Source organism: Pezoporus wallicus, unplaced genomic scaffold (genome assembly GCF_028554395.1).
Source record: "Pezoporus wallicus isolate ANWC-B61680 ecotype Strahan unplaced genomic scaffold, APGP_CSIRO_Pwel_v1 contig_6484, whole genome shotgun sequence".
NCBI lineage: Eukaryota > Metazoa > Chordata > Aves > Psittaciformes > Psittacidae > Pezoporus > Pezoporus wallicus.
The window spans coordinates 1,195,960-1,249,691 of NW_026638903.1; the positions used below are offsets into that span (position 1 = coordinate 1,195,960).

Below are 53,732 nucleotides of genomic sequence, written 5' to 3' on the forward strand. Positions count from 1 at the left end.
AGCATTCATACCACTTCATCACCTGCTCCAAACACAGTTCTTTGACCATGCCCCTGCCCCATATATATTTATGACAACATACGCACTACTAAACACTTTAAAGCAATCCTCCTTCCCTATCTTGCTCTCATAAAAATATCTCTCTATAGCAGGTTTTTCTCTCACAGGCTCCTCTCTCTGGGGACAGGATGAAAGAAGAAAGAAGTGTCAGATGCTAGCTCTTTTGGTTACTGCACTATTAGAAAGCACTCAGGCACTATGGTGACGAGGGCATTATAAAAGTCTTCTGTGGAAGAGAATAGAAAAGGCTCATCATGTAAAACCAGAAACACAATCAGTGTAACAACTGCATACAGCTTGTTTGCTGCACCTTGATCAAGCTTCTTGTCCTCTGGCCAAGTCACACCATTTGTCCTGGCCCACTGTTGACAATGGGATGGAGAAACATGCCGGGTGAGCACTCTGTCAGAGAATGTATACTCCGTCTTCCATGTCCGAAAGCACTCAAGGGATTAAACAATAGGAATCACAGGCAGAATTAGCATTTTAATGGGGAACAATGAGTTTGAAAATTCACATAATTTGGCCTTTGGGCACCATCTGAAAAAACTGCAGGCACAGGGGGACGGAGACAGAGAGACGGAGAATGTGCTCTGACCAGACTTATGAGAAATTCAGCCTGTATTTTAATGAGGGATGGGCTAACGTAAGTCAATGCAGCTGACCTTGCTGGAGACACATTTTCCTCAGCCAAATCCTGACATTTCAGACCTGCTTTCACATGTTCCATGAATAGATGTCATTACTCATGATCACATTTATCATTACAAGTCTAAAACAGTGAGCTATCAACGAGGGGAAGGCTTAAAATAGGTTTTAAAACTTTTCCCCTCATCTCCCCAGAAAGTACCTGGCATAGGTTATTATGTGGCAATGTGTTCTAAGAGGGGAAAAAGAAGCCAAGCTTCTGACACTGAAAAGTGTTTCTCAGTGATGTTATCCTATGGAGACCAAAATTTTCTATTATCCCATTCCCTTCCAGACTAACATAGGACATTGAGCTGAGCTTGAAGAGATAATAGCCGGGTTTTCCCTGTACTGGGGATTTTATTCTCCACTGCAGGTAGCATCAAGCACACAGGGCAGATCTTTCCTCCTGTTTTGGAGGAAAGTCAATGCAGTTTTCATGTATGGCAATAAATTACATTACAAAGAATAGCTTGACAGTCAGTTTCTGGATCTATTTGTAGCGAACTGTCATGGGGATAGCTAGGGTGAATGGAAAATGACACAGTTACTGAGGTGTGGAGAAGGGTGAATACCTGGCATGCAAAACTAGAGAGGCTGAAATTATCTCCTTACAGATGTCACTCACCAAACCTAAAGAGAGCCCAGCCACCCTGTTTCCAGGTGGAGGTGGTGCTTGGAGCAGCTCACAGGAGTCCTGCCCACCCTGTGCTACACAGTGCCTAACCCTGCTGTGGCAGAATGGCTTCATTCATTGCCCCCACCAGCAACCAGATCCTGGAAAATGAGTTTTGAAAAGAACTCTCCTTCTTTTGTAGGGTTTGGGCTTTTTGGGGTTTTTTAGTTCTCAGGCTGCTTCACAACATGGCCAGATGCGTGGTGGTGCCAGCACACAGGGAGGAAACAGAATACCATGGCACAAGGCAGAAATGAGCAGGAGCTATGAGAAAAAAAAGCGGTTAAGAAAATACAGGGAGGTATTGCTGTCATGTTGTTTCTGTGGTGACTCCTAAATCTGGTGATAAATGCTGTGTTCTGGGAATACGAATCAGACTTTTAGAACTGCTTTAAATATTTTTTTTTAATAGAAAGGAAACGGGAATTTCACAAATACTAAATCCAGCTATTTGAAAATTAACTTTTTAAAAAACCTGCATCTGTTAATAGAATTCTCTGTCATTTAGCCAAATGCAAACTCAGGTGAATAAGATTGCCAGTTATCAGTATAATTTTGAAAGAAAGGTATTCAGAATTAATTGCATGCTTTACTTGGGGAACCAGTCCCTATCACTTTGTGTTTGCAGTGCCATCTTATATCCAACTGACAGCATTATGGCCTTTTTATGGAGTTTTCTTATCTGAAAAAAATAAAGCCTTAGTAAAAAAAAAAGTCTAGCCCCCCCCAAATTAAGTCTGTCATTTACTTTTTGATGCCACTCCACCATGGCCAGCAGAACAGTCAGGAGGACTGGAAAACTTAACAGAACGTTGTTGAGGATGGCTAGAGAATTGCTAGTTCTGAGCACGTGTCATGAACACATGTAGTCCTGGTGGGAAAATTGATTATCATTTATTTTGGAGATGCAAAGATCCTGATCATGCTTACATAAGAGTGAGTGCTGTGTGTGAGCTGAACTACCTTCTCATTATTTATGTACTACTCAAGTGCAAGCATAGAATCCAAAGAGCACTGATGGATCTATTTTGCTTTCTCTAGCGCTTGCATTACCCAGGTGATAAAGTGCACTATGCCCTCCTGACAGTGGAAAGGTATCTAAAATGGTTTATGTGATGCAGCCTGTGATGTAGAAAGCTTTCTGTAGGAACGGATAATGCCCACACGTGTGCAGAATTTCATATTAACCTGTCTATATTTTACAGAATAAATTGTCAAATGCAGATGCCACTATGTAGACCAAATGAAAAGAGACATTGCCTGATTTTGCAGACAATTTGACTTCCATTTACTGATCACAGATTCATAGATTTAAAAGGCCAGAGGGACCATCATGGTTGTTCTGTCTGACCTCTTGTATCACACAGGCCAGAAAACCTCACTCATTAATTTCTTCTCCAAGACCATAACTCCTGCTTGTGTAAACACAATTCTTTCAGACGCAGATATTTTTCAGTGCCCAGTCCCATGACTGCAGGTAACAAGAACTGGGCAATTTTGTGCAAAGTCTGTAATTGTCTGGGGGGGGGGGGGGGGGGGGGGGATGGTTTTGTTTTTTTTTTCTGGGCTTTCTTAAAACTTCTGGAAGGTTTTGCCATCGCCTCTGACAAATTAAGTCCTGCACTTAGACTGTCAGCAGTTAAAATAGCACAGCAATGCTTGTTTCTTCAACACCCACCTAACCCTTGGCCTTTGCCAATGAACGTGCCAGGTTTGGTGGCAGTTTCTGTAATATGGAGAGTTCTCAGCTCCAAACTGGACAGACAGTTAATTCCCTTCACATGGTCCACTGAACAGCCATCAGGTGGTGATAAATTTCAAGCTGCTGCTCACCTGCACTGGGTTCACTTTCGTAATTGTAACTGAGATATTGTAGTGTTCTACACTGAGCTTTATTATTGATATTTCATAACAATTCATTTTCCCCTTTTAAACTGTAAGTATCATTTACATGCTATATGTTTGTTAAAACAGAATAAAGATGTAATTTAGCATGTGACGTTGTATAACTATATTGTTTCACAGAATCATCAAGAATCGTTAGCCCTTGTCTTTAGAAGTTTAAAATCTAAACTGTGTAGTATATGCCATGGTGAAGACCTTGTGGTATATTATCTGAAATAACACTTAAGATTACTCCTGTCACTATGCTTGATACCTTCTTTGCGTTTCCTGTAAATTAATCTTTAGTTTCCAACTGTTAATCTATGGAACTGCAATGTACAATATAAATGGGGCCTTTTAAAAATAGCACAGTAATGTAATGAATTAAAATCACAGTAAAGAAAAAAAAGTCTTACCATTGTGCCAGAAATCAGTTCAATATGCTGGCTTAGTCTTTTTTAAATGAAATTGAATTGATGAAGTTAAATGCAGTTCTTGTGCAGAAAAAATGTGTATGATAAATATTTATGTGGTCAGCACTTTAGAAGTAACATATATTCACCATATATATCCATGTGATCCAAATTTGGTATATGATCTTCGTTATTTTTATGCACAATTCAAACAAGCATAAGATTGTAGTGAATGAAAAGTAGAAAAAATTGTCCCATATAAAGCTGCATTTATTAGAAGGTAACAGTATGCTGTTACCTCTTTTGTCTGAAAGTTTAGGTAATTTTCAGTGTCTTTGTTTAGCTAGAACTGGAAATGAACAGTAGAGTTGTTATCTTTGCTGATTATTTGTGTATTTTACACAAAGAATGCACCAAATCCATGCATTTGCACACAGGAAGATTCAAACAGGTGACATTTCTTCATGGTCTCAGCCCTCTGCTACTTAGCTCACAGCCCAGAAATCTCTCTGAAGACTTTTCCCACAGCCATGTTCCCAAGGCTTTAAGCTGTCTCTGTATTTTCTGCTGCTTCTTTTTCAGTTTCTCTTCCTCCCTTCACTAAAATGCTACTCTTCCTGACCATTGCTCCTTTTACTTTGTAGAGTGATAGACCATAGTATTTTGCTTAACTATATTCTTATACTTGATCATTTTATTTCCATGCTGGAAAGGAAAGATTATTTTTTTTTTCTGCTTAAACTGCTGTAAACAACTGCCCTCACAAATCCTAATGACTTCTTGCACAACAAAAAGGCCGTCAGGTGGAGACTTTGGCTATGGGTGCTGTTTATATGCCTTGCTGGATTTATTTACAACTGGGATCCTCCAAGGCATTTTGTTTCATTCATGTCACAGCTCTCCAGCACAGATGCAGGTGTTGCATTTGGGCTCTGATGCTGCAGTGAGTTCAAGTCCTCCAGCTTTGGCAAAATCAGGGAACAGTTCCCAGCAGAAAATAAAGGAGGACACTTCTTTTGCTCCCATGAATGGGTTCAGGATCTATCTGCCTGTGGTGGGCAGGGGAGACTGGTTTGTAGGAATTAGGAAAATAAGGTAAATTACAGTCCAAAGATGGTGTTAATTACCTTAACTAAAACAAGAGTCTGCCATCTTCCGTACTTACAAAGGTCTTGTATTGGTTACATAGTAGTAGCTAAATGCTTCTCCTGAAAGTCAATGTTGGAGGGAATAAATCTAAATTTAACTGCCTACAAATCAACTGTCTGTTCTATGCCTGGACTTAACAGAAAGATAAGTTTCTCAGCAATGATACATCTTATTGACATAGTGCCTGTAACACCCCCTTATAGCCTTATATATACTTATAGGCCTTACATATACTTATAAGCTAGATGCTTACCTTTAAGAAGATAAGGTGAATTGTATCCCAGCATTGGTGTATATTTAAATGGCAGTCACAAAAGCAAGCTTGCTTGGGTACCACGAGGAGTACCAGTATGTATGTGTGATACACATTTCTGATGTTCTGAATTTGAACATTTAGAGGTGTAAAATTTTGCTCACCTTGGATTGAGACATTGCAAAGGGGTATGGTGGCTTAAGCCACTACTATTTCTTGCAATGTCAGGGCATGATTCTGCAATCTGTATTGATTTGAAAACACTGCTTTCAGTTTGGGTTACTACCTGCTACATCTGAGGTAACAACTGGGTTAGGAATAACAGGCAACTGTAGGCAAAAATTAGATTAATACTTTATGGTAAAATATCCCTTACTTGATTCTTTGCATTCTATTTCATGTGACTGTAATTTTGCCAATCTTTCAGGGTTATCACCTATTAAAATGCTTCATCTACCACAAGGCTTTTCTCCATGTTCTTAGAACAGCTCTGGTTATTTGTCTGTAATCAGAAGAACTGGTAAAAGGAGAAGGGCAGCAGGCGTCAGAGCTGATACGTGAAGTGTCAGTCAGCTTCTGGATCATCATTTGCTATGACAGCATTGGGAATGAAGAAGAATGGCAGTCACAAATTTATTTTAATGTGTCCTGCAACCTTGTGATTGATGACAGGAAAACCAGATTGTTTCATCCTTTTTCCACAATTGTTTTTTCTTAAATTAAATCCAGAATTGCCCTGGGTCGGAGCAATTCCAGGCACAGCTACAGGTTGGGCGGAGAAGAGATTCAGAGCAGCCCTGCGGAGAAGGACTTCGGGGTGTTGGTCAACAAGAAACTGAACATGAGCTGGCTTCAGTGTTTGCTCACAGCCCAGAAAGCTGTATACCAGACTGCACCAAAAGGAGCGTGACCAGCAGGTTGAAGGAGGTGATCCTGCCCCTCTATTCTGCTCTCTTGAGACCCCACTTGAAGTACTGTGTACAGTCCTGGTATTCCTAACATAAGGACATGGAGCAAGTCCAGAGGAGGGCCATGAGGATGATCAGGGGACTGGAGCACCTCCCGTATGAAGACAGGCTGAGGAAGCTGGGGCTGTTCAGCCTGGAGAAGAGAAGACTGCGTGAAGACCTCATAGCAACCTTCCAGTATGTGAAGGGAGACTACAAGGGTGCTGAAGAGGGACTCTTCATTAAGGACTATAGCAATAGGACAAGGGGCAATGGTTTTAAACTTCAACAGGGAAAGTTCAGGTTAGATATAAGGAAGAAATTCTTTACCGTGAAGGTGGTGAGGCACTGGAACAAGCTGCCCAAAGAAGTGGCAAATCCCTGGCATTGTTTAAGGCCAGGCTGGACAGAGCCTTGGGTGACATGGTCTAGTGTGAGGCATCCCTGCCCATAGCAGGGGGGTTGAAACTAGATGGTCTTAAGGTCCTTTCTAACCCAAACCATTCTATGATTCTATGCTTCTATGATTCTATAACTGCAGAAGTGCAATAAAATACTCTCATGAAAGTAGTAATGTCCATAAATCTTCACATTCCCCCCACCCCTAGCCACCTCATTTTATACACAAACATGGAACAAAATGATGCATAAAAGCAGCAAAACTGATTACCATCAGCAGAGTTTCCCTTTTAATGTATTAGGCCTTTAATCTTTTCTTAAATGTTGGCCATTAAAATTATTAAACTACTTACCTTCCGCCTGCCAATGTATATTTTTTGAATGAACTGACTAAGGTTTTTTAAAAACGTTACTGCACCATTTCCATAGCCTTCCTGGTGTGTTTTTTAGTGTAAATTTTGCATTGTTTAATGAAGTCATCTCATGACTTTCTGCAAAGCCAGTGGCTGCTGTATACTGCAGGAACTGCTTCTCCCCTCATTTGTTACTGGGAGCCTGGGGGTTCAGAAAGGTCTGTGGGCCATGATAAGCAGGCAGAGATACCTCTCACTCTGAAGTCATCTACTGGGAATGGATATGCAGGATTTCCAGAGCTACCTTTTAATTCTTTTTCAGGCTCATGAATTGAGTCTTAATAATGTCCACAACCAGTAGGTTAACTACCAGTTAAATAAACATTATGACAGCTAATAGTATAATTATTTACATACTTCTGAAGGGACTACAGCACTCCATAGGGGCAGCAGCAAACAGCAGCAGGTTTGACAGGTCCTTTTCTTTGCAGGACAAGTGAAATGACTGGCAGAGATTTTCCAAAGTGCTGTGGGGTCTTAGGCAACCCTTCTGAGGGGTCTCGAGGAGGCACTGGCTTTTCAAAATGCCAGAACATCAGCTGTTTGAATATCACACTGCCTGAAGGAATCTCTATGATGGAGCTATCCCAGATCACTTGTAATGTTTGAAAACACTGATTATTAACAAACTTAACGCTGTTGATCCCAAATTAAGTGTTACCCTGTGAGTCAGTGAGGTCAGGGTTCTCACACTAGACTTAAGAACAAGTGACAAGCCTTTCTTTAGCTTTTCATTTAGTATAAGTCTAGTGCCTATGACTGTCAGAAATTAATGATGCAGTCTTGAAATATGAACCATGGAAAATGAGTAAGATTAATTCTTTTACTGAATATGCCACATGCTGACCACAGTGACTTTTGCTCTCTGCTGTCTGCTCTCCTTGGAGAGCAGTGACTAAGTACTGGGTGCTGTGGGAAAAATGTTTGGGTGTAGCAGCTGAGTTTCTGGATGCTCTGTGCTGATCTTGTGAACACTCAAGCAAATGAGTAACTTCTCACATTTGAGCAGTCCCACTGAACAGAAGTCACTTCTTCCTTCTATGTTTGCAAACTCAGGTCATGTAAGTACTCAGCTTTCTCTAGCAACAAAATTTAGTCATTTACTTTTCATTTGTAACAGTCAGTTTAAATTTCACTCAAAACAACCAACTGAGAGTGTGCCACCTCAGTAATTGACAATTAGCCAACCCACCCAAGATAGTGTATGAGTTACAGTAAGCACACATGAAAAGTTGCATCGGTCATTTATTATGAGCAAGTTTGCCAACTTGGCCCATCTTCCTGTATAGTTCACGTGTTTGATACAAGCAATGAAAGACATTCCACTTATCTTAATTGCTTTACTTGTGTCTTCCATATTCCTGTAATGTTTCTTGATCGTTCAGCCTTAGAAATTAAATGCATTGTCTGCTATTATTTCCACAGTTATCAAGTATGTGCAGTTAGGTGGTATCATTGGTAGATATATGCTACCCTTTCACTTTTAAAAGTCTGGAATTCAGCTTTTGCATTAGATTAAAAGTACAAGCACAGTTGGCTGGATTAGTTTAGCTCCTGGCTGTCTCCTGTAGCAAAGCAACCAAACCAAACTGGCAGTGTAATCAGTTATCACCAGCTGTATTGATAACTGCAGTTCTCATCCAAAAAAAAACCTGGTATGTGACTGCAGAAAGTTTACTTTCAGTTAAAGTGATTGCTTTAAAAACCTTGTATGTGTAAAAAAACTTGTATGTGACTGCAGAAAGTTTACTTTCAGTTAAAGTGATTGCTTTCTCTTCACATAAACAGCCTTAGTTTAGAAATTTCTCTAACAGGCATGCATAACTATTAAAGATACATGAGCACAAAACAGACCAGGTAACTTAAAACTGGTTACAGGAAAACCCTTCAGCAGCCCACATGAGAGCAAATCACATTTGCTCAGGCAAACATGGAAAAGCTACGATATATATGCATGGATGCCTGAATTCCATGGCCTCTGGTACCTGTGTGGGCTGTGAATCAAGGTTGTGAAAGACAGGGGAATTTTGATTTTAAAACCTTTCTCAGATAAAGGGTTGCTAGGACAGTTTTACAGGATTAAAAAAAAGCACTGCCATCCCCCTGTGCCCTTGTGTGTGGAGATGCCTGCCTTACTGTAGATTAATTGTTTTGGAAGAGGCACACTTCCAGCATCCAGAGTTCTGGTCCTGCTTAGTGGAAGCCTGGCAATTTTGAAAAACACAACATTGGGAATTATAATGGAAAGTGGCACCCATGGTGATACAATGGCCTTGAGGAATTTCTGTCAGTAGCTGTGGTCATTTGGGTGTTTCTGTGCCAGATTGCTCCAAGAGTGTGGCTCTTGGAAGGGTTTTCCAGCTGTTTGCTCTCTTCTGCTTCCCCTGAGCGGCAGTTTTTGAAGTTCTCAGTTGTGTTCCGTATGTGGCTATGCTTGAAATTGTTCATTGTTTCCCTGATTTATTTTGAAAAAGTGGATGATGTCTCTGATTAGATTCAGAGTGTCCCCAGAAAGAGTTGCAGGAGCTTGCCTGAGGGGCTGGTAAATTGTAGTGGTCATTGACATAGCAGGTGTGGGACAAAGGAGAGATCAGGAACCTGTTAAGCTGCCTTTTCCATTGAAAAAATTATAATGTGGAACAGGACATTCATTTTTACTTGGGCTCTCACCTGTAACTTTAATTTACATCTCTGAAGATACAGTACAGTGCTATTACTCAAGCAGCAGTCTCTCATCTAGCTCTTAAGCATATTTTACCTAAACCTTACCTTATCTTCAGGCAATCCAGTACCGCTTACCATTACCATGCTTTCTCAGAAAGCGGCTGCGAATCATGAAGGCAAAGCGAAACCTGTATATTACTTCCTTCTGATCAGATCTCAGTAAGAATTAACAGACCTTAGAAGAATTTCCCAGTAGACCTTTGTAGAAATTAATTAAGTACCCCTTCTCCACTGGATTAACCAAAACATACTGTTTCATTTAGTAACGAGAACTTCTTTGATATGCAGATTGAGTGCTGCAGCCCTGTCCTTGCCTGGCCCTGGGTTCCGCTGAGCTGGGCACTGCCCTGATCCCATCCTCATCCTGTCCCCATCCCAGGGGATGCCTACCTGGCAGGCCCCATGGTGCCTGGGGATGGCCAGGCTGTGGCTGACCCTGGTTGCCATCCCCAGCACATCCCAGCTCACCTTGCTGGGGTCCATAGGATGGGGCTGGCAAGGGAGGGAAGCACTACACTGCCCTGGCAACCCTGTGGCCCTCTGCCTTGCCCAGGAGCCCTGATGCTGCCTCCTGGTCCAGCTCCATAGTCCCACAGCAGGGCCTTCCACAGACTGAGCCTTATGATGTCTGATTACAATAACAAACTAGTCAATTTTGCTTTAAAGACAAGCTGAGGCTGAAGCTCTAAAGATGTGCACAACATGAGCTTCTCAAAACCCATTCTAAATACAGCTAATATTTCCTGTGAGCGATGTTTTCCATAAAAATGGGCACAGAGCTGGAAGAGTGTGACTTTAGGACTTGTGAAGGAGTCACAGGACATGCTGAAAACAGTGAGCAGGTGTCAGTTTTGTAGGTGACGCTTGCCAGCCCTTGGAAGGCAACAAAAATCAAAGCATATGGCCCTAGGACTTTCTGAGTCATGGGAATTTCCTAGGAGCTGCATGGGTACCATGACTCCCTATCCTCATGTACTAGAGGCTACGGACATCGTTCCTCTCCTTTATTCCCAGTGACACAGCTGCACCTTCACCTCTCCTTCTGGGCAGTAGCCAGGACAGAAAGTAAACTAGAGGAACAGTATTAATGTTGATTTCCTTTTCTACTGGGTTTCTAACAAGGAACCGTTCATTGCAAAATGTTTCTTTCTTAAACTCAGCTAACCCTTTCCAGCCAGGCCCAGAGCACACCATATTGCTGCGAGGAGACATTTTGGGGAGATGAAAAGAGGGCAGATGATGTCTTTGAGGCTATACCTTGTCTTTTAGCACCTATTCATCCTCATCTGTCTTACGGCATGAGGGAATGCAGAGATCTCTGAACAGGCTACCTAGAAAATTCACTGTTGTGCACTGGAAACTGGAGAAAAGAATGCCTGATTCATCACTGTGCTGCTGCTGGGCTGAGGGCAATATAACACCATGGAAATCAGCTGGGATGAAGCTGGGATGAAGCTACAATAGATCAACACAGAGAACAAGCATTCACACCATTGTATTTACACTCGATGCCCTTGTGCATTGAAAGCATTCCTTGCACTGCAAAGCCACAGCATCCCACTTGTAAATACTGATAAAACACACCTCTTTGCACAGCATGACCTGCTTAGAACAAAAAAAATGCATCAATCCAATTTTGTGTAAACAGCCTGGTTTTACTTTCCAGAGCTGCGTGCATGTAACGTGTCGCTGCTGACTGCCTTTATTCAACAAGAATAATGTCAAATGCTCTTCTGGCACTAAAAAATGAAGACTTTGACCACACATTAACCCCATTAGTATGGTGTTAACTTTTGACTTTAATTCTGGCACAGTGTTAGGGGTATTTAAAAGCAGAACAAAGTGAAAGGAAATGTTAAACACATTCCTCTTTCTCTTGAAAACTGGGACGATAATTTAATGCTAATGTCATGAGATGGGTAAAAGGGTTTCATGTCTCTATGTCTTGTACAGAGTGTTACTGGAGGTAAACTGGGCAACTGAAAAAAAGAAACATGTAACAGCTTTCGAAAGGAGTTTCCTGTGTACTTTACCCTTTGAAGTCATTTTAGGCGCATACCTTAGGAGGTTTAAAGTTACTTCAGTAACACTTTCATTATTGGTGAAAATACAGTGGTGATCAAAAGAATATAATAAAAAAAAATCATTAATTATTAACTTTCCTATATTTTAATTTATGCCAGCACTTTACATACAAAGAAATGTTTCTAAATAAACATTTGTTAGGTGAGTAAGCCTCCTAAAGAGGTATAATGTAGGTCCTTGAAAGGCTACATATACTGCCTCCAGAGGTTTAATATTTGGCAGAATGTAATTTGCTGCTTCAGCTGGCCATATCTGGCCATAAATTACTAATTACATGAAGCTTAGAATAACCAAATGATGGTTGCTTCCGAGATTACTATAACAAAAACCAGTACTCTGATTTCCAAAGATTGCAAGGCTGTAGATGGATAAACATAAGGCATAGAAAGAGAGATGTGTTCAGCACTCTCTTAAGGTAAACCTGAATTTTATTTTAAAATGGATGCATATATTTACTGAAGGAGAAATGTGGAGTCAGCTGCAATTGCATGGAGAAAACATTATATCCTATGGCTAGTAAACTCCAAATACACCCCAGGGGACTGATTGGAAGTTACCTACAGTTCTCTCATTATCACAGCACTTTGCGTCTCTGGTGACTTTTGTCACAGTAAGCAGATTGGGAAGGAGTGAGTGCAGGATGAAAAAATAAATGTACAGGAGCATATTTTATGAGAAACCCACGCTTCATCTACATCAACGAAACACAGGAACAATCTTAACTCTTCTGTAGTTCTAGTTATTTGTTCTTCCTGCATTGGCGATACCTAGTTTTGACAGGATTACTCCATTGTGTCTATTTGTAAGTAGTATAAAAATGCAAAAGATGATCCACACACACGATTTTCTTATTTCCTTTTGTAATTGAATGGGCTGAAGGTGAGCTTGAGTTCTTCAAATAATGTCCACATGGCCAACACACACAGTAGAGGGATAGATAAGGCAGTCCAGCTCTCTGAGACCTTTGCTGAGATGTGAGAATGTTTCCATTGACTGCTGAGCTAATCACCTTGGTCATACCTTCTAGTCTGTGCTGAGAGCTGTCCGGAGGGCATCTCCATGTTGCAGTGTACTGAGACACTGATGGCTTGTCTCTTTGCATGTTGCTGAAGGCTAAGCAAAACTGCTTCTATAGGAAGGGCAAGTGGTCAGCATGGCCACGCTAAGACTGAAGTCTTTTAGGATTGTAGGCCCTCCTTCATGTTAAAGAAGGTCTAGCCACCTTTTTTTCTTTCTTTTTTTTTTTTTTTAATTTTTTATTGTATCAACAGGAGCATTTGTTTGAGCTTTATATGCACTAGGAGCAGATTATGTTATTTGGGTGTTAAAATTAATGCAGTTCTTCTCTTTGCTGTCAGCCAACATAAAATGTATTGCTTGGGATTTCTCTGAAGTTTCACATCACATTTCTTGTAGATTGTTTTAAATAACAATGATGAGAAATGTGCTATAATGCAGCACAAGAATTTTAGCTGAGATAACATAGAAATAATGGATGTTTATAGTCACAATATTTGTTACAGTAGTATAATTTATACTTTAGTAAATGAAATATTAGGCTGTATTCAGAATATCATTGTATTAAGCATTGTAGAGATATACTGTCACTGATTGTCTGTGTCTCAGAGCTATGATCAAAGAGCCTTAACAGAAAAAAAGCAGCAGAAGGGAGAAAAAGATGACAAAAATATCTCAACAACTAAAGAGTGGTTCATAGCCAAGCATTAAAACCAAGTGTCTCACCATTTCTGATGTTGTCCTTTCTTCATGGGCATCAGATCGAGCAATGTGATGAGTTAGAATTCCCTCTGCTTCCCTTCTCTGGCCAGAACTGCACCAGGTGCTCCTAGCCTGACAAAGGCCATGGCCAGACCCCACCTGCAGTACTGTGTCCTCAGTACAGGAAAGACATGGACTTGTTGGAGAGGGTCCAGAGGAGGGCCACAAAAATGATCAGAGGGATGGAGCACCTCTCCTATGAGGAACGGCTGAGACAGTTGGTGTTGTTTAGCCTGGAGAAGACTCCAGGGAGACCTTATTGTGGCCTTTCAGTTCTTAAAAGGGGCCTATACAAAAGATGGGGAGAAACTTTTTAGCAGGGCCTGTTGTGATAGGACAAGAGGTAATAGTTTGGAACTTAAAGAGGGGAGATTCAGGCTGGATTTGAGGAAAAAATCTTTACAATGAGGGTGGTGAAATACTGGCACAGGCTGCCCAGAGAGGTGGTGGGTGCACCACCCCTGGAGACATTCAGGGCCAGGCTGGATGTGGTTCTGGGCAACCTGATCTAGTTGGAGATGTCCCTGCTCATTGTAGGGGGGTTGGACTAGATGACCTTTGAAGGTCCCTTCCAACCCAGACTATTCTATGATTCTATGAAACATACCTGGATGAAAGTGAGTGTGCTTACTACATGCAAAATGGCAGACGTTATTATAGAGGGTTTTTTTCTGTCAATGACTTCTGCTGCAGTTACTTTCAAAGACCAAACAACAAAATCTATCACTTAATATCCAAAACATCACAGAAGAAATTTAGAAACTCAACCAATGTGTATAAATCTTTTCATTGGAAACTAGTCCAGATTCTCAGTTCTTTGAAAATCCCTAGATAACGAATGTTGACTTACAGAAGAAACACTGGGCAAGCAGTTAATCCCTTAACATGGGCAAGAAAGTGGCTGTGATAACTGAAAACAGTAAACATAGTGTAAGTCGCAGCTACATTTCCTGAAGTGATGTGTTTTCTGTTTATTTTTCTTAGCTTTCTGTTACGTCCTTGCATTTAGAGAAGGAACAAGTAAATATTATTTAGGATTTATATAGCAAACCGAAAGCATTGCAGTTAGAACCTCTAGATGAATACGTGTTCTAGAAATAAGCTTCCACATAAAAACAGGCAGTTTATACATATTTTTCTTTTGATTGCTCAACCCTAATATTTTTTCTCTATAAGACTATTATTTTATCTTCCACAAATTCCTAAGGAGCACACCATTAAATAGTGACAAGGGATATCTAATTTCCTACTAGGAAGTCAGAGAAGTCATTGCAGGTCCGTTGAGTTAGCTCCCAAGCACGATTTTCTAATCATACTTGGAAGGATATCTTCATTCTCTCTAGTAGCATGGGTAATTCATGATGAATAGGAATATGGAGCCTCAAAGAAGGCAGTGCAGAGGACTAGGCTTTCTAGCCTGTATCACCCTGAGTGCAAACAGAAATACTGATTAATGCAGTCTCCTTTCTGATTCTTCTCTGCCCTCTTTTCCACAAGTGCTTTTCATCCAAACAGGCTCTGAATCTAGAGCTTCAGTGGCTAGTCACAACCACGAACATTCTGCAGTAAAAAGTTTCTCACATTCAATGTACATCAATCCCCTTGCAATAAATATGTCACAACCTGCTGCTGGTAACCCCATGTACTCTGTCACAGAGCCACTCCTCTCTCAACCCCATGTACCCTGGTCCCAGGAGCATTCGGGGAGCCCCAGGCTGTGGTATGGTACAATGCATTGTCATCATCATGTTTATGCCTTCACAACAGGATGCTGCTTAGTGGGGATTCTTTAGCTCAATGTGCTCTTAATCACAACACATAGATCCATTCTCCTTCAAAATAACAGTGTAAGAACATAAACTTTAAATAAATGCAATGCAATAAGCAGAAAGCAGCATTTATTTGCTCTTGGTTTTCTTGCTTTCTTATTACTTCTCACCAGCTACTCCCTATTCCATCCCTACTCCCATATTCTTTCATCTCTTTCCTCTACCTTGTCTCTTTCAAAGATACCCATTTTGTATGAAATACTATTGTAAAAAATGTTAGCCCATAAAAAGAACTCAGAGCTTGCTACTAGACTGTGGATCAGTTTCCAGGGAGCTATGTCTCTATATGACAAAAGTGATCAGGAGTCAACCTAACAATACGAAAAAGAGGCAGGCAGCCATCAGAGAAAGTCTAAGAAGCCATTTTAGAGAGCTGAAACAAATAACAAGTTAGTTTCCCGAACAAGAGATTCCACAGACTGGAGGAGAGACATATGCAAGAGGGAGAGAAGAAAAGAATCTGGAAAATCTGGGCCTAAACCTAAATTGTTCTCCAGAAAGTGAGGAAATGGAGGCATGGGAATACGCTGAGGACCTGCATTATTTTATCTAGTTATTGTTACGTAAAGAGGAGTACTTTATTTTTCTCGTAGTAAAAGAAAGAAGAATCAATGTAGAATCCCTTTTGTAAGGCCTTTGTGTTACAAGCTTTAAGTGCTATGTAGCCACAGAAAGACTAGAGCAAACTCAAATTACTCCTGTGGCTGAAGATTTAGGAAAAGGACGCCGTAGGTTTAGAACTACTTCATGAGACTGTACTCATGCAGGATACCTGTACCAAGAAGCTGCACATTGGAGAAGTCAAGGAAAGAGTGGGCTGGACTTCACCCAAATCAAAGACAGCTGTGAAATGCATCAGTCCAACATGTGAAACTACAACACAGACATAGAATCATAGAATCACAGAATCATAGAATCGTTAGGGTTGGAAAGGACCTGAAGATCATCTAGTTCCAACCCCCTGCCTTGGCCAGGGACACCTTACGCTAAATCATATCACCCAAGGCCTCGTCCAACCTGGCCTTGAACACTGCCAGGGATGGAGCATTCACAGCCTCCCTGGGCAACCTATTCCAGTGCCTCACCACCCTAACAGGAAAGAATTTCCTTCTTATATCCAACCTAAACTTCCCCTGTTTAAGTTTTAACCCATTACCCCTTCTCCTGTCACTACAGTCCCCAATGAAGAGTCCCTCTCCAGCATCCCTATAGGCCCCCTTCAGATACTGGAAGGCTGCTATGAGGTCTCCACGCAGCCTTCTCTTCTCCAGGCTGAACAGCCCCAACTTCCTCAGCCTGTCTTCATACGGGAGGTGCTCCAGTCCCCTGATCATCCTCGTGGCTCTCCTCTGGACTTGTTCCAACAGTTCCATGTCCTTTTGACGTTGAGGACACCAGAACTGCACACAACACTCCAAGTGAGGTCTCACAAGAGCAGAGTAGAGGGGCAGGATCAACTCCTTCGACCTGCTGGTCACGCGCCTTTTAATGCAGCCCAGGATACAGTTGGCTTTCTGGGCTGCGAGTGCACACTGCTGGCTCATGTTCATTTTCTCATCAACCAACACCCCCAAGTCCTTTTCCGCAGGGCTGCTCTGAATCTCTTCTCTGCCCAACCTGTAGCTTTGCCTGGGATTGCTCCGACCCAGGTGTAGGACCTTGCACTTGTCATGGTTAAAGCAACATATCTTCTTTCTTGCCTTCTGTAACTGGCCTTGTCCAAACTGAGTGAGAATTATTTGGTTATTCACCATTAATAGCCTTTTCTTTGGGTGGACCTTATATGTCTGGGTTCACAGGCTGCATGTGGACAACCCTACCGCTAAGCTGCTTTACCCTCTGCCTACTAATTGGAGTCCATAATGAAACTAAATGGATGATCAGAGTGGCTCAGATACAATCAGATCCACTCACATGCAAGTGGTTGCTGGCCCTAATACACTCAGAAGCAAAAAAAAAAAAAAAAGGCCAGGACCTATAGGCCAGTCAGTGTTGTAAAAGTGGTACTCAAAAACTGGAACTTGCTATGGGCCCATTTAGAATTTTGAGTAAGTTTCTAATTAGCAACTTTTTAAACCCTTAAGCTTATTGAAGACATACTGAAAAATAAGCTTGTCCCACATCGTTCTTTCCAGTTCTCTCTGAGAAGATTGCTTTCTGAGAGTCTTCAATCACATGCATCTGTTTTCCTGCTGATATTTTATAGATGTGCATTTCCAACTTTTCAAATCCAGTGCTGACCAAGGGCCATTTGCTTACCAGAGTGAACCAGAGGGTTCACTTTACAAAGCAGCTTCACACAGGCCCAGATGATGCCAGACCACCTCAGATGTGCCTGCGTGCAGGATGGAAAGCCAAACCTCAAGAGTGGTCTTGCAAGAATTAGAGGGTTGTGCTTCTGACCTCTTCATTACTAGTAGGCCTAGTTGATCTAGCTGATCAAAACTGGTAACCTCTTTGCTCAGAATCTTAGTGACTACAGTTATTTACCACTTAATTTTCCTTCTGCCAGATTTTTCTGCGTATGATCACACTTCATGCCAATATGAGATACTTTTTTAGGAATTCTTAATTACTCCAGCAAATATATTCCCAATACAGCCATACTACTTCTATAATTCTTGTCTAGTTAATATCTAGTGTTATGTTTCATGTCATATCTAAGATCTCTCTTGCCATTAATGTTATCTTGATAGTCATTAGTTTATTAACATGCTGTGACCATTGCTTAGCATGATTTTCCTTGAGAGCATGATTTCTCTCTTGCTTCTATACATAATCTGTTGTCATATACTTGCCATAAGCTGTTTACATCGTAGAGTAAAATTTGGCATACTTTTTTTTTTTTTGGCATGTAAACCTAGGAGAATCCTTTTTCATACCCACAGAAATATCAAATTTAGTTACAACATCAGCACCAGTTCTATTTTTTAGTTACAAAAAAGTAGCTGAGACCAACTTATATGGTTAATATTAAACTCTCTTGGTGCCTTTTGGAAACTCAAGTGAAGAGGTTCAAATGCTAAGTAACACTTGATATCAGTTATGGAACACTAAAAATTTTTCTCTTTGGACTAACAAGCAGATTTACCCAGCATTGTTGCATATCATCTTTCATAACAAAGCCATCCTTATTACATTGCACTTGGCCAACAATTTCTGAGACATCCTGGTCTTTTTTATTCATTGGTCATCACTTTATTTTCACTCTGACAGTATAGTTTTTCATTGCTGGAACATTGCTCAAAATTTAATACACAAACTAGTTCCCATCTTCAATTCTTAAATATTTGGGTGTCTTAATATTCTGCAAAGTACACAACAAACCTGATTCTCAAGTATGCTAAGGCTTTTTTTTTTTTTTTTCCCAACCACTCTTCTATCTAAAAGGGTCTTAAACTGTGTGGAAACAGCCTCTTGAGAATAAATCCTGCATGAAAAGTCCTGGAAGCAGCACAAGAGCTCTAACTCCTTGGCCCTGTTGTGAGGGGGGAGATAAAAAGACAGGAATTTGTTGTGCTGTACAAGTTCTTTGCTTTGCATGACTGTTAGAAGGTCACGGGAATCAAAGCCTTTGGGTGCCTCAAATTCATGGCACAAGTGTATCCAGTTGAGTGCAGAAAGTACAAGTAATTCACACTGAGAAACATGCACATGTTGCTGTCAGGTCCCAAGTTAACAGCTTCAGACATTCCTCATTGTCACTGTTTTTTTGAAAAGCTGTCATTTGTGGGTTCATTTTCATATGCCTGAAACTGTCAACACAGGGGTACCTGTTTTCTCTATTCTGAAAAATCCTTGCCATGCTCCTGAAAGGTTTCTCACATTGACTTGGTGGGTGTAAGCACCCAAGCCATTCAGAACACATTCAGTATACTGTTATTTTCTAATGAGCAATCATAGTCCTTAATGTTTAATGAGAAATGAAAGACAGATTTAAGGTATGCCCAGGTTTGTTTCTGCAACTGCAGCTGGTTTAAGGATATGAATGTTATCTACATTTATTTTCTGTTGATTTCAAATTCTTTTATTTGGAAGCATTTTTTCCAGGCTTTAGAATTTGTATGGCTATCATACATTTTGCCAGCAAGCCTGGCTTAGGAGACCATCACCCTAATAAAAAATCTACAAACGTAACAAATTTAAAAGACACAAATTTGTCTTGGCTGCTCCATCATATTCCCTTTAGTTGTATTTGGATTCCTTTCTAGCTGAGAATAGTACTGTCATAAATCCAAATACCATGATGGTAGATGCACACAAATCTTTTAAGTGAAAATAACCAATACATGTTGTCAGTGGTAGGAAAATATTGAATAAAGATGATATGCTTTGGCCACTGATCACAGGAAAATTTCTGATGAAGTGGTTTCTAAGATAGGTGGGAAACAGAGCTAGGGGGTTAGAATTTGGGTTTGGGGATGTTAAAATTTTGCCTAAAGGATGGGTATGCAGCTGTCAAGACAGAGTTTACAGTCTGCGGGTAAACAAGTCAATATGGCTGAGATTGGAACCTGTTGGTCCATAACACTGGCATGTTTGAAAGCAATATTATTCTCTCCCCCAGCAGAGTAATTAATATGTGTAAAACAAGCCTAAATTCAAAGCCTACTTCTCTTAATGTGTGATGTTCCCCAACTCCCTGTCCTACAGAGCCAGACTTAAAGATTGTGAGATGATAGAATCACTATTTCCCAAGCAAATTCTATTTTGATCTGTGAGCTACCCGGTGCAGGGGACCCTTCTGTCAGAAGAAAGATCAACAATTTTAAATATTTTTTATCTCAAATAGAACCAGAATGCAAATGCACTTGAGACAAACTATGATTGCACATCCAACCTTGATTGTGTCATTTTCCAATTTTTGAATATCTCACTTTGCAGCTTCAATTTTAATTATAATGAAATTATATAATTTGAATGTGTTATTTCTTAGGAATATTTTAAAGTAAGGTTAAAATTAATTATAATTTGTATATGTGATGTACATGTGCAGGAAAAGAAAATGGGTTAGATTTTTAAATAGTTTTTGCTCAGCTGTAGCAGAGGAGAGTTTTAGAGAAAAAAAAACACAACACTTCTGAATCTTAAGGGTGTTTCTTTTGTGGTATGTCAAAACCTTACAGCAAACAGTGAAGTTGTGAGAGGTTTGTAACGGAAGAATCACAGGACTCTTTTATCATGGAAAGCATTAACTAGCCAACTACTAGGGAGGATACCAGTTTATCTATAATATTAGTGTGAAAGATACTTGTGTTACTTGAAGAAATAGTATCAGCCTAGTCCATATTTTGCAGTAATGGTAAAAAAGACTGAAAGCTTCTAAAAGTCTGGGTGTCAGTTCTGTTCGGAGGAGAAACACCCAGAAGCTCTCACAGCATCACTTACCACCCATGGTTCTATGATATGGGTATCAGTCTTAGCCTGCTGGATCACCAGGAAAAGCAGATATAAGCCAGTTTAGAAATCAGTGTGAGGTATAGCCAAATTAGCAAAAAGCATGCAGTGGTGATTTTCTGCCAGCACGTGTCACTGGTATCCTAGACGGCTCCCTGCTTGTCTGCCCTGTGCATATCAGGGCACTAGCCCTACTGCAAAGCAAGAATATTTTGGAGCAGTTCACTTAGACAGGAACAGCTTTCCATTTCCAAGGTCAACTGGTGACCCAGGAAATAGCTTCATATAAAGTACCATGCCACTGGCAGGCCAAAATGCCCCAGGAATCTTGGCATTACAAGTACCATGTGCTATTTTTGCCTCTCCCTTGAGCAACAGAAATAGCAACAGTGTGTATCCATGCCTGTAGGACCGGGCAAATGATGCGGCTGCATCAAGGGTTGGCATCAGCTTTCTGTTCACCGGGGCCACGTAGAGGAGACAGGAGGCAAGAGGCAGAAAATTGGGAAGCGCGGAATAGCAGCATACCCAGGTGTGTTCCGCAGGAACTTCTCCAAGGCACAGAAGGGAAATGTTAAGCTTTTCCCAGTAAGGCTGATATGTATGGGTGTCCAATACAGCTGGTTTTGGTCTGGGGCTTGGTTTTGGCTAGACTGCAGTGGCATCTGCAGTAATTACTGCATGTAGACATAATGGCCAAGGTCTGATGCGAGTATCCAAAAAGAAAGAGATGCTGGCTCTGGAAGGTAGGCAAGAACTTTGGGTGAAAACTGTATAAGGATAGAGGAGCAGAAAAGCTTGTAACCTTCTTGTGGCTGTGCTGATAAAGGTAACATGCCAGTGTCTTTTCAGCACACCAAACCTGCGAGGATGAGTTTGTACTAGATAAATCCTTTTTTCTATAGTATTTTTGATACAGTAGCAGAAAACCTAAAAACAGATGAGAACCTTACGGGAACCATAGGTGCCACTGAGCTGCCAATGCTTGCCTTCTTTATGCTGGGCTGTGAGCTGGTGCCAGTGGAGAACTTGTAAATATTTGCTTTTGCATCCTTTGCTATAAGTGGTAAGTTGTTTGCAGTCTGGGGGTACAGCTGGGCTGCTCTTGTCTCAGACCACTGCGGTTAGACCTGATAGAGGTCACTTGTATGACTTCTGATCAAGAAATACAACTTTTTAAGGAATGTCTTATATGGATTTGTTCCCGTAAGTAACAAAACCTAGAAAAAAAGAGAAATAAGAACTGCTTCAAATCAACTGCTCTCACTGAAGAATAATCAACTCACCAATACTGACAATAGGATCGAAGACACACATGTAGACTACTAAAAGGGGTATAAGTATATTAATATTGATGAAAACAAGCAGAAACTATTTCTCCCAGATTTACAAAGCAGAGCAGCTTAGTTATCAACTTTCTGAAGCCTAAACGCCTGGAAATTCCAAAATAAAAGATGTAAAAGCAGTGTGCAAAAAAATTAGAAGTCTTGTATGAATATTGACATTTGTATGTGTTATTTCTGATCTAAATGATATTTAACCTACTTGTCAACACCAAGTAAGACTAGCAAGAAGGTCATCTTGGGGTCATGATAGATTTTGTCCTTGTAATACTGGCAGTAAGGAGATGATGTGAAACACTAACCTCTGCTTTATATGTTTATATGCCTTGTAGAAAGCCTGAGATGTTATGAAAGAGTTAGTGACCTGACAAAGCTTTCAGGAAAGAGTTAAGAGCTATTTTTGTATGTCACATAGCCAGAAGGGGACTGAAAAAAGGGAGTAATTTTTTCTCAAGTGTTAAGAAAATCAAAGGAGTTAAGAAAATCCCTGGCAAGGTGGATAGGTGAATTTCTTTTTTGTGCTTGTGCTCAGAACTGCTTGCATCATTGATAGGTTTTCGTTGCTTCATGGTCCTTTCCTTTTAAGTATTTGTAGGTCTAAAATTATTCATTTACAGTCAAATTGTACCTTTTTTTTAAAACTCAAGTGAAAATACTGTTTTTTTTTTTGCCAAGTTACTCATTATTTATCTTGGTTTTAATGTTCCTCAAGTGGGATCACACACTGAAGTTTTAGCCCACCATGACTGAACCTCCTCCGCAAACACCAGTTGTTCATATCTGGGACCTGACCTGAACAATCTGAGCCCCTCTGTAGCCTGTGCACCTTCTGGAGTTTCTTTCCTATGGGCATCAGGCCATGGGGGCAGAGATGAGAAGCAAACACTTAATGTTTCACACAATACTAGCAATATATGATCCATGCCTGGAGCTGGGAAGTATTTCTGAGTCTCACCAGCCACTCCAAGCCCATTCCTGCACTTAATCTGAGTCCTGAACCCTGCAGACAGGTGGAGCTGATTGATAGCACTATTTCAAAGGCAGACACTACCTGACCTAAACAGGAGAGCTACACTCAATCGTGGCTTCTCCTGCAAAACCAGTCTTGCCTCCCTATGGGACCCATGTCAGGACCACAGGGACTGGGCAGCAGGCCTCAGAGCACTGGCAGGCAGCATGCATGAAGTCGAGCAGGGGAGAGAAGGCGCAGGGGGGAGAGAGGGAGGTCACATCCCCCTCGATTGTCCTGCTAAATCCACACCTGAGTTTCATCACATTATTGCCTTACAGCTGACACCTAATTATGTAAGCTCACAGAAGGCCTGGACTTTTGAACTGAAGAGCAAAGGTCAATTTTTGCTACTAAATCAAGGTAGCAGAAGAAACATATGGTCCATGGCTGATCCCTCCTCCCTGTCCTGTTTTATTAGAAACCAAGAATTGATTTTTGGGAACAACTCTCTTCGCATTTATTGTCTCTGTGTTAGGTATTTGGGATCAGTTAGATCTCTTAAAAATCCAAACCAAAACCAAAAGCAATTACAAAACCCCAAACATTAAAACTTTATATGCAGGATTCTATTTAGGTAGGTGATATTCTGCTCTTTTTTCACTTGAGAAAGCATTTTAAGCCATAGTCTCTGACACTGACACTGCCTTCTGTTGAACTCTGCTACTGTCCTCCCTTGCAGTCCCTCTAGGATTTAGTAAGTTTTCATCCTCTAGCCATATTCCATTGTGACTGCTTTTGGCTCAGATCCTGCACTAATATGGTCAAGAAATGCAAACATGATAGGGCAAAAACCTCCATAGGTGAGCTAAAAGACCTTTTCTGGGTAATTTGTATGCTCTTTCCAGCTAGCTGTAATAGCATCAAAGCTAAGTGATAAGGATACTGCTAAACTTGCTTTAATTAATGTCAGCTTTACAGTCATAAATCATTATTAATTCCCACACGAATTTTAGAAATGGCCTAGATTTTATGGCCATTGCTACAGTTTGTCTGGAAATTCTCCTACTTGTGGACCTTAGCTTGTTTTTGCTTCAGTCCTGATGTTTTCTCCATTAAATTCAGCTTGCATCTGGTTTGCATGACACACAAAGTTACTCTTACTTCTTTAACAATGACCTAACTCCGCTTCTGCCTGTGCCTGTCCTTTTTCTCTTTCCAAAGGTAGATGAGATGTTGAAAGTCATTGCAGCACTGTCTTTCAAGACACATTGATTGTCAATTGTCTTCCCATACTAGTGCATTAATTCAACAATACTACTGATGTCTAAGGAGAAAGGCTGAGCTTAAATTATTAAATTATTACACAGCTTAAATTATTCCTTTTAACTGAAATATAGCCACTAACTTCACTGGGACTTCATGCTTCCAGAAGTATTAATGAAGGTGAATAAAAAATTACTTAACAACTCATATATTTTACTAGGTGTTAACTTTCCAGTGACTATTTATCAGGCCTTTCTTTGGTACCATTTGGGAGCTTGGACTAGTTTGTCTGTGCTGTTTTATATGTATTGACAAAATTCACTTCTGCTGAAGGGAATTCATTATTTAGGAAAGCTCTGATTCTCTTATGGTTTCAATTTTGATTCCTATTTATGCACTTTCCTTAGTTAACATTATTCAGCTGCCCTGTTTGCTGTGTCATTTGTATGCAGACGATATTCGAATATCCTCTTAGTCCCTGCAGAGCCTACAAAGAAGTTTGATGTTTTTCGTAATTGCCTCTGTGATATTTAATCACGGGTAACTTCAAATTTTGTTAAACTTAACACAGACAAAACTGAGTTGCTATTGATTAGTTCACTGGCGCAGAGGTCTCAGGTGTCATCTGTGGTAGTTTCCATTTGTGGTAGTTCTTTTATCCTTCAGATAATGCTTGTGACCTTGGGGTCATTGTGGATTCAGTGTTTTCTTTTGAAGCCCACATCAATCATGTAATTAAAGTGTCTTACTACTGTCTTTGGAATCTAGCTGGGCTGAGACCTGTGCTCTTTCTAGCCCACTTGCTAAAACTTTAATCCATATTTTGTTTATCTGACTTGACTACTGCAGCTCTTCCATATGTCCTCTGTTGTTTGCATTAGGGACACAATGTAGCTGTTTAGGAATATGCAGTGAATTAACAATGCTCATTGACTTCCATTCAAAGTAGAGGATGTATTTTTAAAATGCGGCTAGACGCTGGGTGTCTTTTAGCTTCTTCTTAGCTGGGAGCTTTTAATGATGTTTCATTTAACAGGATATTCTTTCCAGACAGACCAGTAGAATTTTACATGAATCCTATCAATTCACAGTGTTATTTTTTAACTTTTTTCTGAATGTGGGTGGCCTTAAATCATTAGAATTTCAAGATTGCTGTCACCTCAGATTAATAAACGCTATATACTTGGCAAGTTGCAGGAGCATTGGTTATGTTTCCATTACAATCCTATCTTTACTTACTTGTCATTTTGGGAGTTAATGTTTTCCAGACCAGTGTCTACTAAAGAGTGACTTGCTTCAGTTTCAGCAGAATTTATTTCAAACAATCCTTTTCTCAAATAGACATTTTCACCAATACAATGTCATAGGCCACATTCTGCTCTCACTTATCTCTACAGAGTCCAGTGGGATTGTACAGGATTAACAAAAGCCTAGACCATGATGGGGAATTGTAAGACTTTTAAACAATCCAGATAATAAACCAATACAAGTATGTATGTAAGCAGTTATTTAAGTTTAAAATTTGTTTAACTTTTTTTATTTTGTGCTGATTCCTGGTGGTCTTGAGGCACACTGAAACAAATGAAAATAAAAAATGATGCAAACTATTGGCTTGGTACAAAAATCACACTATATATTTGCATTTTTGAAAGTTTGGTGGGTAAACAGAGCTAAACAGCAGGCTACTGCCACATACACCTAATTATTGTTCATACTACTTTTGAAAAGTGAAGCACTTGAGGTGAAGTATGCTCTGACATATAGCGAGTAGAGGTAAAAGCTGAAAAAAGAAAAGGTAGTCCATGGAGAAATAGAACTACTGTTGTCTGTATCTGAAATGATTCCTCATGAAATCTCTTTAAAGGAAAAGTAACTTGGAATACCAAGTGGATTCTCAACCATGTGCATACCAGAGTGTTGAAGCAATGCATCTCTACTTCTATTACTTGACTAAGAGTCATCCTGAGACTACAGGAGACAGGAAGCAGTTTAGCATTAAAATACAACAAAACAACAATGGTGCAAACTTTTTATTTTTTTGGTTAGGTTCTGTAAATAAGTACTTGAAACTATTCATTACCATTGTTACATGCAGTCTCAGTGTTTATAGGACAGCCAAATGGGTGAATTTCACTGCAGCAAACTGCTACAGGAAAGATGCATTTGCACTGAATTAAGTGTCGTAGTCTTTTGCTATGAGGTTTTTTTGTCTACATACCCAACTGTAACCCAAGGCTGTATAGGGTATACTTAGATGTGAAAATCAGATGTATGAGAAAAACTTAATATTTTATTTATAGCAAGAATATTGATATACAGCACACTATGCACTATGTGCAAGGATCATCTAATGGTGTTCTGGAGCAGCTTGTTCCTAGCTGAAATGTGAACTTTCATCTGTGACAACGAAGTACTGGAACACTACAGCTTTCTCTGAAGTTGGATGCTCTTCCTGAGTCATTACAAAATTGTCTGGCAGTCACTGCAAGTGTCAATTGCTGCAATGAGAAGATAACTTAACCTACCTCTCTAATCAGAGAAAGCACACTGGCCCAAGCAAGAGAAATGTCTGAAGTTTTGCCTAGTCGTCTAAAATGGATCCCAAAAGTGAATAGATTAAATTTTCAGTACCTGAACAGCACTGCCTGCTTTTCTTATGTCCATTTGCAGCTTCTGTCTGGAGACTGCTGAATTTGGAGAAAAGGATAGGTGTCCTTAAACTGCGAGGAATAAAAGAAATCTGAAATTGAGTAAGAAACTTTCCAGACAAGAACTTTCATGTGAAGATTATTCCAAAGTCTCTAGAGAAGTGCAGTTTTTGTATCAAAGACTCGGAGCCTCATTTAAAGATGATAGTGTATGCAACAGAAGTTTTTAAATTCACCCATGAATGCAGCTAATTGATTTTAATTGAACACGCCTTTGCTCCAGCATATATAATAGAAGAGGAAGACTTGTTCCAAAACAGTATGCTAAAGGTATTACTCACTTCAGGAAGTGTTGCAAACTCAGATTCTTGCCTTTCCACCTGGACTCAAAATGTTTGCAGAAGCCATCCCAAAAACAAGATAAGAAGTTGCAGACTTTTCCCCACCACATAACAAAAGGGTCAGATACAAAAATAAAGAGGATATAACATGAAGAAGTATTTGTTCCTTCATTATGATGTGCTGCTTTTCTGGCAGCAGTGGAAGTTCAAAGAGAATTACTTTATCTCTGATATGGACATGAGTAATAGATGGCAGAATGTACTGAGACTTATATAGGCAGATTTATGAGGCATGCCAGAAAAGAGTGGCCCTACGAGTTTATTTAAAGCCATAGATTTCTGAGCAAGTCTGCAGCAAGGACTAAAGCATTCATTGCCCTCCTTGCAGTAAAATTGTCTCAAGCTTACAAAGGTGAGTGTAGCACCACTGCTTTCTATCCAGAAGAAATTGGAGCTATTCAGTAGTCTCGAAGGCTCCAACATCTATATGAAAGCTCTTTAGTCACTAGGCAGCCTTTCGTTTTCAAAGCAAAAGTCTTTCTGTTGTAAGTCTGCTTGACTTGGTTGACAGTAGTGAAACAGAGCTCTATATAACTACAAACTTCATTACAATAGATTTTTAAGATGGTTTGCTCACTTTGGTCAAATTTAGATACTTGCCATTTAGTCTGTAAAGGATATTAACTTTGATGTTTATATCCTCTAGTTAGTTAGTAAAAAAGTTTGTGTGACTCCAGAAAAACATGCCCTAGGAAAATATGAGAAAAATTTTGCATCCCTGAGGAGGAATATAATGTTCAGATGCTGTATAATGAAGAGAGGTGAAACTGGTAGTGGAGTTACTGTGCACTAAATATTCAGAACTCATAATGTTTCATGGGGCCAATGCCCCTGGGAAGAGAAATAAACTCTTTTCTATGGCAGAGCAATAAATATTTATACATCATATTGCCCAAAGACCTCCATCAGAGGGACAGAGAGAGGCAGCTGAGTTTGCAGAAAAGAAGGTGCAATCCTTCTCTTGCACTTACAACCTGAAGATAGAGACAGGCAAAGAAGAAAAACTTGTTCCTATCCCATTTAGAGAAATGAGCACTTTGGAGGATTTGCAAAGAGTCTGGTAACTGGAAGTATTACAGGAATATTGCTTTTTCTCTTTCTTTGTCTTAACACTGTGTAGGAGTAAAGCATATATGATCTTTGAATAAACACAGCTGACAAATTAGCAAATTTTACTATTTGATGGAGGGAAAATTGATTGTAATTCAGTTTTTTCCCTGCAGAATCTGAGTGATCTGAGAAACTACTTAACCCTTAAGGACGGAAGAGAAGGAATCACATCCCTCTTCAGCACAGAACATTAACTTTCCCAGCTTTCCCAAATGCCCGTTGACACAGTCCTATCTTAGAACATAACTGGCTGAGAAAAAGAAGAGAATCAAAGACTACAAGGAAATCATTCACACCCACACAGACTGTGTTAAAGGTATTTTTCAAAGTACAAGCCTTGTATACTTAAATGCAACACCCATAGCACCTATTCATAAGACACCACATGAAAGAAATAAGTTTCAACTTGATTTTCTACTCTGGGGATTTTAAGATATCTCCCAAAGACATCAGAACAGCCCAACTACAGTCTTAAGTCAGACCAGTGAGGTTTGGAGATTCACAGAGCATCACAAAAAATGCATCTCCTATCCCAGACATTAGAAGAGACAGTCTTTGTAGATCTAGTGACTCTCAAGTGCTCCTCAGATATTAATGAGATTGAGAGATGCAATGTTCATCTAAGAAAATTTACTCACAATTTACATATAGGTAAATTGAGGCATTATTATCATGAGCAAGTTTTCAAAAATTCATCTCTGATTTTGCAGTCATTGGTAGTTGTTTTCCATCCTGAGCCAGGAAATGTATAAAGATATCTGTGAGTCTCAAAACAAAATTGGGTTTGGTTTCTTTTTCTGTTAAGCATGTGAAACTGTCAATAGCAGAATGTTTTGTAGAAATATGTGAATTTAGATGAACCTCTGCTAAAAAAGGTGGACACTGGAAACCACTTTGTTTTCTGCCTAAGTAATCCAGTTTTCTAGGCTCAAGATTTCTTGGGTGGTCCCTCTGTACCACAGACTTATCAGGTCACAACATTTTAAGGTTCCTGCAGCATGGCTGGGAGCACAGAAACTCAGGCTGTAGCAGAAGTCTTTCAATATTTCAATTCTCCACTTTTCCACAGGCTTGAAGAGGTATACCTAATATCTAGACGAATAAAAAGACTCAGCTTAAACTTGAAAGGCTTTTGGTCTTTTAGGAGCAGCTCAGTAAGATGCAATGAAAACAGGTGTTAGGAAATAATTGGTTATCCAGTTAGGAAACATGCAGTTTATTTTTTCTTAATTACATGCAGGGGATGGAAATACATTTTCTGCAGGGGAGTTCAGTATGTGTGGGGATTTTTACCAGGCATGGACAAAGAATATTGAAATATCAGAATTGCTTTGCAGAACAGAAATGTTCCATTTCAGTATTCTATTCCCTGTTGCTACTCAGCTTTTGTGGAGATCTTGGCTCCCTGCTTTCTTTCTCTATGTAGTGACAGACTTTTGAAAATAAAGGACAGTGAAAATTCTGGACACAAAAAATAGCAAGTGAAATCACTAAGAGGTCCTATTTCACCTCTCAGAGATGGGCACTGGAATGAAAGACAAGGCTGGGATGTCAGAGAGAACCCAGGGTTGCACTGGGACTACAAGTGCTGAGACTGGGAGAATTGAAGAGAACAGCAGCGAAGCCCTGTTAACCTCCCCAGCAGCCATCAGCCTTCCCAGTTTCTAGAAGAGAGACTCATGGAGTAATCCTCAGATTTAGGCAGGAAAAAATGGGGACATGCTGAAACCAAGGACTCTTTTTGAAAATGCTCGAAGTTTACAAGTGCCAAAAGAAACAGCCAGATAGATGCTGGTTCCAGGGTGGTGAGGGTTGCAGGGCCTGGTAGGACTATAGAAGGAGGGGCTGACCATCACCTTGGGTGGCCTGGGGTTGCTTCAGGCACTACAAAAGAGAGGCCATCTCTGGCATTTGGAGCTTTATTATAATATATGTGAGTATTTATTACCCTGAGCAAAACATCCACATTTCTTCCTGGCAAGATGCTATCCTTTTCTGAGATGTGAGAGCCTTTCAGCTGGGTGGGGTTAATGTTAAGCAAGTGCAATTCAAAGGAGAATTCTAAATTAAAGTCTACTCCAAAACACTTCTTAAAACCCTGAGTCATTAGAGGCTGAATCACATTATTCCTATCAGCAAGATCTCTTCTCTAACATCATCCTCTATTTACTGTACATTACCTCATGATCCTGGTCAAACTGCATCTTTTTCACGAACATGAAGAATCCTAGTCATTAGGATGAGTTTAATATGTTGTGAGCTTTATTTTCTGACGCTAGTTAGGAAACAACAATCCAAATTCATGTATTTACTTGTCTGCACACAAAAGGAGCTTTTCCTAACAAGCAGGTCAAATAATAAGCCTCGTTTTCTGATTTTCACATTTCACTTGCTTGCTGAAGCTCAAGGCTGGCTGTTACAAGGGCAATTCTAAAAGTCAAAAGGTTACAGAATAAAGCATCACCCTTAAAAATTCATCATTTATCTGTGGAACAGTGACCTCTTGGTGACTCTCTCTTAGCTACAAAGCCAATGATTGCATGGCCCTTCATCCTCCTTCTGTGAATCCCATAAACAAGTCCCTGTGAAATGCCAGAAGAACATTTAACATGCAACTTTCATCACATATTAAAATAATGATGTAATATTAGATTAGTTATTAGACTAATTACCACATAATTAGCTCTTTCCAACAGTTCATCATATAAGATTCGGGGACAAATTATTGGGAAAATACATTATTCGATTAAGTTTCAAATGTTTGAAAATTTGTCTATATAATGTATACTTATCTAAGTATATATAACTTTATGCTTATTAATATGACAGGTAGTTTGTTAAGGAGATAAGCTCCTCCAGTCCAGATAAGTCTATGAATTGTATTTCCTTCAGGCATAGAGCAATGTTGGAATAGCTCTATGTCTTAGAAAGTTTAAGCAAATTGAAAGATAAGGATCAAAATTAAAGTGCAAATCACTTCAATTTGTTTGTTTCAGTGATTAGAGAGACCATACTATTAAAATAGTCAATAGTTTAGTGCTGCTTATGACAAAACTGCTCAAAGGGCAGAATTAATGATGAAAAGTTTAGGAATTAGAACTGAACTTTCTGGTCAGAGAAAATACTCAAATTTTCAACCAAAAAATTCTACTTACAATCTGGATGATGAAAACTCCACTGACAAGTTATATCTCTGCTGCAGTACTCCTAAGGGACCTGAAAGTCAAGCTAGGCTCTTAGACATCACCTTCTGCAGAGGAAGTTCTTGAATCAAAACAGATATCTACATTACAGAGGTGTGGCCTAATTATCATTACTGCATCCCCTCTTTTTAACACCTGTTAATTCTGGGGATGATGAATAAGAGGAAGTTTGGGACTGAATTCCAAACTCGAATATAAATTCATAAGGTATTTGCTAATAATAGCCCACAGTTCATAGCATCACTGAGACAAACCCTACATCCCAAGCTAGTTTACAACCACATTGCACAGAGACCCTTGATCTAGCCAGCCTCTTAACTGAGAAAGTTATTATTAGAATTGAACTTTTCCCTGATCACAGTTAAAGCACTCCTGGGGCATGCGGGAGATAAAACTGCAAAGAGTAGTCTTGCTGGATCTTTAGTGTGGAAATTACAGTGTTGGAGCTACTCTATCAATTCAGACAGCACCTGGCCTCCGGCAATACTTTTTTCCTTCGGATTAATTAATGTTTCTCCTCAGCCTCCTGGTTACAGGTACAATCGTAAAATCTGTGCATGTTAGCAGAAGTTGCATCAGATACTGTTCACCCAGCCAGCTGTGTAGGAATGATTTTCTACCTCTGCACAATCTTTTCTGATGTCTCTGAGAGGCAGGAGACTTTGGTGCTGAACATGAGAATGGTCAGATCTCAAATGACTGAGCTGAAAGCCTGTCAAATCTTTCCATTCACATAAGAATTTATCCCTTCTGGGCATTATGGTTTCATAAGAAGCAAAGCTGTTATTCTGTAGAGTCAAGTTTTCATTTTCAGAAGTCAGAAACAATCTCCTATCAACACCACCAGGTGAGGATTTCACACATTGCTTCAGGGAAAGCTCACCTTCTGTTTCTTCATCTCATTGACAATATGCATTTCAGCTTCTTAGGCTGATAGAATATTTCCTTTAAGAAATCTCCTTGCTTCAGTAAGGCCTTGTTGGGCTATGGTCTCACTATTCTTCAAGATTACCTTTTTTTTATAAAAAAAAAACAACTTTTATTCCTATATTACTGAAAAATACTCTTTCAACAAAGTGTCATATCATGAGGCAAATGTATAAGCTAGGGTGAAATTTTGTGCGTACCTTTTAACTATCAGCTTGATATTACTGAATAGTTCCAACAGTAATCCTCATGGATGTGAAAAAAATGGCTGTGACTAAGATTTGTAAATAACAAAACCGCTTCAAAAAACAGTCTTACCTTCCAAATTTCTTTGGAATTGCTTCCTTTTTTCACTCTCAACACAACTTTAACTTGCTCTTATACAACACTAAATCCTAAAAATATATATTCAAATAACAGAGATTGTTCACCATTTGAATTTTAAACCACTGTGCTGATTGAAGCTGATGAGAACCTTGAAAATATAGACTACTTCTAGCAAAGATGGGACCAGACCTTGGACATAATCGTTACATGCATTGCCTCAATTGTATGATGATGTTCAGTATTCTCCTAGCATTACACAACTGCCAATGCTTTATTCTTTAGATCAAGGTAACATCCTTCCTTTTCTATTACTTTCCTGGGACTTCTGGATGCATTACTCTGGCTCCTGAAGCAAAAATAGCAACTGAAATTAGTAGAGATAACTGCAGAAGAGAACTTAATGGTGTAAAATTTGGGGACACAGCTATTGTAGCTAGCCTACAGAGATATCTACACCAGTTCTTAGAAAATCTCTTGGACATCCTTGATAAATAACAACTGAAGGGTTTGTTGGGGAAAAAGTCATTAAATAAAGCCTGTCCCTTATATATTAATGAAATGTATGCACTACCTGGCTGAATGAAAAAGAACCCCAAACAATCCAAAATAACCAAACAAAAAAATCCCAGACCACTGAGGGGAACATAAACCCTACATTCATTAATAGGTCAATATCAAAGATCATCAGTAGATCAAAATCTGGAAAATGCAAAATGTTCGGATTAGTATGCAAAATAAAACATCAATGTAGAGAGTGGATTTATATGATTACACTATGAATAATTCATTAGCAGAAGAAATACAATTAGCTTTTAAAAATGATCTAACTACTAAGCTCATGTTTAGCAAATCTAACATATAGTAGCATCAGGAGGTAAAAGTCCATAATGCAAAAGAAATTAAAACAATGCCTTTAGGAGACCAGCTGCCTTATTACTAAGGGGGAAAGGGCAGTGGATTAGGCAGGTTAGATCATGCCCAGAGAGGTTAACTTGTCTGTAGTCAATACCCTTGCATTTGCAGGTGTGCCCTCAATTGACCTTTTTAATATGTGCAACCCTTGCTGGAAAACCTTATTTCTAAAACACTAAGCTCCGGTTGTTTGAAGTGGCTCTGACTATGGCAAAGCATTCCTTAAGCTCATAGGGAGTTTATTTGGTGGGAGGATGCACAAGAGCTGAAATATTTTTCATGAGAGAGGCTTTTCTGTGCTTCCAGTAGATAGAAATCAGAGGGCTATATCAGACAGAAGATAATCGATGCTATAGCTGGCATACTAAATCAATAAATGACTGGCAACTGTAGCTAGTTTTAGCTGAACCTTTGCTTTCCAGAGCAATCACTCCAAGTCCTGACTTAGTCATTTTCAGGATGAAATTGCATCAGGTTCTTAATCTGTATTGTACCAGTTTGATGTTCGCCAGACTGATACTGATAGTGATTTCCTAGGAGGCTGACATCTGTGGACTGATACTACTCAAGAAGGGAGCAGAGCAAGTGCAAATATACAAAAGCTTGCTGTGGAGAAGCCTTCTAGTTGGTGTTTTTCTTCTTCCCTATATCCTATTTCTGCAGATGGTTTATGTAAGGGAACACAGACAGTGCTTACCTACCATTTGGTATTTTAAAAGTACTGTGTATTCGTAATAGTTCTTTTAAGAACGAAGAGTGCCACCGCTAAGTGACATTATGAGCAAGAAGCCAAAAGCTGATACAACAATTCAAAAGCATAGAAATTAAAGTCGATTGTCAAATGGATTTTCCATTCCATTAAAAATGTCAGGATTGAAAAATTTTGACACACAAAAGATCATATTAAATATTCACATTAAATTAAGTGGGAGCAAACTCAAAAAATAATCCAAACATTGTACAAAATTAAATTCTGGAAAAATTAGCTTGCCAAAAATGTTTAAATCCAAATATGTTGTGGACATTTGAATCCTTCCTTGGATCCTTTTATTTTCTATTTCAAAGAGCAGCTGTTATTTTAAATAAAGCAAAACTTTTTATGAATAATATGTCAAACACAAAGCATTGTTTTGCTATGGTGTTCTTTTTCTTTTCAATTTTAATTGTTACCGTTATATAATTTTTATTTATTCAGATAACAATGTATTTTTATTATCTATTCAAATAATTTGTCATAATTAAATTTGCCACTGTAAAATAGCTTCAATGAAAACTTTTAACCTAATCTAACATCCCTTTAAATTCTTCATTGCAGTTCTACTGTCTGGATTAGTAACAGACATAAGTATTACAACATTTTTGCTCTCTGGTGGCTCTAACCCCAGATGTACTCATTTAACACAGGTCTTCTCACTGAATAGCAGTGGACTTCTGAGTTTGGCCTTTGAACAGTTTGGATGCTTCTGCACACCCAAGTAAAGGAGAGCCAGCGGACAGTACCTGGCACAAAGGGCTGTGTCGCACCAACTAGCTCACTTCTAAGCTCATTAGGGCTATTGGCATGCCAGAGCAGACTTGCTGCTCCAACATTACACAGTACTTGGTCTTCTGTCTCCTGCCCTGTGGGGCACCTCTCATACCTATTTCTATTTGGGGCTGAGGACACTAGTTCAAAACATATTAAATGGTGCTGCAGACTACCAGGGTACTGTATTTAGCTTGGAGCTAGGAGGGTGCTTTGCATGCCACATGGTTATCTTGCAAGAGAAGTGTGTAAAGGTGCAGAATGGAAGAAGTCAGACCCAGTGCAGTGTGGTCTGTTAGCTGAGATCTCTGGTGTGAACTATCTCCCATAGAAAATCCAAACTGTTCCTGGGCAGAGCTCGTTGGAGAGGTCCCAAACCAACAGTTTAGCAGTGTCACCAGTCTGGAGGCTTGTGCTTAGCTGCTCTCTGGCCCTCCTTCACACCACAATATAAATCCTGTTAGCCGGGCAAGACACAGGTGTTGGGAAGTGTGATAATTTAATTAGTGGGAATGAGTGTGAATTTCTTCCTTTTCTCTTAAAGAATAGAGACGAGGGCAGCTGTATAACTACATGCACATCACACTGTGCCTTTATTCCCCAAATTTACTTCACCTGTATTAGAAAGCTCTGTCAACAGAAAGGCAGCCAGCACAGTCTTAGTGGCAATATTTGTTTGGCACACAATGTTCACTGTTGCATATTTGTGTTGATGTTTTTGTTCTCACTCAGCTGTGGGAAGATGTCTCCATGTTTGCTGCATTTCTTCTGTCCCATACTAAGATATTTTCATATTCAGTGCTGTAAACAGCTCATTCTTCACCCTTTTCTCAAAGTACAGTGGCATTTCTGAGCCACGTTTGCAGTAGCTCGATCTTTTTCACCCCTGCAGCTATTCCTTTTCACACTATTTCCAGACTCTTTTGCAAGCATAGATATAGCACTATTCAGCAATTGCTCATCTGTCCAATTTAAATAATGTTGCATACCAAATGTACCTGATTAAAAAATCAAGTTAAACTCCACTGGTAGAATGCTTTTTCTAATTCTTTGTCCACTTAAAATATGCGTGACTCATAGCTCTATGCTACAGCTGTGACCTTGCCTTCTGCAGGCACATCTTAACAACTGCAATTTGCAGGAGTTGTAGGTGCCTGTGAACTCACCTGAAACTATTTTGTTTTAGGATGAATAAGGCATTATTCATAAGAAGTTTTCACTACAGCTGCTGAAGTAGCAGCTTTGGAAAAGCAGCTGAAGACATGGGATGGATTTCTCCTTAAACACTGCATGGTAGCTTGAAGACTGGAAAAAGGACACAACGTGCTATGATCCAAATTTTGAATTACAAGTACCCCAGACATAAAGACAGCTAAGTAACATGGATGTAATGAAGAGAAAGCACAGCAAGTAGAATTAAGGAAACCTGATCATAGCTCATAATAACTGACATGAGGAAATAATTTCTGATAGCAGAAACTTTTATCTAGTAGGAAAAAATCATCAAGACATGCAGTCACTGGAAACTGAAGCTATGTAAACAAGGGCTGTAAATAAGAGGCATTTTATTTATTTTATTGTATTGTAACAGATCATTAATCACTAGCAGAGTTTACACAGAGACATTGTGGATTGTTTGGTGAGTGTGTCTTAACAGTGACTTATACTGTGGTCCTTTCCTCTCGACACAATTTTTCACATCTAGGCTCCTGCCTTCAGTGCACTCTGATATGTAAACAATAACTCAACATTTATCCAGTAACTCTGCTGCACATTTATGAATTTTAATCAGCCATTGACACACTTACATGAAGTGAAACAAATGAGCAGCTTTGACAAATAAGATTTTTGCTTAGAAAGGATTTTAGATTCATATTAATATTCAGTTCCTCTCTAGGACTCCTGAGATCAACTGTGTTTTGGCACTTGTATGGCTGTCTTGAGTCTAGATGATTATTTTCTATTGCCCAAACGGGGAGCCCATTGTGCTAAGCATATAATAAAGAGACAGCTGCTGTTTCTGAAAGCTCACAATCTAAGGCAGAGAGAACAAATGGCTGGTAGATGAGGAAGTAAGTCTGAACTTCATTCAGCAAGGTAAGAAGCACTGTTGATATATTAGTTAACTAGCTGTTGAAGCCACATAATTGGACTCTGTTCCAAAGATGCAGAAGATTTCTGCATATAACATGGTCCTCACTTTTGGGGTCAGATTTTTTTACAATCTGTACCTGGTTTGTCAGCTAATGCAGTTTTCCCTCTTTTCCCTCTGCCACCCTGAATCACTCCCTGACCAAGCACCCCTCAGGTAAAAGTCTTTGTGCCTTTGATTATTTTATGGCATTTGCTGCATCCCAGTTTTCATCAGAGGTCTTTCCCAGCAGACTAGCAGTCCCATGAATGGAATCAGCAGGGAGGCTCTTCATTATCGCAATTCTGGCAGTGAAGTCTCTGTACTTTTATCACTGTACCGGTATCAATTATTTGGAGCCACATAAAATAAATGAAGTCACTAACATGAATATGTCATGCCCAATTCATACAGAGGCTCATGAACTCTCCATAAAAAAGCACCTCTCTTTTATGCCTACTGCTTCCCTTATGAATTCTTTGTAAGCTCTGACCTTAGACATTTCTCAATCATTGCAAGAATGCTTAGCTCAAGATTGAGTACACATCCATTTTAAATGGGTTGAGGGGAGCAAAAATCATGAGAAAAGCAGATGGCATCAGAAAAAAAAGACTTTTCAAAGAGGGTTCAATGACCTCCATATAGATAAGACATGTTAAAGTCACTTTTTAACTCAGCACTTGCATATATATATTTAGTATTATATAATGTGCTTGTAAGGGCAAAGCCTCTTCAGCATTTGACCTACAATATTTATTGTAGAGTTCTGACTCACCTTACTTGGGTGTAGCCCAGAGTCACCATAGTATCAGTAATGACAATGAGATGGGACTGAATTGGCCAGTGCCCTTTGGTTGTTCAATGGGTCACAGCAGCATACTGATTGCAGTTTTCTGCAACTTAAAGACAATCTTATTTATTTATTGATTCTGCTGAATCAGAATTAGGCTTGGCAAAGATTATTCTTGAGAAAGAAAAAAGAAAGAAAAAAAATCAACAACAGTCTTGGATTTAGAGAGTATTTTTCTAAAACATTTCTAACCAAAACTACCATATTTTGGTCTTAAGTAATAAAAAAATGCGAATCTCTGATACTATTAACTTCAGAAACCCTAAAGTTAATTCATTTTGCTTGTAATTCTGACCTGTTTGAAAGGAGTAGGAAAAACATAGAACTGTAATGGAAAGGAGATTTCTTGGACATAGCTTTGCACATACTCAGAATAAAAAATCCCTAGAACCTTTGAGTTTACTGAGAGTAGAATTACACATAGATAGAATGAGCAATGGGAAATGCTTTGTGGGAGCGTCTGCAAACTCCAATTCAGCCACAGTTGAGCAGGTTTCAGCCTCTCTTCCACTAACATTAATCAGAGCGGCTTTTATTTAAAGGCATGTTGGAGAAAGAGTATTCTAAACTCAAATACAAACAGATTTCACTCAAACCTGCCTGAAAACTGTTCTCTGCTTGTAATTCAGACAGTCAACCTGGCAGCCAAAAGAATGGCATGTTTCTTAGGTGGACAATTACACACCCAAAATAAGGAAGAGTATACAGGTATAAGACATAATTAAACTAAATAGAGCTTGTAAATAATCCCTGTCAGAATACAATCTAATGGAATGATTATTCAGCCTGTGTCCCATGTTCCGATTTGCATGGATGCTTAGTTCTTCTGCACTCTACTTCTGCTGAAATTTACAGGGAAAAATCCTGTCTTGTTACAGACAAAGACAAAAGCACTGACCTCAAGATTTTGGAGGGAGTGCAATGAGTTAGATCTGTGACTTCACTAGGACTACTGGGGATATGCAAATCTGAGCAGTGCCAGTTAAAAAGAAAAATGTTTGCATCTTTGCAAAGCTAAAGCCAACCTCAAGAAAAGCAGTAAAACCCCACAGCTGTTCAAAATTTATCAGGAAAAAAAGGGGTGTGGGGTGGAATTCAGATTAGAAGTATGTAGCCAATGATGAATAAAAAGAAGAAACTTAGTTCTTTCTTGGAACTCTTGAGTTCGGTTGCTTTCTTGTTTTATTAAAAAAAAAATAATCTTAAATACAAAATGACCTGAGAAACCAATTATTCAGGTGTTTTGAAAAAAACCTTGACTGCTCCATCAGCAACAGGAGTAATTTTAAAGTTAGCGCATCCCCTGAGAATTTCTAACCAGATCATACCAGATATCAGGGTTCTTTGATCCAGAAGCAGAGCCAAAGCACAGAGAGGGTCTTTATTTCAGTCTTATGTCATATGCTAATCAACTGCAAAAGCTTAAAACAAAAGGCAACAATCCTGTATTTCCAGTTTACCTTTTTCTTATCTCTGGATCGTGTTCTTTCTGTTTAATGTAATGTAATGTAAAGTAATGTAAATATACAATACTTGGACAATGGGCATTTCATCATGAGTTAAGCCATTTTTGATAGCATTAATCCTGCAAAGTTGCCCAACCACAATGGACATATCACTGCAAAGATTTTTTGAGGTTTTTTTGGTTTTGACAGTCTCTTTGCATGTGTTGTCCAGTATGATAGGTATGGGAGATATAGCAGTCCTTCATCTAATATGCATTCCTGGTATGATCATGTTATTTCATGATGGTAAGACTGTCAGGTTTACACTCACAATGACAAGAGAAAATAGTATTGTGCTGCTGCTCAGGGGAAAAAGCAAAAGACAGATGAGTCAAGTACACAGCTCACTCATCAGAAATTGTGGGCGTCTCTCATTTTGGATATGTTTCCACATATTCCTAAACTATTCATTATCGTTTTACTGTATCATTGCCCCTCAAATGCTTGTCATCACTTCAGGGGCAACCCTGAAATCAACCTTTCTGAAACCCATGAATTAAAACAATCAGATAAATGCAATGCGATGTATTAAATATGGAATGACACATCTGACTGTTGGTAAAGGCAAAAAGTTTTCAAAAGATCTTACTGCAATGCAGACTGCCACCTCCATTTGTTTCTGATTGCTGTCACACTGTCCAGATGCAAGGATTGAGAATGAAACTTGAATTTGGTGCTAGAAGCCCACTGTAACATCAATCACTTGAAATAATAATGTCTTGCTTATGATTCTTTGGAAAATGCAGCACTTAACTTCCAAACTGTTGCTTTCAGAAAAGGCTAATTCAGGGTTGGGTACGTTAATGTCAATGTCCTATAAAAGTGCCAGTTAAAAAAAAAATTGTCAGCAAAGACATTTTTTAAGCCTGTGTCAGCACAAAAGGGTGCCTCAGTTGTTTCATCTCACAACAGCTGCATGCTTTCATTGACATTTGTTGCCCTTTCTTTGTGCACTCATCCTAACCTCATAGGTTATTTCCTGGCCTCCCTTCTGTGACCTATGACCGATGATGACCTTTAGCTGGAGAATGTGACATTTTGTTCTCCTCTGGCTGACATGTGATGCCCTCATTATTCAAAGGTATGTGAAAATAATGACCTGTACTGACCTCTCAGTTTCCTTTCATTTATTGGTCTACACTTGGTGCTTGTTCAGCAGATTGCTATGACTAGGTGGTGGGGTGTACAATTTCTTTTGAAGAAGGAAGCTCATGAATTGCATCAACATTTTAGCTCTTTGTGTCTGTTGCTCCATTTGAGGAGCAGGAGATGAGGTGGTTCAGCTGGGGGAAGATGGTTCAGGGTTAGCGGTTCGGTTCAGTTCAGTTTAGGCGTTGGGAGTGTCTTCACAAGGCTGGCTGGTGCAGCCAAAGGCTTGTGACTGTATGGAGCATTAGTTGAGTCCCAGGCTGGATATCTACCTTAGGGCATCTTAAATGGTACAGGATGCCTGTGCATGAGCTACTGATTCAAGTCCTCAGTTCTCAGTCATATGAAAGAATGGATGACTAAACAACCTTAGAATTCAAAACACGAGAGACTATAGTTTACCCGTCATCAAGATTTCTACATCTTCCCTGTTGTGACCACAATGGAAACAGTCACAGTTACAAGAAATACAGTATTAGTCTAACATGCTAACAGTGCTTTCTCAGGTAAGTTCATTTTTGCATTTCAAATGGTGGAAGTTTCAGTGTTCTTCAGAAATGCAAGCCTGAACACATGAAATTTTTTTCAAGTAGATTTTCTGTCCTGTGAGGTGAAACGTGCCCTCATTGACTATAGTAAATATTTCAAATGCTGAAAGTCTAAAGAAGGAACTAACCACTTTTGTGTGGGAGATTGTGATACCAATTAAGAGTTTATTGAAGACCTAGCCAACATGAATATTTTAAACCCCCTTTCCTTGAAGAAAAGATGGTTACTTCAGGTCAGGGATGAGGGTATGTATGGAGTAGCATAAGGAACAGATGGCTGCTAAAGACAATTTCTGACTATAAATAGTTCCTATTAAGAAAATAGAAATAATCAATTAGGGACTTAGCTCTGCTTCCTGATGCACAGGAGTGGAACAACAGAAGAAAATGTTAACACATATGTCAGTGTATGCTTCTGGCTGAGAAAGAGATAACAGGCTCTTTCCCACTGAAGGGTGGGAAGCTGCACCTCTTTCCCACTGAAAGGTGGGTCTGAAGGTTAAGATGGAAGATTATCAGCAGCTCTTTGGAAAAGGTTCTAGGTATTCAGTATGCAGCCCAGGAAATGTATTGAAAATCAGGAGCAAGATTTTGACTTTGCCTCATCACTCTGTGCAAACTAATAGAGAAACTAGGGGAAAAGTCATAGTAGCAGCCAACTTTACTGATAAAATAGATTATTCCCCCCCCTCCCCACCTGCAGGTGCTAAAGAACTTCAGGTCAAAACATGTCCACTAAAGGTGCAAAAAGTACTAATAACTGATACCCAGACCTCAACTTGCAAACTTGTAGGTTTGACCTGGACCTTCAGGTCAAACATGCATCCTGAAATGTAATCCAGTTAAATAACCCATTAAACATTCAGGCTGACACTTAAAGTACTGCAGTGTAGTGGAAACAAGACTCTAGGTTCAAATTTGAGATAGTGTGGTTTTGGGTTGAAATGGAAGAGTTAGTATTATCCAATGAAGAAAAGTATTTTATCTATCTTGGTAGAAAATGCTGTCTATAAATACTTCTACATAAGCAGCCTAACTATGGTAATGGCTTGCCAGTCATAGGTATATGTCTTCATCTGAAGACAGCGTAACTGAAAAATTTTGAGAGTATTGTTCTCTATCTACCAATATCATTTTTGTCCTGCTTGGACTCAGCTTTGCTGCATCAGTCCCAGCAGCAGATCTGGGCAGAAGGCTGAGACCCAAGAGTGAAAGAAAGAAATGGCATCTATGATATGTCACATCTATTCTATTGCTCATTTCACAAATGCCCCTGGTATTTCATTTCTGAGGGCTAGCTACTGATGGATTAATTGAAGGAAAAATAAGAGCATATAAATGGATCCTTGCTGGTGCCAGGCAGTCCTCCTATCACTGACCTGACAGTGCCCCAAACCCTGTCGCTGAGCAGGGCTTTTACAAGAATCTTGTTGTTCCCTTTTGGCTGACAGTAATCTTCATATAATTTGTCCATGGAATGCTTTTAAAAGGATTCAGATGAAGAATACACATGCTTTTACATGTGACCTAAGCCCAGATCAGATGTCAGATTGCTTATGACCAATCAAATAAATATAAACCCACCATGGCAACATAATTCTGGAAGGTCTTGCAGAAACCTTGTAGAAATATTTTTATCAAGTGCCCAAAAGATTGTGACGCATGAAATCATAAGCTGCTTTTGACAGCTTTGGCCAAGAAAGGCAACTTTTTTGTATGGCAAAAACATGAGTTTAAGAGGAGGATAGCACTAAGGTAAATTTTTAAACCAAGAGCATGTTTAGACTTTATTATCTTTGTTTCTTCCTCAGAAGCACAGTCTCAGAAATACTCTGTTTTTCTTCCCCTCCATCTCATTTGCCTCTCATTGTTCAGGAGCTCATAGGGTTTCACTCCTCCCAAGATCCATAAATCAGATGATTAACTTTCAGTTCAAGACTGTTTTATATGAGCAGAAGAAATCTAATTGGAATACAATCACCCTCCCACTGCTTTTCACAGCTTTCTTTGCATCTCAATGTGATCTGAATTTCAGATGTCTCTTTCTGTGAGATATTTATTTTTCCCCATCATGCACTGAACCCAATTGTGCTGCTATCTTTTTCTGCCCTTTTAAGCTCTGGCTGTAAATTAACCATTATTCAACTGAAATAAGTTCCTTTAGAGTTCATAAAAAGTATTGCAGCATGATAGCTTCCAGAATAGTTGTACAGGAACAAACTGGCTAATCCTCTGTATATGAGGGGTTAATATCAGTTTCATCTTCCCCTCTCTCAACACGGGTGCTTAGGGGAGAAGCTGTTTTGTAAGGCGGGGTACTGGATTGACTGAAGGAACAGGAAGGTTGGAAATGCAGAACACCATTTGCAGGTGCTGGATGAACTCCAGATACAGGAATCTTCACATTATACTTACGGTTACTTGCTTTGATTTATGCTGATAGAGATTTAGTACAGCTGAAAAATCCTGCTGATTACAGACTGACTGTGGCCCTCTGATCTGCTGGCTTATATTATCTTCAAAAAAAGAAAGTCAAACCCTTTTCTTATTAACTGAGCATTTAAGGAAAATGGCAGCCTGAATGCTGAATACTAAGATGCTTCCTTTAACCATGCAACCCACAAGCAGCACAAACTTTTCTTTAATTTCTCACCTCCTGCACTCTAAGCCTTCTCCAGACCAAACAGGGCATGCCTGTGAGAGAAGTTAATACCCACTACACATTAAATACTTGCATCTCTTCTCAGACACTGTTGTTGCAGTGGTTTGTGTATGTATGTGCTACAGATACTAACCTACGTGAGAAAAAAAAACACTTTAAATCTAACCACTTTTACATATCCAGATATTAAATGAAAACAACTTAATCATTACCACATGACCATGAACAGATGCTGAACACAACAGGCATGATTCCTATGACCATATGAGATCTGCAATGTGGTGCACCTTTCTGTCCGCATCCCAAGTCATTTACACTGAGGACTTGTCAGAAAGTATGACAGCTTCCAACTTCTCTCCTCTTCCATGATAGCAGGGTGCCATTCAGACTGACACAGAAAGGTACATGCCTGGTTTTCATTCTGATGTGAAGCCCAGACACGGCAAGATTCCAGCTCCATGTCCTACAATTTAGGCATAGCTTTTCAATCCACTAAACAACTGACTGTCATTTAACTAACTACATGCCAAGCCCTACTTTGCTTCTCATATTTTCAGCAGTCCTACCTGCCTCAACAGAGCTACTTGTACAGACTTCTTAGGGAATCTGACCTGACTAGTGTTAGAACAAAACCTTGCAACCAGTTACTTCTGAGTTTGAAGTGTAACATAGACATCGAATTGTAGTTCTAATCTAATGTAAAATTAATTATTAAAATGATTATTCCATTAAACAAATATGTCTCAATTCACAGCTGGTTGTGAATCAGGAAGGCCAGTTAATCAAAAAGTAATAGACAACTCAATTTCTGGGCCTTCACCTGCATCCTTTTACATTGGTGGAACTTTTCTCACTTATGTTTTCAGCAGTCTGAGGGAAAGGAGGATTTGACTTAATGTAGCAATTCTCTTGACATGATATGACACTTTTTTGTGTTTTCATACAGAACAGCTTTTGTGTCTCTGAATTTTTGAGTAGTTATTTTCCAGTGTAGTGAAGTATCAACAGTGGGGACTAAGATGGTATTTATCTCATCTTACTTTAGGTATCTCTAGTTTAAATGTTCAAACCTGAATGAATCACTAAAGGCTCCCATTAGACTTATTTAATGGGAAATTAATCTGGACAAATGAAGACTCATGTTTTTCCCACTACTAAACGAAACCAAGGTTGCTTAACTCATAAGTAGAGATATACATTTAATAAGACTAACCCCATCCATTGGTCTCTTTTCAAATCTTTCTTCCCTGCTGACTGTAGTAGTCTTATGTGACAATGTCTGCACTGGTGCTCCACTAGCCACACTGGAAGAGACTTTTTGTTCAATATTCTCTTGGCTCTTGGTAATCCATTAAATGGGGTTGTCATGGGGATACAGTCTCAGGGCAGCCTCACTTTCTCTCATCCACTCATACATAGTGTGGACGAGTGGAACTTATGCAAATAAGTTCCAAGCAGAGTTGCTTGTCATTAGCAGAGGCAACTCTAGAGGTAAAGACAAACAGAATTTATCAGTGAGAACTCTATCATTAAGAAATTTTGTTTGTATCCCTGCAGTGATTCATAGTGCACTTGACTGTTTTCTGGCTACCTCTTCATGTCTTTTTTTGTTCACAAAATTAAAAAAAACTATCATTTTGGGTACCTTTTCTCCAGTTACTGGTTTTATTGATATCATGTGAGAAAGCTGGTTTCAGATCCTGTCAAACTGGTAGCACAAGAAAAGGATTTCATGGATGTCATATTCTTCCAAACACGGATAAAGCACACAAAGCAGGGGAGACAAAAGCATTGCTGGGAGGGAAAGAACGAGTCAAGAAACTGCAGCCTGATTGCAATGAAGTAAAACCGGATGACTGTCAGCACTTATGCTTTGTTTTTACAGGGGAAATATATACACATACATATAACCTGAATTTGCTGAGCATGTCCTACTTCAACCTGAGGATAAGTTTATACGACACAGTACGTAGACATACCTGTATTACTGGAGACATCTCATGCGTCTTAGCTGAGTGTTATCCCAGAAATATCAGGAGAGCATGCTGATGTACTTGTAATTCCCTGATAAATGAGCTAGCCTGGATAACTCTGTATTAAACTGCTGCATACCACTACACACTCTGCAACTGTCTCTCAGTTCCTGCTGTCTTTGTCTGAGGTCTCCTTTATAATTCATTAGTTCAAGCACTGACCATCCAGACCACATCAACTTAAGCAAAGCCGCCATTAAAGGTCTCACAGGTCCAGGCCTGCCCTATTTGCTGCCAGAAATGGCCAAACTTTTAAACTGTGAGCAGCACAGAGTCTTTGGTTTCTTTCAACTGCTGAAGGAGAGAAAATGACCTATCATCCATGAAAAATTCAAGCACAGCTTTAAAAACATTAGCCACACAGAAATACTTGTGTTATATAAAGTGTTCATCATGAAACAGTGGGAGATCTGTCTGAAATTAGCAAGAATTACAAAACCTCCCACTCTGAAGGTGAAAGGAGAAGCAAGGTTATAATTATATAAATGACTATGGGTGAAACTGTTGCTCTGTATAGAGTGTGGGATCCAACTAGTCTCGAGTACTTCTTGGAGACAGGTTTCCTGAAGCCAAGGATTTGGAGGTTTTTGGGGTTTGTTGGTTGGGGGTTTTTTTTTGTGTTTTTTTTTTTGTGTGTGTGTGTGTTTCTTAAAGTTCCAGTCCCTTCTCTGGGAAGATTTCCACCCCACATGTATTCTCAGAGCAAGGGATTCAGATATTCTCTAGCCTTAACCTGATTCACCCTCTCTGTACATCCTCACTCTCTTTATCCCTCACTTCATTGGTGTGATTCTTAGTATGAACCCATAATACCTGCAGAAGAACAGAACTAAAGGGTTTCTATATTTTTAGGCTCCACAACCCTATTTACCCAGAGTAAACTAGGATTATAGTTCATTCTTCTGGGACATGTGGCAACAGAAACAAACAAAAATATGACCTTTGAAGGGTTCTAAACTCCAATTGTATCTTACATCAGCTTGCCTTAATTGACTCCATACAAACACATAAAATATGGCACTTGCACACATTATTGATTAAATTTCCTAACATCTCTGAAGTAATACCTGAATCTGAATTGACAGCAAATTAAGGTCTCTCTCTTACCCATGGCTTCCCCTAGAAGTCAATCAGTGTCTGTTCCCTGGGCTTTCTCTTCTAGCCTCCCTGCATTTACAACTTCCTTCCATTTTCTCAGCAGTCTCCCAAAAGAGCATCTCTGTTACAAATGCATTTCCCACTTCTGTCTCCTCTTGCCATCTGCACACATCTCTTTCCCTAATCAGTTTGCATTCAAATCAGCTGACCAAACTAATTTTGTGGACAAAGTGTTCCTAGAGCCACGTGAGGACATGGGGCCTAGGCTGAGGCAAGACAACTCTTCCTCTTTCTGCATGGCTGGCTGCAGCTTAAATTGAACAGAAAATCACACTGAGGCTGTATAAGACTCTTCTTCCCGATATATGTCTGAGCATCTTTGCTATAGACTTTTCCACAGTGGCAATTGCAGTTGCTATTGGGGGTGGGGAGAAGAAAAATCATGCTTTTTTTCTGCTTTTCCATCTTCATTTTTGTACATTTGAAAGTTCAACAGCATGATGTTAGCAAACATCAAATTGGCACAGCTGTGACTGCTGCTCTTCTGAAAGAACTGTTGGATGCCTCAACAAACATTTCAAAGGATATAGCAGAAGTCAACATTTGCTAACAATCATCATGTGTAATATATGGTATCCTTACTTTAAGGAAAAACAAGTACAAGTCCCTAATACTGATGTGATAAGTGTTGACAAGTGCTGACATTTAAACAACAGCCAAAACAAGACCTGACCCTGAGGTGTCCCCACAAGTATTGTTATTTACCTACTCAAACCCACTAAAATCAAATGAGATTGCTCTCTCATGACTGCAGATTTCAAGATCTAATCCTTAGTGGGAAAGAATCTCTCTTGAAGTAAGCTCCTGCTCCACTCACGCTAATGGACATATTCAATTGTAGCATGACAGAGCTTGTAGTATAAACATTAAGCCTGTAATGTTAAGGCACTAAGCTATTATTAAGCCAAATATCTAAGGTGTTTCAATTTAAAACTTCAAAGAATACCTACTTGGGCAGTAGGCATTCTTGCCGTTAATTAAAATACAGTTGATTGAACCAAGCACAGACCACGAAACCATACAACTGAGAAGCCAGCAGTTGTGACCCAGCATTCCAGTGAAGTGGAGTTAGAGGAAACGAAAAAACCTATAGAGCCACATATTTCAATCTGACATATTTTTAAAGGTAAATCTGTGTCATACTCTGCCCCACTTGCCATTCAAAAACTTGTCATTAGAGGTGACTTGTCAGCAACTTAGCGATGTTTGGTGGCATTAATTTCTTTGGGTTTTAAGGGATTTAAGTAATGGAAAAGTCCATCATAGAAGTACACAAGACTACAAGTAGAGGACCTTAACAGTTTAAAGGAGCTATTAAGCTTTCGATGTAACTATACATTACCTGATCTTTCCTATAATGTGGATTACATAAATTTTAATTAAGTGATTTTTAAGAACATTGATTATTGATTTGATAAACTATAACGGCAAGCCATCAGGAGCTATTGTGTAAATAACCATTTAAAAAATTTGTTACACCATAAAAATTCTTATGAAAAGTACTTATGGTACTTTACATGCTGAGTAACCACTTTTCAACATTAAGTACCTCAGCCAAAGATACATTTTTAAATTAAGAAGCTTTTAATTTATATATGATTTAAAAAGAAATCTGTTAAATCACGCAGCATATACTTTTTTGAACTTGTGTAATTTTAAAATGGTCAAGCCAATAGTTTTTTAATCCCTGAGAATGAAGATAATAGTAAAATAGCTGATCAAGTGCCTGTACCAGGCTTATCAATGGCTCTTTGTGACCATACAGCTGTTGTGACAATCCATACTGAGAAACCTACATAAGTCCAAAGAAGAGCCTTTCAGCTCAAATCTCATTAACAACTTCCTTTGAGAATTTGTTTGTGTCAGTTGATTTCCAGCAAAGATGGAGATACCAGCTATCTATATTCAAATCTAGAAAGGTCTTGTTGAACAGGTTTTGTACCACATAGTAATGGAAGGAGAGGAGTTCTCTCCTAACACAAGTGATCTGTCATGTCCTACTAAGAGGGAAAAAAAAAAAAAAGCCAAAAAAAAGGCAAACAAAGCAACAACCAAGAAGGTGGTGCCTGGGATAAAAAACACCAACACAGAAGAGTCTGCATGTACTGGAGCTGTTAAAGGCAAGAGGCAAGCTGAATGGGAAGCAAGTGAGAGTACACATAAATGACGCTAAAATAAATAGTCTACATTCAAGCAAGCAGACATGCAATGAGGAAGAATGATGCCTACAACTGGAATGCCATGGATTAGGAGTGGAGACCACAGAGGAGAAAATAGAGGTTAAAGGGTGATGCAGATATCACCCCCACAAATTTCTCCTGCTGGTGCATTCACTGAAACAGCAATACACTGCAAGAAGGACAGCAGTTCCCTGTCACATAACCATTTTCTTATAGTGACTCATCCAAACAGCCTAACTGAAATGCCAGAAGTTTTTAAAATACCAGCAATGTAAAATCCAACATCAGAGAATGAGATAGGGAAATGATTTTAGGAAAGATACTGACAAGGAACAAAATCCAAACAAACTCACTGAGAAATGAATGCAGGGGATGTTTTGTCTAGGTTCTCTGGATGCTGTTGCTCTAACTGGGGCCTCACAGCTTCACAGACTCATGTGGCTTCCTCAGCGCCACTGCTTGTGAGGGTGAGTCCAGATGGTAACCTAGGGCTACCTCATGTTGCAGTGGGGACCTCTGTCCTTCAGCGGTAGGACATTCCTACACTTGCATATTTGCGCAGTTATAAAGTACTTACTCCTCCTGGCAATGGCATGCCGTTATGTTTTCTTACAATGAGTCTCTGTGCCACCTTTTTGCTCTGGGGGTGACTCCACAGCTCCTCTCTGTGATGCCACCCATTACTGGGCAGGACATTTTCTGCATAAAGCCAGAAGACATATATTTGCAAAGAAGATATACTTCAAGGTAGCCTAATACTGCCTCTCTCACGCATCACTCGCCACACCTTATTTTTTAATCTCTGTCATACTGTGGACACGTGCCAAACAGCATGTGTACCTTTCACAGATGACCTAGAGTCAAGGTATCTAACAGAGAGTCACCAGAAAAGCAACATGAACTTTGGCCTCACATGGCCTCTTCCAGTTTGCCCACGCTAAGGCCTCATGTTCCCACAGCAGATGTTGGCGCCTTGAATTTGCTGGCTACACCGATACTCCGAGGGAGTACTTAAGTATGCAGTTACATACATATTTGCTTTTGCTCAGCTGCTTTTAAAATCTTTTTTATATTTTTTATGAAGTGATGGAAATCCCACTTGTAATTTTGGTTGGAGTTTAAAGTTCTGGGAATATCTCCCAGTGTGCAACACCATGCTGTTTCAAACTCTCTGAGTGATAAAATATTGAGAACACAACTGATTAAACAGAGGTGAACACGTCAGAAACTGCTCTGTAGATATTTGGGAAAAAAGATAAATGTTCCATCTGTCTTGACTACATCTGTGCTCTTTCTGCATTTAATTGCCCTGAATGTTGTAGGAAACAAGTTCCCTAACAGCTTAGCAAGACCTAGAATTGCTACTGTTAATGTTTTTGCAAAAAATCAGAAAGTATGAAGGAACAGTGTACTGAACCTACTTTTACGTATTGAGCTAGATTCAAAAGTAATACATATGCACTTGGGAAGCAAAACACAGACCCCTGGCCCTTCTGTCCAGCAGGTTTAAATGCCACATACTCATGACAGATGTCTTGAGAACAATCTAACAACCAGTACATATTTGCAGCAAATGAACGCATGATTTCAAGCGAGGAATGCATTTTTTGAATAGTGCTTAGATCACCAAAATAAAAGCTCCTGTTTGTCCAATAAATTATTCCCTATGAATTATTCGGTCATTTGTCATAACAGCATAACTTTTTTTTTTGTGCATTCTAATAGTTGGTCAGGAATATTATTCAATATTGTTTATGAATGTCTGGTGGATAAAGGATCCTGTACAGTAAAAGGCAGGCTTAATGTCAGCAGGAGTTCATGAGCAAACTAGGGAAAGGTCATCTTGGTGTCAAAAGCTGCAAAAAATGCAACATGCTTTCTCTTCATTGATGCAGGCTAGGAGAGAATCCTCAGGGAGGACCCGAGATCAGAAGGAGGAAACAGACACTGTTGTACCAATTATGACTGCTTATTTGAGCGTCTCCCTCTTTGTGATTACCCCAATTTAACAAAACATGTAATTTCTAGGCTGCATCAGTTTATCATAAGTGAATCCACTTGGATGAGTGTTCGTGCCATATTTAAATATAGATAGACTCATCCTTGCCAGGTGCTGAGTTTGCTTAACTCCTACTGAAATTAGCAGGGGCTCAGCATTTTGCAAGAATCACTTAGCAGTGCCCAGGATTGGGTTCTTTCTGTGTCTTATACATCAAACCAAGATCTGTGCTCCTCTAATGTCCATTTGCACAGCAACCCATATTTCTTTTCATTCATTTATTAACAAACAGACATCCACTTGGTGTTTTTCCTAAACAAATGTTAGTGGCTGTCACTACTAGATACTTAGGCAAATTGAATGTATTCCTATTCCCTTCTGCACCATATCAATATTATGCAGTGTACTTTAGCTTTCAGCTTTTCCTTATGTACAGGATATTTATTGTCCATTTTGGAGTTGTCATCCAAGCACTTGGGGTCATTTTCTTATTAAAGAGTACAATATTAAAGCAACGGGGCACGGCAGGTGGTGTGTTTCAGGCTATTTTGTCATGCCTCAGGCTGAGTTGCCATCTTCCACCCAAAATAATGTCATGTTGAATATTAGTACAAGAAAAAAAAAACATATCCAGTATCAGACAATTTAAAAAATAAAGAATGCTTCATTGTAAGTTCCAGCCTTACATGGGGGATTTTTTCATGTGGGTGCTCTTCAGAGAGATACAGTGATTGATTTTTATAAAAGTTGGCATGCATGCCCAAGGGCAGATGGTGCATAAATTCGGGCCCTAGTCTTACATTCTGCTCCGTGTAGGTGGACCCCTGAACTGCTGTGACAGAAAAAGGGATACAACCGTGCAGATGCAAGACTCCTGAGTACTATGATCAGGCTGTAAGACTAGAACCCAAACTTGCATTGCAATAATAATTTTAAAGCCAGCTTTTGGAATACACTCAAGCATATGAGCTAGAATTTATAGGCTGGTATTTAGATGCTGCTCACACTGTCATTTCATGTCTGAAGATACTGAAAATACAGCATGCTCCCAGAATATATGCCACCAAACTAATGAATCAAGTGAGCCAAATGTACACAGTTTCTTTATCATTTTGTTGCACATTTACATACTTAAAGCATAGGCTGTCTTCATAGGGTAACAAATCTATAAGGCTTCAGTTTGTTTAGCATTTTCCAAATTGCAAAATGCCTGACATTCATATCTTTTTCTCTGTGGACCTCCAGGAAGGTATGCAAGGGTGAAAAAAGGGCACAACATGGCCACAGAAAAGGGACAAATAGATGGGCAATGCTCAAAGGCAAAATCCAATGTCCTTAGAGAGAGAAAATCAAGGAATGTCAAAGAATGAATTTAGCAATGAGGAACAGACATCATTCATATGCTACAGATTGGGGCTCTCATCATTTGTAAGTTTTTTCTAACATCTGCAGTAACCAATCTACTATTCCAAACTGCAACAGCAAATATATTTCTTTGCTAATTACCTGGGGATTACCACAGTGCCTCTCTCACAGACTTCATTCCCCATTAAGAATGGGAGATAGCAGAAGCACATGAAATTAGACAGTGATGTACTACATCCATTTTTAAAGCACTGCCTATACCTTGCAATTTCTTCAATTCACTGTGCCATAGGCAGACTCACAAAGCAGCCCCAATATGTATTTCAGTCTCACAGGATCCTTCAGCACTTCCAGAACTGCTGAGAACCTGCACCATGCCCACCAGCTGGAACAGTAGAGGAAAAAATCCTCATCATTTAGCTCAAAACTGAATGTGCCTGACTGCTGATCCTACAGCAGCTGGACAAGGTAAATGTTCAGAGCAAAGGAAACACATGGTGTAGACTCCATATATTTCTAGTTGCTTCTTTCTTTTACCTGCTTATGAATATTTACATGAACAGATTTTGGCTCACACTGGGAGATTCTCTCTTGTACAAATATCTATGGTAACATAGCAACAAGGACCTTGTGCACAAAACTGGTTTTCTAACTGATTTCTCTCGATTTCTAAGATGATCAGCTTTGGTAGAAAACAAAAGAAAAAAAGTGGTTAGTTCATCTTTGAAACCTAAGCTCATTTTTCTTGAACATTTTCAGTAGTGGTTCTGCTCAATAATTATTAAGGCTTCCTTCTTTAGTTACAGATGCCTTGACAGCATTTTACATTTAGCTTTATATTGAAAC

The 53,732-nt window shown here is 39.4% G+C and overlaps 1 long non-coding RNA gene across 1 annotated transcript; it reads left to right on the forward strand.

Moving 5' to 3' along the window:
• Window positions 1–10,927: 10,927 nt before the first annotated feature.
• LOC130601157 (uncharacterized) lies at window positions 10,928–53,324 on the forward strand. The gene is made up of 4 exons (XR_008972609.1): window positions 10,928–11,168; window positions 40,764–40,873; window positions 46,037–46,201; window positions 53,214–53,324. It is a non-coding gene; the product is annotated as an uncharacterized LOC130601157 (long non-coding RNA).
• Window positions 53,325–53,732: the final 408 nt, after the last annotated feature.